Consider the following 72,089-nt stretch of genomic DNA (forward strand, 5'->3'; position numbering starts at 1 on the left):
GGCGTCATGTGATACTCCAAGATCAGTGTTTTGAGAAGTAAAGGAAAAAAGGAGCATTGATGCCGAGCCCGTTCAGATAATAGATAGAAGTTCAACCTGGATGGACGGAATTATTTCCTACTTAAGGGATGGAATACTTTTCCGGACGATCCGAAAGAGAGTTGGCTATTGAAGAGGAAGGCGGCCTGGTTTGAGATGAAAGATGGGGAGCTATTCAAAAGAGCCTTTGTGAAGCCTTACCTTAAATGTATAACTCCTGAAAGAGGGCATGATGTGTTGGATGACCTTCATCAGGGGCATTGTGGTTCGCATATTGGAGGACGAGCCTTAGCTGAAAAGGCGACACATTTGGGATATTACTGGCCGAGCCTGAAGTCGGACGCCATGAAAATGGTGAAAAAATGTGACAAGTTCCAGAGATTTTCAACCCTTATTCATCGTCCAGCAAATAGTCTATCAGCCATCAGTAGTCCGCTTCCCTTTGCCAAATGGGGCATGGACATTTTGGGGCCGTATACTCCTGCATCCGGCCAGAGACGATATGTACTAGTGGCAGTAGACTACTTCACTAAATGGGTTGAAGCTGAGGTCGTCCGGGGCATTAAATGGACGGATGTGTCAGCCTTCATTTGGAAAAGCATAATCACTCGGTATGGGGTACCTCAGTCAATGGTGTTCGACAATGGACCCCAGTTTGAGACGCGTCAACTCAAAGAATGGTTGGGAGACCAAGGCATTACTCATTGTTTTGCCTCAGTTGGCCGACCACAAGCCAATGGTCAAGTTGAGGCCTATAACAAGTTGATTTCAAATGGGATCAAGCGCAACCTTGAAAAGGCAGGCGGCCTATGGGCAGACGAGTTGGTCAATGTGCTATGGTCCATACGGACAACATCAAAGAGTTCTACAGGGGAGACTCCATTCTTTTTGGTCTATGGAGCTGAGGCTGTACTCCCAATTGAAATGTACGAGCCCACTTTGCGGGTAATGCTTTATGATGAATCGGCCAATTGGGAGGCCATGAAGACCGCCCTAGATTTCCTTCCAGAAGCTAGGGGCAATGCGACGCTTAGGCATGAAATTTATCGCTTAAGGATGACAAGGGCATATAACCGCCGAGTGTCTAAGCGGCCGCTCAAAATGGGGGATCTAGTGTTGAGAAAAATGGAAGCTGTTGGCCGTGCCAATGAGGACGGCAAGTTGACTCCAAACTGGGAGGGGCCGTACAGAATCAGGGAAGAAGTCCGAGATGGCACATATCGCCTTGAGGCAATTGATGGCCGTCAGATCCCACGGACATGGAACACTGATAACTTGAAGAAGTATCATGTTTGAGTTTTGTTTCTTTAAGTACTTAGCCAAAAAGCTATTTATACAGCTAGGTCTACTGACCGAGCCTTGTAATTAAAGCCATACGGCCACAACAATGTACTTTTGACAAAAATTAATGAAAAGTCAGGCATTGTTGAATTATTTGTTGTTATTTATGATTAAAGGCCGAATGAAATGATTTACTAAGTTGCTTCCAATATGGCAACACGGCTTACCATTCTTAATAAATGGCCGAAGTGAAAAGGAAGCAAGGTTGCTCCCAATATAGCAATTCGGCCACACAAAAAAAAAAAAAAAAAAAAGAAACTGATTTAATTCAGAGATCAATGCGTCCGCCCAATTTTAGGCGGACGATTGAGGCAAGGTATTCCGAACTTGTGTAGAAAACAAGTGTCCTTTACAAATAGGGCAAGGGCATACCTAGGCATTTAGCCCGGCCGAGCAAGGAATCTCTAAGTTGAGATAATACTTGGGATTTCTAGGGTGCGTCCGAGCGATAGATTCAACGGACTACTCCTACAATGATAGCCGAACGGCCAATTAAATTGATTCGGTGCTTCACCTAGTCCAAGGGCAATCATTACTATGATTTGATTAACTTGCTAGTCTTCATACCCTTTTAAGGCATAAAAACTACCAAGTTAATCAAACCACTTAGAAAATGGACTAGGCGAACACCGAATAAAGGGGCATACCCCTAGGAACGTACGAAAAGGCATAATATTGAGACATACGAAAAACTTGCAAAAAGCAGAAAATTTGCAAAAAACTGCTAAGTATGAAACAGAAGTAAAAACCGCTCAAAAGGCGGACAAAATTTTCATTAATAAGACCGCACAAAGGCGGCCGAAATGTTTACAAAACCGCTCAAACAGGCGGCCTCAAAATAAGAACAAAAAAAAGAGAAGTACAAAATAAGCTAAGTACACAGTAAGCTGAAAAAAGAAGGAAAGCTGAGCAGACGGCTGCTGGAGGACCTGAGCTCTACTTAGCCGTGTTATCTGTGGCAGGCTCCTCCGCTGTCTTGGCGTCCTTGGCCGGGGCAGCCTTGTTGTCCGCCTCCTCCTCCTCATCCCCGTCCTCTCCGGACTCGGGGGAAGTAACTACTAGTTCTGGAGGAGGCATGCCGGCCTTCCTTGCCTCTTCTTTAAGGCAGACGTACTGAAGCCGCTTCTTGAAGCGTTCCTCGTAATAGGAGGCTTCACCTTCGTCCACCATCAAGTTGAAGGCATCAAAGAAGTATGCCTTAAGCCTGTCTTCAGCATTTTGCTCGATGCGGATGACTTCTTCAACGCTGATCGGCCGAGGAGTTTTAAGTTGCTCCTCATAGTCCGCAATGGACTTCTTTAAGGTCTCCACCTCGACCTTCAGCGCGTCCGCTTCATCTAGAGCAGACTTAAGGTTGGCTTGGGCCAACTTCAGCTCACTTTTCAAGGCTTCGGACGCCTCGAAGCCCAGCTTCCACTTCTCCTTTTCTAGGACGGCCTCGTCCCTTTCAACCCTCATGGCCTCTCTGGCCAAGGACTCCTGTTTGAGTGCCTTGCCCAGTTTGACCAGGTCCTCTGTTTGCCGCGCCGCTTTGTCGGACAGCGCGGTTATTTGGGTCTCAAAGTGTACCCTTTGGACGGCGGCCGTCCCAGTTACAGCATCCTCGGCCTTCCTGATTTCGATCCAAGCCTGCTTCAGCCGCTCGTTCTCTTTATCCTTCCATTCAAGGAAGGCGTTCAGGCGGAGGAAGAGCTGCGGACAGAAGAAGGAAACTTAGTCAAATCTAGAAGAATTTGCTAAGTGTTGGAAAGAAAAGGTATAGAGAAAAGGAAACGTACCTCAGCAGTACAGTTGAGCATAGGGCCGAGGAAGCCCTCATTGATTCCTCGCAGCTTATCACACTGCGCTTGGGGAACCGCGCGAACCATGGCCTCGCGCATGGCCTTCCTGTCCGCGCCAGTCAGTGACTGGCCGGGCAGCCTCATTTGCAACTCCTCTGAGATGTCTGTGGACGACCGTACAAGAAGAGTTAGCTAAAATTTACAAGTACAAGTAAATCAAATGGTACAAGAATAAAGAAGAAAGGCTAACCAGTGGAGAAGCTTGGAGGAGAGAGATTGATGGGAGGGGGCGGCAAAGGAGCCTTCCCCTCATCCGGACGACCCTCATCAGCATCGCTGGACGACTGGTTGACCAGCATCGTCCCGATCCAGCGACCGGTCATTTTTTCTGGGGTTAACTTATCCCCACCGTCCGAAGGGACGGACTCTTCATGGACCTGATCAGCAACAGGTTCCATGGGCTTGGAGGCCCCGCTTTGTGTCAGCCGGGGTTGTTCTCCTTTAGATTGCGTTGTAGCAGTCTGCGACTTTGCCGTTGCCGCTGCCTGAGAAGACGGCTTGGAAGCAACCGTCTTTCTCCTCTTGGATGCGTTCGCATCAGGAGTGGACGTGGCCGGCTGCTTCCGCCTGGCCTTCGGGGTAGAGGAGGAGGTCTGCAAAAATACAAAGTTAGAAAAATACAAAGTACATGATGGCGTCCGTGCGATTTGGGAAAGGAGCTCCCTTCCAGCATGCGTGAACGGACATAAAGCGTCCGTGCAAACTCAGGAACTAGGTTCCTCCCAATATAGCAGAACGGACACAGTAAGGAATGAGAAATTCAAAAAATAAACTAAGTGGTTACCTCTTTGAGTTGCTCGTACATCTTGAAACGAGCCTTGTATCTGGCCAAGTTCACCTCGGACATCTCAACCTCTGCTTTTTGGGCCGAGTCAAGCATAGCGTACGCCTCCGCTGCAAAAACAAAAGGCAAAAGTGTTAGAATATTTTTCTAAAAAACTCTATGTGCGTACAAAAAAGTTTATATATCTAAGTGTCCACCTTGGGGCATGTTCTGGTACAGGCCGTACGCAGACATGAAGATAGGGTCCCTAAGCCAATTGGCAAGAGGAACCCAATGGCTAGGGACTCGTTCAGTTTTGTTGCCCCGCTTGACTCGATTAACTTTGAAGTACTCGAGCTGGTGTTCGTGGCTTGGGTGGATGGGCGGCTTGTCAGGCTTGTGGTCTCCGCGTCCGAGTTGAATAGGCTCTGGACGACACCTGTTCATGCGGAGGTTGAACTCCGCGTCTTGAGTTTTGACACGGTAGAAGCGGTGCTTCCAGTCCCTCCACTTACTGACACGGTCGACCACGACCATGTAATCCCTGGTTGCACTCAAGATGAGCCAACCATCCACATCCTTTTCCAGCCGGGTGAGTGAGTGCATCTCACAAAAGACCGCAAAGTCTGGCGTAAATTTCTTAGCGATGCACGTCACTAAGTACCCAAAAATGTTCAACCAACTGTTTGGCGTCAGTTGGAAGAGGCCGATGTCGTACTCGTCCAGGACAGTCCGGACGAATGGGTGAAGAGGGAAGCGGAGCCCCACATCCAAGGCGGCCCTGTAGACGCAAAACGCTCGTTTGCGCGGCTTCTCCTCATCCCAGGTAGCCACAGCAATGGCCTTGCTGGGGACTTGAATTTCGAATCCCTCCCCCAAATGGAGGGACTCCTTGTACTTCTCAAAATCCTTCCTTAAAAACTTCAGGGCTGTCTCCCCAACTGTACAGGCGTACGGGTCCCTGAAGTTATCTATGTTGGCGACAGTTTCTTCGGCCGCCGCCTCGTCTTCGGCCGTCTCACCCACGGCCTCTTTCTCAACTTCTTCTTCTTCCACTTGGTGAGAAGGGGCACTCCCAAACTCCGAAGACAGCACTCTGTCCAAATCTGCTGCCTCGGCCGAGCTTCGGGCCCTTGAGCTTAGAACGCCCATTGAAGAAGGAACGTCCTCCTCGAACATTGGACGCTTGCCTTTATCCTTGGCAGCTTCCACCTCATTTCCCGAAGGAGGGGCGTTGCGAATAGGCAGGGCGGACGGTTCGCGGATTGAGATTCCTGTTAAGGGTCTGTCCGCCCCACCCAGTTGAGGCCGAGGTTGAGAAGAAGTGGGGACGGACGAACCAGAAGCGTCCGCCCCAAGATCGGAAGGGTTGTCTTTGCAAGCTACCAGCTCGGCCCCATTCATGACCGAGCTGGCGAAATGAGGGAACCTAAGTTCCGGAGCAGGGGCGGACGAGGCGCCTTCAGCTTGAAGGCGTTCCTCGAAAGAAGAAGTGACCTCCACGGCCAAATGATGGGAGCCAGTGGAGGCGGTCGTTGTTTGGGTGGTGGAGTCAGTCTCCACCATTGCACTTGGGTTACTAGGGTCATAAGGGACCCTAGAATTAACCAGACTCCCGTCTGGGTTCCTGGCCGCATGACGCTCACGCGTACGCATGGTTCTTGCCATTGCCTGTTGGGACTAGAGGTGTCAAACCCGAACCGACCCGAAAAAAATTATCCGTTTCGAACTATAACCGATCCGATTTGATTCGAGAAATTCAAGACCCAAACCCGGACTGTAACCGAACTGAACTCAACCCGAATCCGAACTTGACCCGATCTGAACTTAACCCGGCACCGATTTGATCCGACCTGAACTCAACCCGAATCCGATTTGACCCGACCTGAACTCAACCCGAATCGATTTGACCCGACCTGAGCTCATCCCGATCCGAAATTGACCCGACAAATAACCAATCAGATCCGATCTGTTTTGACCCGAACTGATATTAACCTGACCCGATTTTAAATCGATTTGATTTTTACTCGATCCGAATTTAACCTGACCATAATTGATTATTGACCTTTTTATTATTCAAGTTCTTATACTATATATTTACTAATTATTAATAATAAGTTAACTTTTTTACTACAAAGAAATAGTCTGGAGTCTTAAGTTTACTACAAACCCATCACGTGAGACAATCTGACCAAAAAGTAGGTGGGGTCCATATAAAGAGCTCTCTCTTCCTATCTTTCTCCTTCATTACTACTTCCTCTACAATTGTGCATTATCCTAGAATTATAGGCATTATACATCGTACGGTTATATACACACTACATACATATGCAATAATTTATGCTCAAATAAAAAGAATGTACATAGTAACAATTAACTATCAATATGTATAATGTCAAGTTTTTAATATAAAAATTGAATTAGTAATAAAGTAATTCTAACAACTCTAACAAATATCTAATACAAATTGAATTAGTAATAAAACTAATAGTACAGAACTCATAACCTCGTAAGATTGTACAATTGATGAAGAGTTGTCACCCTGTAATAACCTTAAAAAATTGTAAAAATTATACATAACTTGATCAAATGAGAAAACTAAAACTTTGTGCTTCGTAATTAATAATCATATTGAACCAATAATAAGGTAAAAACTCAATAATATCTCTAGATTAAAAATAACCTTATTTGGATATGAATTTGGTCAGCTCGACCAAAATCCAGCCAAACACAAAAAGGCATTGAATTGAAACTGACCATTTAATGAATCAATGGATCAACCTTATCTTAATCAAACCGAACTTGACCGAACTGAAATCATCGGAACCGTAATCAACCCGACCCAAATTCATCCGATCCGAAGTTATCCGGTTAAACCCGTTTTAAACCCGATCCAAATTTATCCGAACCGAAAGTGAACCGATCAGGAGTTGACCCGACCCATATCCGACCCGGACTCGATAGACCATGACCCGAATTTGACCCGACCCGAATTTGACCCGATCCGAGTTAAAAGGATAATTTTGATCCGAACATATCCGACCCGAACAGACCCGACCTGAACAGACCCGACCCAAACTCCATCCGGTTATCCGAATTGACACCTCTAGTTGGGACAGAGAAGAATAAGTGGGGGTGAGTATGTACGCATCAGACATAGACTCACTCCAAGGAGGAGACAACTCTTCTCCGTCCACTCTAGATTCCTCAGTCCCAGGCGAACGGCCGGCCTCATGAGAAGAGTCGGACGAAGCCGAGTATGGATCCAGAATTGAAGTAAAAGAAAGATAAAACAAGGAAAAAATAAAAAAAGGAAATGTAGACGGCCTACCTCTGTACGTTCTGAAAACTTTGAAGGTGGTGGTGAAGCTCTTGAAGGTTGACCGGAAAACTCAAACTCACGGTGGCGCTCTTGAAGATTAAGGAAAAAGTAACTTTCTCTCACTAGAATGCTCTTCCTTCTCTCTAGAATTCACAATTGGGTAAAGTGTGAAAATGAGAATTCACTCCCCATATTTATAGAATGAATTCATGGGGGTAAAATGGTAAAATCATTTTTCCCGCCTAAACATTCAAACGGTAATTTCTTGAGAAATTACTCGAAGAAAGGGCCAGGACGACGTTAGGGTTCTGTTAACTTGTGAAAAAGACCAGACGAACAATTAACGGCACGTTAAAGTGAATTGAAATAAGTGGAAAATTCAAGAATTTTACACCTTCAACACTTAGTCTCCAAAACTTGAGAAAATCTAAGAGGAAAAACGTCCGCCCAGTTCTCGGACGTTTAGTCTAAAACAGGAATTCAGACGTACGAAGCATGATTAGAAAGCCAGGAAGTACGTCTGAAATCATGGAAGCCCGGATTACCCCAAAGAAGATATGTGGCCGTTCTGGGTGGTTAGGAGATAAGCTCCTCCCAGAGTATCAGAACGTCCAGTCTCATTGCTGTGGCCGTTCTGGGTGGTTAGGAGATAAGCTCCTCCCAGAGTATCAGAACGTCCAGTCTCATTGTTGTGGCCGTTCTGGGTGGTTAGGAGATAAGCTCCTCCCAGAGTATCAGAACGTCCAGTCTCATTGATGTGGCCATTCTGGGCAATTAGGAGACCAACTCCTCCCAGAGTATCAGAACGTCCAGTCTCATTGATGTGGCCGTTCTGGGCAATTAGGAGACCAACTCCTCCCAGAGTATCAGAACGTCTAGTCTCATTGATGTGGCCGTTCTGGGCAGCTAGGAGATCAACTCCTCCCAGGGTATGAGGACGTCCAGCTTGAAATAAGTGGACGACCACATGAATTCAGAGGTTAAGCCTCTCTCAGAGTACGAGAGCGTCCAGTACAAAGTATGGACGTCCAGATAAGCAAAAAGCCAAGCTCATTCCAGACTACGAGAACGTCCAGGGCAAAATATATGGACGTCCACGTAGCAAAAAGAGCCTTGAATCAAAAGTATATGGACGTCCAGGGCAGATGGGAAGCAAACCCAACCCAGAGTACCAGGACGTCCAGAGTGCAAGATCAGAGGAGGCGGCCAGTAAGTGTACGCGCCACCCCCTATGAGGGGCAAATGTTTAGGGTAAAAATACCCCAGGTACGTGGCCCAATCTTATAGTGACACGTGGCCCAATAAACAGGCGACACGTGGCCCTATGAGAGTGAGACACGTGTCCACCTGTCATGGTGACACCTGTCAGCCATCTCTAAATGCCCCAATACTGCAATCAGAAAGAGAAAAGGGCCCTGATGACCTCAGGCCCAAATCCCGAGAAAACCTTGAAAGCCGTAAAACGGCGCCCCCCACGACACGTGGCGACCTCTGATTGCGCAACCAATCATGTCACGAGATTTAAGGGTATATTCTCTCACCCCTATATATACCCCAGTCATTTATGATGGGAGGGGTGGATTTTGAGGTGACATTAATACAAGAGCACTAAAGAGCTCCAACTTCTCTCTACTTTCTCTCTCTAGCCTTTTTCGTTTCCGTTCACTAACTTGAGCGTCGGAGGCGAATATTCCGATCACCGGAATATTCGTTATTTTGCAGGTGTCCGAGTCTTTGTCAGCAGAGCGTGACCGGTATCCGAGGGAATCACAAAAAACCCCGAAACAGGTTGTTTTGTCTCTAGCTTTAGTCTTACACATAATGCAAGATTGGATTTCAGGAGTTCCTCGACTCAGGATTTTTGGACCTAGCTTTATTCGCTCTTTTGTCCGTCGGCCCTTCTCTAGGTTAGGAAGGGAAATTGTTTCGTGTTGCCTTCGTGGTTCCCTTTCTTATCCTTTTGCTAATTGCCTTGATTTTGATGGTGCTTGTAAAGTTTAGGATTGTTCTGCTAGGGCAAGTTGGATTTTTCGGCACGCTGATTCAGATTGGGCGGGAGTTCCAGGGCTTTCCTTTCTTGTTCAGCTCTCCGTTCTGAGTTACAAGCGTGCCTCTAGGGTCTTCGGGCTGCTGCCCGTCGTGGCTTTAGGCGCTTGTTGATCTACACTGATTGCTTGACCTTATTTTCTGTCCTTCGAGACGGAAAAGAGCGGGATATTTCTAACTTATTGTTGCTACAGGATATTCGGACAGCTCTTCAGGAGTTCTCAACTTACAAACTTTGCAATGTTCCGCATAGTAGGTCGCCCTGACACATTGGTTAGCGGTGTAAGCTCGTCGTCGTCGTTTTCTTTTTTGGTCCTTTTAATTTGTTTGTTTTTTTTTGTTTGTTTTTCGTTATTAGTTCTTCTTGTAATTAAAAAAAAAAAAGAAAAAGAGAAAGAGAGAGAGAGTAATTTCTTGACTTTACAGTTGTTAGTTTTTTTGTTTTCAGAAAAAGAGCCCCTTTTAAGTATTCCCCTAGTACTAACAAAAGCCATACACAAACTGAATCATCGTGACCAACAGAAGGCATGTTTACATAAGGAGTTACCCTATGAGAGTATGAGGTAATGTCTTCTGAATTTTTACATTATTATTAAACAAAAACAAAACAAAAAAAAATATGCACACCAGGTGGCCAAATGTCTGTGAGCTAAATACTATGTACTAACATAATTTTAATTTTTAAGATCCAAAACATAATAACGTAACACGACTATATAAGGAATTATCACACGAGTATCTATAGTAATTATAAACTTATAATCATATAATTTAAATTTTAGATAGAAGATACAAATTCAAATGCATGCGTTTATAAGGAATTATAACACGAGTATATATAGTGATTATCTATACACCGAGCATACATAATTAAAATATTCAATCTTTGAACCCTCCTCGGCTTGCTCTTGAGCCACCAAAGAGTACTGATGAAGCTTCTTGTTAGCTTCATTTGCTTGTTTCTTTGCCTCTTTCACTACATTTTTGCAAATTTAGTTCACTTAAGTGAATTTATTTGAACTTAACTTGACTTATTTGAACTTATTAAAACTTATTTTAGTTGTATTTTGAATTCAGGGTAGCCCTTTTCATAACTTATTTTTCTGAACTTAACTTAATTATCTAAACTTATTTTTTTCTAAACTTAACTTATCTGAACTTATTAGACTTGAAAAAAGTGAAAATAAGGTGAACAGAACAGACCCCAAGTCTTTTGGAAATTTATCACTACCCTTCTTTTCACTCCTCTTACTCGTCTTTTATAGTTTTATATAAACCGTAGAATTCTAAATTAAATTTTTTTTCTTGCTTTTGACTTTGCTTTTATAGTTTTTTATAAACCTTAGAACTCCTCTTAATCATTGACTTTGCTTTTATGAAACCATATTCTAAGAAGGGTAGGGATCAATTTAAAAAGACTTTTCTTTTATCTCACTTGTCAAAGCACTGTTTAAATTTAATCACTATGTATTATGATTGTATGTTACATAGAAAGCTTATAAAAATTGTTCACTAATGCTATAAACTTTTCCTCTTTTCACTAACAATGAGTAATGAGCGGCAAATTGCATACTCCACGGCGAGCTCCCAGAGCAATATGTGCAGTGTGATGTTGGCAGCCTTCATATCCCTATGAATAATTTTTGAATTACACTGCTCATACAAAGTCCACGGTGAGCTCCCTGAGCAAGATGCAAGCGCTTTGTCACAGGTCGTCTCCCACACCAAGGATGGGCGTCAAGAGGGTCACTAGGCAGCAAGGCAACAATCGGGGCTAGGGGGCTTGCCTGGGTGCTCAGCTAAGCACCTCCCCCTATAGAGCTTTATATAGTACCTTGCTTAAAATCCTAGTGAACACCCACTTGACAGTAACACAATAATGGGCCATTTGAACGGGCTAATGGGCTCCAAATGGGCTCAAATTTTGGGGTCCACCATATTTTGGGCCAAGGAAGACCATTGAGGTGTCAGTTTTCCAAACGGAGGTCCCGAAGTATGATTTTGGGCAGCAGGCAGCCCGGAATACGTGAGATGCTTCTAGAAGGTTCCGGGTTTGTCTAGAGTAATCTTTTGATGGAGTATTCTAGAGGGGATGTCTTTAGAATATTCAAGGGTCTTCATGTACATAGTAGAAGGGTCTAGGGTCTTCTTGTATGTACATAAGAGTTGTAGTGTTCTAGAATGTTCTAGGGTGGTCTTGAACATTCTAGCTAGGGAAGGATGTAGAAACCTCCTTGTATCTATGTTCCTTTGGAGGTGGGAACGTTCTAGAGTAGTAGTCTAGAACCCTCCATTTGAGGAGGTTAGGAATTCTCTAGAAACTTAAGGGTTAGCTTGGATGCCTATAAATAGGCCATCCTATTCATTTGTACATTTCAGCCAACACAAGCCAACACAAGTGTAAAGTTCTCTCAAGTAACAAAGCTTTCCTTTGAAATCTCTTGTGAGCAACATACTTCTCTTACTTACCAAATTCGTAGCACACTTAGCCTAGCAAAACAAGGGGAGTCCTGACTAGGAGACTAACGGATGCTGTCGACTAGTGGACCGCGTGCAAGGGGACTTAGGCAAATAAGTCAGCACGTGACAGCTTGCTCCAATCTAATGTAGGCTTATCCCCACATAGGTCTGAAAATAAATACATATTAGCAGAAAAAATGCACCCATTTTCCACTTCTTTAGAATAAATGCATTGGATATTAAGCATTGGATATGCAAGTTTTCTCATGAAAAGAAATGAGCAAGCTGGAAAGCAGATCCACATCATAGAGTCAGAGAATACTGTTATAGCATAGTTTGTAGACTTTGTACTTCATACACAATTGAACAAAGACACATTACACACATTCATCATTTCATATGCATATCTATGTTGGATATCTAACTATTAAACCTGAGTAACCATATGACTATGTAACTAAAATATAAAGTAAACCATACTCATTAATATAAATCAAACCATACTCATTAATATCTAGTCTGAACGGAAAAAAAAAATCTGATCATTTCACTCAAACAAGAAACTACGAAATTGAAGGTGAATTTGAACATTTATTGCTGTAATCACAAAAAAAAAAAAAAAAAAAAAAGAAAAAAAAAAAATCATGATTAAAGATGATATACAAAGAAAATAAAGACCAACCTCTCAACCGATCTAGCTTTCTAACCACTATTAAAGTCAAGAAAGGCCACATTGCACCTCTACATTAAGGTGTATAGTAGCTACCTTATACCGATCCTGCAAACAATAATACATTATTAAAGTCAATATAGAGGCCACATTGCACCTCTGTTCAGAAAATTTTAGAGGAGGTTCAGCAGGTAAGTTATGTTTTTCCTTGAAGAACTATAATATGAGAAGATCTGGTAATTTAGCATGAAATGAAGAAGCAACACTAAATGATATGAAGTAGTTGTTCAAGAGAGGCCTGGATATTAAGAATTGGTTGGTCATATATTGATACATAAACTTCCTTTGCTATCCTGGAGATCTGCAAGATTGCCGGGATATGGCTCCCACAACAGCCCTAAAGCCCTTCATGTTCAGCAAAATAGGAGGTTAATGGTAAAACTACATCAAGGAAGCGCATTATCATGTCACTAACCAAAGAGACAAGGGGTAAGACCCGGATTAAGTGAAGGCGTTGTCCAACGTGGGTGGTTACCTTAACCGCTCACTATCCCCACTACTTAGCCCATCCCTAGATTTAAGGCATCTTGCCTTATTATAAGCATCGTTCCTTAAACATCCCCACTCATTACTTCAAGAATCGAGCGTAACCCCTAGTTTAACTGCCAACCTTTGTAGGATGTCCCCATTTCGGTTGGAATTATTAAAGGTTTAAGTGTGATTCGCAACGAACCTTGTTGCTTGTAAGGACTTACTAGAGTTACTACCCATATCCTACATTTTTACACTCGCGTTGTTTCAAGTCAGTTTTATGAGTGGAGTGGCACCCCGTGCACACCCCCGGCTTAAAATCGATACATCGATTAAGCTAGTGAGTTATCGCATAACACACCATGAGTATGGAAACAAGCAATGTAATGAACCAAAAGCAACCATTCTTTTCATTGATTAGATACTTTACAATGCATATATACATTAAAGTAAATGAAACTTGAACTGGAATGAAAAGACAACAAAACAACCAACACCTAACATAGATAAGTAAGAATCCTCACAAAGGATATCTTTCAGCCTTGCGGACCAAAGGAACCGAAATTGGGCTTGAACTTGGCATACTCTGGGGTAGTCGGGTTGTACTCCGGCGATGCGCAAGTAGGGTTATATTCCGGTGATGGAATCGCCATATTTCCCTCATCATCACCTAAGTGATATCCCTTCCAATTGGGAGAACCCTCCGACTTGGCAGGAGCGTCATCCACACTCTCATCCTCAGTGTCCACAAGGTTGACCACCTCCCCGGCCTTGGTTGCTACCTTGATGAGATTGGACGCTTGCGTCAATTTCTTAGACCTTTCTTTGGGTACAACATCTAACTTGCTCCCTTGTACCGGCGAGTCTTCAATCCAACCACCTGCATGAGCAACAATAGCATTGCAAAGAACGAAATTAGTCACAGATTCTACCTCCAACTTCGAGGAGGGAACTTGTGAGATGAAATTACTGCTAACATCCCACACACGGCTGCACTACTTCTCCATAACTTCCGCTTGACGGTTGTCCATAGAGAACATTTTCCCAGCCTTTACTTGATCCCACCAAAAGGACCATGGATTCTCAAGGTTGAATCAAAGCTTCTCACGATTCTCGTTCACAAGGGCCTTCAACTGGCTAAGGGACAACGATGGATCACTCGCGTGCAGCACCTCGCCTGCCAAATCCCCCAAGTAGGTCATCACCTTGGCGTACAAGGGGTCCTCATCTAAGAGGTCCTCTAGTTCCTCCGTGGTTGAGGGGTCCTCGTCCTCGTAGGAGGCACAAAACCGCTTGGTTCACAACTAATAGCACGAAGGGGCTTTGCTGCAATCGGGCTGACTGACACCCCTTAGGAATATCCCTTGTGAAGGTCAACTTCCTAACTGTAGGGTTTGACACTGACCATGATTGCTTTCCTGATCAAAATGGAGGAGGTCTCATTTTTGTTGCGTAGCTTATGTAGAACTTGCCTTTCCAGGTCAACTTCCTAACTCTTCACTCATGCCACGTCATGAATATGCTTCAATACCTAAAAGGCTTATCTCTACTTGTTTCCACTATTCTCCATTAAAAATGGGTCATTATAGGGCCAAGATAAAGACATGGCCAAAACACACAAACACACACAATCAGCAAAGCTGAGTACATAAGCGTAACTAAACACACTAACATGCTTTCACCTATCAACACACACTTACCTCAATGCACCTGTGAACAAGCACACACAACCTTCAACAAGACTCATAAGCTAGCCACTAAATAATTTATTTAGCGTTGATTACGCGTCGAACGGGTTTCCAACTCTACCTCCCCCAAATAAATTGAGGTTAAGTGGCACGGGAGCTAACCGTGTCAGCGACAAAACCACTCAAAGGTGGCGGAATTCCAGCGCATAAAAATAATAAAAAGGAATGTACAGCGTCCTGTACTCCGTTAGAAGTTATGATCAAATATAAAGTCACATAACTCCCCCCATAAGTTCATACTCAAGGTATATACGTTCCAAGAGTTTTGGTGCGTAATCTCTTTCACTTTACGTTGTTTTACATATTATTAGACTTGGTGATGACTCTCAAAGAATATCAATTCAATCATCAATAATTATTCAATTAACAAACATACCAATTTAATTCTTGAACATTTAGTGACCACATAATATTTAATGTTGAACCCTTTTTAATTTTACCTCAGTGTCAAAGACACCTTAAACGCATAAAGCACCAAAAATCCTATCCCTCGGTGTTAAAAACACCTTAAGTGCACAAAGGCACCAACATACAATTTATTCCTCGTGTACATAGACACTTTTATAGCTCCTTCCTCATGCTTAAAGCATCAATAAAAATTATATGAACCATAATAAAATTCCTTTTAAATATTCCAAACCAAATTAAATATTTAGTTTAATTAAACTTGCACTCTAACATGCCATGAATAAAAATGTAGTCCATATAATCATGCCAAAAAATATAATTTTCCAATCCATAAACCATCACAAATAATTCATGCTTCACAATTCAATTACCAACACCAAAAAATTCACAAATTCCATACTTAAACCTTAGCATGATACTACTTGTAATTAGGGTTATACACAGTTTGGTCTGGACCGTAACCAAACCAGACCAAACCACAGTTGGTTTACGGTTTGGAAAAATATGGTTTGGTTTCGATTTTTGGGGAAATATGTTTTGCGGTTTGGTTTGGTTTTTCAAAAATTATAAACCAAACCAAACCGTAAACCAGTAAACCGCATTTTAAAATTTATATAATTTTTAATTAAATTAAAATAGTTATTATATATTATTAAAAAAAAAATTTAAAAAAAACAAAAAAAATGAAAAAATCATTAGAAGTCTATACTATACGGTCCGTATACTACTATACACTATACTCATTCTCAAATATCAATACTTAAAATTCAATAGGTCATATAACTCATATTGCTCTTATTGTGTTAGCACTTAGCACTTGATTAGTTGGTTGTTATTTTTATTAAAACTTTGTAGTATAATTTAATCCCTTTGGGCTAATTATTGAAACTTTATTATAAATTTATTAATATTTGACAATTTTTTTGGAAAAAATGTCGTCTCATCATAAACCGCAAACCAAACCGCACCAAACCGCATTATTACGGTTTGGTTTGGTTTGGTTTCAATACTAATATGGTTTGTTTTGGTTTGGAAAATTGACCAAACCGTATTTTGCGGTTTGATTTGGTTTAGACTCAAACCGCACCAAACCAGACCATGTTCACCCCTACTTGTAATTGATTTAAATCAAGTCTAGCATGATACTAAATCACCAAAATATGCTAAGTACACGAACGTACCTTGAGTACGATCTTAAAATCGCCACGACTAATAGAAATTGCTTACTTCGAAGTCTCCTACACATTAAAGTTATAATAGAGTATTAAATTCCACTCTAAACAAATTTCCAGCAATATATACTCTTATAAAACCCGTCATAATTTAATTAAAATAAGCTGAAATTATATTTAAAACCGCATACTTAAGTCTCAATTAATGGGTAATTGAAATTCCTTCAAGAAACTTAATATTAAGTGCTCTACATAAAATTCCAGCACTTTATTTTAATTAAAACTTGTTGTAATTAAGCCTTAAAACACTTGAAACAAAGATCTAAACCAATATACATCATAATCCTTCAATAATTCATAAATCAAGAAACTAGGATTTCAAAAATTGGGGCTTTTTAATTAAAACCAAATCTGAAAATTAATCAACATAATTATTATAATCAAACATCAAAATTAAATCCCAAACTCATAAATTACCATTAGATTAAAGCATAGATTAAGTTAGAGTACGAAAGATTAGATCTTTAAGTTGTTTTTTTTTTCGGAAACCAAGACTGCCGACAGCAGGCCGGCGCCACTGTCGGCTGCTGCCAGCAGTGGTGGTCGCCGCTTCTGCCGGATGGGTGGCTTGTGGTCGGCGGCCCACCGGTGGTGGTGGTGGTCCGAAAACAAAGGGAAAGGGGAAGGAGAAAGAAAAAGAAAAAGAAAAAAAAAGAAAGAAAAATAAGGAGAAAAGGGAGAAAAGTTTACCTTGGGTTTTCTCCACTCTGGGCAAAGTTGATTTGCCTCATAAGAGGGATATTTATACCCCTTCTCTACCAACCCCTTTTTCCCTAAACTTTCCTCTTTTAATTTTCCAAATCCCTTCCCTAATAAAATTTGCTAAAATCATACTTTCTTAAAATAAAACCCTAACTTTTATAAATAAAATAACTAAATAAACTTTCCTTTTATAAAAAAAAAATATTAGTTAAAATACCATAATTAAATATCACAATTATTTAAATACTTTATAAAATACATTCTTTTATTAAAGTACGTATAAAAATACGGGATATTACAGTAATTGTTCTTGCATTTGGGTTTTCTGCGACCAATACACCTTGTCCTTTATTTCTTGTAATTTAGTTATTCATTCATTCTCTATAGTTAATATTGTAGTCGTCGTACATCCTAGCCTTAGGTTGCCCTTAGGCGAAATTTGGCATAAATGGTACCATACTTGTAGTACACCTACTAGGCTACTATACCCATGTTTATAATGATTTTGTAAGTACATGTGTTCTCAAAATTTATAATGGCCACAAACTTGTAATTTGATGCTTTTTACTATGTTTATTTCCTTCTCTCCTTTCTTTATGTTTATCACCCCTTTTACGTAGGGTTGAGCAAAGTACAGTGTGGACCACATCAAACTACAAACTAAACCGTATTAAATTAGTTTGGTTTGGTATGAGGTCTGGTTTGTAAAGATATCAAACAACAATTTTACGGTTTGATTTGATTTACAAATATTTTGCAATCTTGCGGTCTCTTTTGGTTTACAATTTATCAATCCTAGATCCTTGATATATGGAGAATTGGCGAAGATTAGGAATAAATTATTGGAGTTTGTTTGAAAGATTTAATTCATGGATTGTTTATTATGCCGCTTTCCAATCAGTAAGAAAAAATTAGATGTGATCGACAGTTCGACACTAGAATTTGTTCTTGCTTCTCAAAACTATGTCAGGTTGATAAACTCTCTCATAGAAGGCTACTTGATTCAACAAACAAACAAGATATGAACGATTGAATGTAATATAACCACTTGGGGTTTATTTAGCACCCTAAAGAGAGACATACTTTCAACTCACCATTTCATTACTATCAAACAGCTTGGGTCTTAAAACAAGCCTGAGGTGAATTAATTTTAAACCCCTGTGGTGGGTTGCTTGTTTTGGGGATTGGGACAACTGGACAAGCGGGAGTACTGAGAGTGGCTGCTAATCGATGTACGTTTTACAATTACAGGTTCTAAGGATGGAAGGAATGTTTTTTTTTTTTGGTGTTCCACCCTGTAACGCCTCGGCTTTTAATTGGCGTTACCGAAACGTACTTAACCCGTCATTCGCAGCGGAATTAATTAACCATGGATAAACCATTCTTTACTCATCATACGTAGGGGAATCAATCATATAGATAATCTCATAATCACCTGTGGGTTATGGGCCCACAAATAAACATACTCCTTAATTAGAAAACTCAATAATTAATACAACTCCAATCTTCCTTACTGTAATAAAAATTATTTATCTCTCGATAAAACTTTATCCCAATAAATCGTAAAATAAAAGCCTTGATTCCGTAATTCCTAAACACTGTAAATTCCTTTAATGACTTTGCTTTTGACTAACTCGAGCTCCATCATCATCATTCCTGTAAATGTCCATAAAAAAATAGAAAACAGAGGAAAATTCCAAAAATGAGTGGAAAACTCAGTAACATTACTCTAGCTCGTAAAACCGTTTTTCTTTCAAAATCATTTGAGCACATATCTTATTCCTTATGCATTCATAGTTGTTCAGAAATAATATAATATCATTATTTTTAAAAGTTGAGTCGGCAAGGATCATTCCCTTTACATAAGATCATAGGTAAGCACAGGTTTTGGACATAACATAACTTTCATTCGTGTGGGATTAATTCCCCATTTCATTAACATACTTTCCTCCATCTATAACTCACTTATTTTCTATGTTCAGTTCATTTTCCATTGTCGACAAATGTAACCTCGTATCATATTAAATCATTTCTGAACAACTTTATACCTCATCTAAATTCATAGCACATTGGCACAATTCATAATCATTCATTCGTAACACTTAATTGAATAAAATAATCATCAGCGTTAAACATTTAACAGGGGCATAACATAACAGATCACGTCCACATATCTTATAGATTAATAAAATAACTAGAAACACCTGTTATTCATAGCATTCTTATCACCTTGTATGATGGTATGACATCTTTATGAACGATCGTACATATCAGTATATCGTAAAACTCATTAATAGAGTATCCTTGTGAGTTCTCGTAAGTCCTTTAACAAAATTCAGATATTCGTAATCTTTTTGGTGGACATGCTAGTCGCTGGACAGTATGACATGGCGGAACGTCTTCCGCGATGGGCCGGTGCCCATAACATAGAGCTGGTGCTCGACATAGTTGGGCAGGTGCCCCATGGGTACATGCATTGCATGACCGAAACATAACATATACTGCCAGACGGACTAGGTCTTTCACTTTCATTTATTAAGTTATGTATCTTTTAATAAGTTATTCGTAGTTTATTAACATACTTTCGAGAGTTCCGCAAATTAAGAAAACATTGTATACATGTAAAATCATTCATATAAGTCATAAGACTGAAATATATCAGTGAACATGTTGATCATCTCGCAAGTCATTTATACCAGAATATAAAAGATCATGTCATGTCATTTGCACATACCACACTTTTAAATCATAACATGCCAAACATACCATACATGCATACGTATGATACAATAACATGTCATTAAAGTTACACACGTGCACTCATAATAACTAGATATAATTGTCACACATACAGGTCTAAACACATGTAGTAGCTAAACATAATAGTTACAGATACGGAACTGAACACAATTGCTAAACATAATGGTTACACATACAGGGCTAGACATAATTGCTAGACATAATGATTACCTCATTCGATCATCTTTAATCATCTCACTTAGCCTCATAATTATCATCCGAGCTCTATAACCTCCATCATTAGTTTCTCATTGCTATGACTCATTCGATCATGCCCAGTAATAATAAATATTCATTAGTAACCTCTCGATTCAAAACCTTTGACGGAACCAATATAAACTTATCTTTATAGAATAAAACAAGTATTACATTACTAGAGTAAAACAAACACTACTATGAAAATAGGTACTACTAGTCTACTACTATTCATATTACTAGTAGAGAAATAGATTAAAATCATATATACTACTACTATTCATATTAGTAGAGTAAAAGGATTCAAAACTCAAATCTCTTTAATAATTTAAGTATGAAAGCAATAACAAGACTCATTTTAGAGAATTAATCATACGAAATACAGTAAAATCATTTCTTATGTCAAGTGATTATTTTAGATAATAAACAAGTATAAAATAGCATAACATAGGTACTACTCCTGTTATTATTATCAAGGAAAAATAATAGTGAAATCCAAAGTATGAAATCATTCTCATAAGAGTCATAACTAAAATTAAAAGTAACAAAGTAAACTTACTTTGGTGATATTGAAAAGAAGTAGGTTCAATTCAAGAACTTGGTTTTAAAAGACCACTTGTGTCTCGGTAAGAACAGAACATATATATCACGAACATGGAGAAAGAAGAAGAGTGGGCTACAATCAGAGGCCGCGTCGGGGTGACTTGTCAACGGCAAGGGAGGGGTGGCACCGCCTTGAACAAGTACGTAAGGGGTGGCGGTGGTTGTGATAAAGCTATTAGTGATATTTCTTAATTTAGCCGTCGAACTTTTTGGCTATTCTTATACTTGCTGCTAGGAAGAAAGAAAGGATAATGACCAAGTTTGCTAAAGATAATCATAAGTTTTTAAGCAACAAATAGCAAGAAAGCAAAACTAGACTAAGCTAGTTCATTGCTTAGCCGTGAAGAATGGAAGTAAAATGAAGAGGCAAGCTTTGTCTTTTGCGAGCAAGGACATAATGGTCATTTCACTATCTCGGGTAAAAATAAAGATCCTGATGCAAATTTTTCAATATTTGACAAAATATAAAAATATGACTTATTAACCCGAAATACATTTTAAAATAATTACTTTGCTTCGTATAATTAGGTTCTGAAATAATATAATCATAAAATAAGATTAAGAATAAAATAGTCATACTGGGTAAAATATAAATTAAACTTTAATTAGGCTAATAAAATAAAATTAGAGTATAATAAATCAAGTTTTAAAATCTCGGGTATTACACACCCGGTTTACCCTTAAGGCTAATCCAGATCCGGGGATTAGTTTTGGGTGGTTAGGTTCCAGCCCCTCCCAATTGTTGTTACGGGGGATTGAACACAGGTCCTCCCTACCAAGTGTGTCCCAATCACCACTACACCAACATCCAATTGGTTGGAAGGAATGATTATCATAGTGTTAATTAAGAAGAATAAAGTTCAATATGTTGATTGAGACCGATAATGGGAAAGTTAAACGATATCCTTGATTTGGTCTGTTATTTTATTTGTTTTTACTTTTCTCCTTTCTTAACAAAGGATTAAATCTTTTATTATTAAATCTTGCATAAATATGCTAACGAGCATTAATAAACGCTTAACTGCAATCTTATATATATTCAATCCGAGCATCAACGACATTGAACGAAGAGCGTATCGCACTCCGTATGCAACTAGTGTAATATCAAAATTAAGCTATCTGCTTTATACCTAAAATTGAGCTACTTGCAATCAAGGTTATTAAAATCGGGATTCTACTTTGAATCGGAAGGGCCTCTCAAAATCGAATCGTAAAATCGAATCGTAAAATCGAATCGTAGAATCGTAAAATTCTACGGACATGCATAATCAAGACGTTATACCCAAATTTAATTGAAAATTTTTAAATTTTAAGTTTAAAGCCTAATTATTAATAGAAAATAGTTGTTTATCCACTAAACAACCAATAATTGACAATATATACTTATAAATAACGTTGTAGGCATGTCTTAAACTTATAATGTTTTCGCTAGTTAAGAGAAATATGTAGAATCGGGTAGAAACGTAAATCGAATCGTATGACATACATAAATCGTAAAATCGTAAGATTTTAAGATTTAAATCGGGATTTTAATAACAATGCTTGCAATGCACACCGTGTTCAACACTAAGGTTGTTTGGGTGGATTATGCTAATCCTGAATATTTCATATTTGATATAACGTGCTCTAATTAGGTTGTTGAAAAAAGGAGGACAGTGGCTTTTTAGAGCAAAATTAAAGGATTAAATGTCATTTGTTTTCATGTTGGAAGCTCAAATGAAAAAGGCCCAAAAAAGGTAAAAATTATAGGTTACATACAGTATCAAATTGATTACGGAGTATATGATTAGATAAGAAATCAGAATTATAAATCCAATTCTATTGGCTTAATCTCATGTTGGAAGCCCAAATCATTAAAAGCCCAAATTTAAAGGCCTAACATAGATGTTTGTGGCCATTATAAAAATGTGAGAACACATTAGACTTAGTTGGTTGCCCCACCAATTATCAAATTGATTCTATGATGAAAATTTGAGCTAATACATTGATAATGATTAGAATTATAAACCAAACTCATTGATCTAAAAAAGCTGCATTTTGTAATGGCATGTCACTTGAAGTTCTGATATAGCTAGATCGAACACATTAGACAATGATAATTATAATGTCATTAAACTCACCAAAGATTATTACAAAACATACTGCACCAAATCCGAACTAAACTCAACAGTCAAAGCATTAGCATCAGGAACAGATTAACAGTCTAACCACCAGCAACTAATAAGCAAGGGGAACATCCACCAACAACACAACAATCGACAGCATAACACCACCACCACCAGCACTGCATAAAAAACATCAAGCCTTGTCAAGAACAATGTTACTAAGTACCTTTATCAGTCTATTGTATGAGAGATTTTTTTGAACTTAAATTTCAACATAGCTTGAGATTTTCATACACAAATTTAACATTGTATCTTACCAATTTGCAACAAAACAAAACTACCATTCATATGTCAAGATGTTCAACCTACCCATTCTTTAAACACATACATACCCAACAGTGGTGGAGCTAGGAATTTCAAATCAGAGGGACAAATAGACATAGCACAGTTGAAAAACGAGTTGGAAATTTGGAATAAATCAATACTAAAACGCATAGATGGCACAAATAGTTGTTTAATACTACATTCGTTAATTACTATATACAATTTTGAAATTTTTTATATCTCATAAATAATACCCTAAACTTGCACATAATATTAACAGATGTACTTAAAGTTTTACAACCAAAAAATCCAAAATAAGTAGTTAAAAAACAGTCTTAAAAAAAAAGTAGTTAAAAAACAAACATCGATTCTATACTAATTCTTCCTCTGAAAATATTTGCTTAAGCTCGAAGGGGATTTGATCCCGCGCTTATAGATATGGAGAGGACTTTGTTATCAAAACAAAACCACTACACCATCTTTATCATTATGACCAGTAATGCACAATTATATATATATATATATATATATATATATATATATAACTTATTTCTTTTTAAAAGTGGGGGGACAGTTGTCCCCCCTTGTACTCCCTAGCTCCGCCTCTGCATACCAGTTAAATTTTAAAGTCTTACATTATTAAAAATAACTATATCATACCTTATTTGCTGAGGCATTTGATCTCTTTCCATTGCTTCAGTCCTCAAGTGTGATTGAGCATGGCCTTCAACATCAAATTGAAACTGAATCTAAATTTGCTCTTCTCTAAAAGCAATCATATGTACGGGATAAACCAATTAATACATATGTTGCAATTGTTCAGGTGAATTTTTTACTATTATTCCAGAATAAATAGGAATATTTTATTGTTACAATTAAATAGATAATAAATGTTTATTTACACTTGTGAGTTGGTGGGTGTGTCGGTACGAGTCTCGTAGACGAGTTAATCCTTGCTCTAATCTATCTTGATAAGTACTTCCAGTTTTATTTGAACGCCGCTGACTAGGTAGTGTAGTCCGACACCCTTCGTTCAAAATTTCGGTTTGCACTAGAGTCAGTCATTCCCCCTTTCCCATGCCTACCCCTTGACCCACTAGTTTAACTCCTACATAAAAGTCATTACATAATGATTGCACATTAATTAGAATCGTAATATTTGAGTCCATTATCAAGTCACTACACGACGTCGTGGTGGTCTTATTCAAATTGAAGTCATTGTGAGTGTAAAATGTTTTTTTTGCATTGGTAAAAAATCCACATCTATTAGCCTCAACAGCATCATGCAATTCAATGATATAGTTGATTCTCATTGTATCATTCCAGAAAATCATATTTTGTAAAACCATGTTATTGTTTATGTATATCAACAATAACAAATTAAATTAATTAGGGTTAGAATTAAAATTTGAGTGTATAAAATGTTATACATAGTGTGTATCACAACAGATAAGTCATACATATTTACCTTTTCTTCTCTTTTCTTTCTTAAATGAGCAAATAACAATACTATTTAATAATAAAGTTTTTTTTTTAAAAAAAATAAAATAAAATTAAGTGTTTAATTTAATGATCATCTGTTGCATATATTATATTATCACTTAAAGTACAATAAACATGAAGGTAAAGATAAAAATTACATAGACAAATTAACAACGTATATTATTTATTCATATAGAGCAATATGATTAGTTGAACTCAAACCATCTACCGAAGGTATTCAACTCATGGCATGGTGTAGGTGATGATTGTATCCTCATCTTAGTTAAATCTTTTTAAAAATTTGACATCGCATTTGCTTTAAATGCCCAACATGATAAGGTGCTACAAAGCAAATATAAGATGAATGATAAACATAAATGATCTTATATTATATTATTAAATCTAAAAGAAAAATATTAATAATATATACCTCTTGTCTCATAGAGGGTGTAGACAACATTGTAGTCTTTACCCATGTACATATGGTGAAAATCTAAGATGGATCGAAGACACTTTGGAAAAAATTTCGATGTAGAAACCACGGTTTTGAGACAAAACAACTCCCATTAAATGATGCGAGTGAGGTTCTATCCTCAACCTTTACCATTAAAGACACCTGATTGTGTGTCCCCAAAAAATCAAACCCAATGATGAGTAATTTTCACGTCGTCGATTATCGAGCAAGGTGAAATGTGGAAAAATCTCGTAAATTTCTTTTCTAAATTATTTTTTTAAAAATTTCATTTTGTGTCATATTTATAGAATACGTCTAATTTAGTTTAGTTTGATCTATAATCCGAATCCAATAATTGTGTAGTTGAATGGGGATCGAAAAAAACTTTCAAACGATATATTATAAGCCCAATTCCGATGAATAATGAGGAAGTTTGGTCAAAATACTAAATTAAGTCCAACCTGAGCTTTTTATACGGACCCAATGATCATGTGAAAGGTCCATTAATATTTCTAAAGTCATTAAGATTTATACAAGTTTTATATATGTAATTTGTTAATTCACAAATAAGTTTTACGTAATTTGTTAATTATCCTATTTTTGAAAAAATAATGATTAAGAATCTTATTTCGTATAAAACAAGTGTTTTTAATTTATTTCACTACTATGTATTAATGTCATTTTGAAATTAACTACCGCGAATTAAAAAAACTTGTGAATGCTACCATAAAAATTTAATTAAAATTAATTTTACTATTAGACTTAATTTAAAACCATCTATGATGTCACATTAACTCTTAAAAAATATGAATGATTTGAGAAAGAATGAATTCATTAGATAAGAAATGAAGAAAGTTTCAAAAAAAAAAAAAAAAAAATGAAGAAAATAGGCAAAGTAGGAGACATTTTTGCCTTACTTGGCTCTAATTTGATAAAATAATGCCTAAAACTTAGTAAATAGCTTCTTTTATGTGACACCATGCCATAACCACCTATTAATATGTAATAGTGAGATGATTTGAGAAAAAAACATGAGTTCGTTAGTTAAAAAATGAAGAAAATAGGCAAACTAGAAGTCACTTAAGCCATTTTTTTGATGTGTTTGGAGGAAAATGGTTCCTAAACTTAAGTAATTGGTCTTTTTATGTATTTTCAAGTCATTGACACCTTTTAATACTTAAAATATGAATGATTTGAGAAACAATGAGTTCATTAGATAAGAAATGGAGAAAATAGGCAAAGTAGAAGGCATTTTTGCCTTATTCGGCTTTATTTTGATGAAAATGGTTCCTAAACTTAATTAATTGGACTTTTTATGTGTTTTCAAGTCATAGACACCCTAAACTATTTATAACTTATGTTGTTGGTAATTTTTTTAAACATTATATTTTTGCATAATGTATATCTTGTAGGAGACTTACCAGAAGAAGGTTAAAGAAGCAACTAGTCAAGGGATTCAGAAGAGTCCGAATGAGTTGTATTGGGAGAGTGTGGGTGGTTGCAACAAGAAAGGTCGTGTAAGAGGACTTGGCCAAAGTGCAGAGTTGTACTATGGCAACCGGAAGGGTCGAGTTTCCAAGTCTTCATCACAGCAGTACACACCGTCCGTTAATTCTCAGATGCAGGATCACATGGAGCATAGGGTGCAAGCTTTTCACAGTGAAATCCGGAGTGAAATGGAAGTTGAGAGGCAAACCCGAATCAAGCTGAAGTGGTCGAAATAGAGAGGAGAAACCAAGAGAAGTGGGATGAGTTCATGCGTCGATTCACCATCAACGACACATGTTCCACCATTCAGCCTCAGCATCGAGACCTTAGGGACGACACGGTTAGTGGAGGAGCAGGCTAGGGTACCCCGCGCGATTGTTTAGCCTAACTTTTGTTTATGTAGTATGGACATGTACATAATTTGAATCATGTAGCTATTAATTATGTTCCCGTTTTTTTGGAAATGACTTTATATTTATGTTCCCGCTTTTGATCATGTTCAGCTTCAGCATAGCTTTGTATATTTCCGTAATTCGATCATGATATTAATTTTAACAGATATTAGGTGCAGAAGTATAGGTTTTGATTGTTGGTAATATATATATATATATATATATATATATATATATATATATATATATATATATATATATATATATATATATATATATATATATATATATATATATATATATATATATATATATATATAACTGAATTTGTTGGAATGAATACTAATTTCCGACAGAAATTCTCCGACTTAATCCGTCGGAAATACACTCACTGCGACGGAATTAAAGGATGTAAAATCCGTCGCAATAAGAAACTTTGTGAGGGAATAAAATTCCGTTGCAAATTTACGACGGAAATATGCGTCGCAAATTTATGACGGAATTTGATTCCCTCGCAAAGTTTTCTATTTGCGACAGAAATTTCCGTTGTAAGAAATATTGTTTTCCACCGAAAATTCCGTCGGAACAACATTTCAACGATGAAATTTATCATTCGGAATATAGCGACGGAATTTGAATTAAAGTCAAATTTTTTATCGACAGAGTCCAATCCGTCGGAAAACAACTTTCCGACGGAATTTTCCTCGAAAAATCCCTAATTTCCTACAAACTGGTTTCCTACGGACCTTAACGACGGAATTCCGTCGAAAACATGATTTCCGACGGAATTTCAACCTCTACCGACGCATTTTTTCATGCGGAATTCTAGTAGTGAAGGATCATAAAGTTACCTGGGTAAGGTTCATTTACCTTTTTTGGAGTATTTGGAAGGAACAAAATGTAATAGTCTTTAAGGAGCATGTTTTAAATCTATACAAAATTATACATAAAACCAATTTGACTCATAATGAGTGGTCACAATGGCTTAAATTGGATGCGCTTTAGTGAAGAGTCGCCTCGCTCACCTCTCCTTTCACCAACATTCCTCATTCTAACCCACATATCTCTTGGTCCCCTCCTTCACCGGGATATATCAAACTTAATTTCTACTACTCACTTTGAGTTAGTAGCCGCACCAAGTGTGATTATTCTCTATGCAAGAGTAGAAATCTTAAAAACTCGCGTGTACTCTCTTGACAATCTAAATTTTTTGATTTCAGGGAAGAAGCAATGTAAGAAAAAGAAAATAAGATAAGAAGTTTGGAAGGTGAAAAAATTCTTCAAGAAAATACTTGAAGACTATAAAACCCACCCAAAACAAGGAGTATATGTTGTATTGAATTAGAGCTTACAAGAGTTGAATTCCTCTCTCTAATTCCACTCTCAAGTACAAGATTATGCAAGGAAGAATCTTTTCTCAAATAACCTAACTTTGAGAATTCTAAAGTATTTGTGTTTTTGTGGATAATTAGAAAACAATGAGCGAGTATATAGATTCACGAAATTGGTGTTGCGAAAGTGGTGTTTGGGCGCTCACCCACTTTGCACGAACACATAAAGCACATAATAATAGTTAACAAAAATAGCCCCAAGCTCGTGTGCGGGTGCACAACTTGGCTGTGCAGACACACAACAACAAGATAGCAAAACAACATCAACTACAACATCTCCAAAACTCGATAAGGGCAGAAGTAAGAATCAATCCTAAGATCTCCTAAAATCTGAATGAAAACTTTAACCACTTGAACACCCTAACTTTCTGGGGCAAACCACTATGGGGTGTTTGGTTCACGGATTATAGGTATGAGGTATGGGTTTAGAATGACCAAAACCCATACTATATGTTTGGTTGTCAAAAATATGATTTTTAAACCCATACCTCAAACCCATGAGGTATGGGGTTTGGAAACCTTAGGGGGGAGGTGGGTTTGGCTCATTCCATTCCCTTAAGTATCAAATACATGAAATTAAGGGGATGATATTTCATTCCATAATTGAACCAAACACATGGTATTAAGTATCAAGTTCCAACCCGATACCACCTTAACCCTATTCCTGATTCCAAACCTATACCACTCTGCGAACCAACGCTCCCTAATTGGTTTATCATTTTCCACGAGGCCAAAAATTAATTGCCCTTATCTTTTTCAAGAATCAAGAGTCAATCTTTAGTCAATTATCAGGGGTAATTTGGAGAAAGAGAAAAAAGAGTGACCATGCCACCATAACAATTATCTACCCTCCAACTAGAGCTGGGCATGGGCCGGGTCAGCACGCGGGCGGCCCGGGCACGGCCCGAGGATGGCCCGGCACGGCACGACCCGCTGAGTGGCCCGGCCCGGCACGACGGCACGCCCCTCGTGCCTCGTGCGGGCTGCGTTTAAAAAAAAGCAAAAAATGGCACGGCCCGAGGATGGCCCGCAGGCACGGCCCGTGGGTAACGGCTATATCTATTTCCCTCCAACGGCTATAAACGGCTATAAACGGCTCTATTTTCACCTATAAATACCACCCTCAACTTCCAATTCTTTCCACAACTCATTTTCTCATCTCATTCTCTTACTCTCTTATTCTCATATATTATAATTTATAAATTATAATCTCTTAATATTTCTTAATCTCTTATTCTCTTATACTAAATTACTAATTAAGTAATAATTAAGAAAAAAAATTGGGTTTCGGTTTAGTGGAAAGCTTTGAAGCACGGTTGTAAGATCTTTCTTATCTTTATCTTGTTATTATTAATATTATTTTAATTGTTGTTTACTTGTTAATTTGTTATTAATATTGTTATTAATTTGTTAGTATTACTAGTTATACTTATACTTGTTAATTGTTATAATTTGTTATAATTTGTTACTTTGTTAGTGTTATAAACTTATAATTGTTAATTTGTTATAATTGTTAATATTGTTGTTAATTATTATTTATTAGTTAATAATCTTAATTAATCATGACATCAAACCCGAACCAATCCTCCTCTAAAAAAGCCAAATCTAAACGATCATTGGAAGGCTCTTCTATGCCCCTCCCTACAATGCAAATCCCTACAATGGCCAATCCCACCCACCCCGAGTTTTCTACCGGTTTTCCCACCGGATTAGATCAACAAGGGGCATTCCAACCATGGCAAAGGACCCAATCTCCACCTTATTATGCCTCCGCACATGATATGCCTTTTGAATTTAACTATCAAACAACTCAAGCAAGCAACACACAACCTGCCGGCTCTAGTGACCCATCCGTCCAAAATACTATTCCCCCATCTGATAACCCATTCATTGAATGGTACACCGAAGAAGAAATGACCCTTTTGAAAAACCGAAAGAGTAAATGTTGGCAATATTTCTTGTTAAGTAAAGATGGTGAAAAAGCCAAGTGTAAAACTTGTGGTAATGTTTATTCGGCTCCAGCCAAAGGCGGTACGGGGCACCTAAACCGACACAGTGAAAAATGTGGTGCCCCTAGTACTGACCCAACACAACCAAAAATTTCTCAATTCCATCCTTATGGCTTCACTTACAATTATGAGAGGGATAGGGATGAACTTGGGAGAATGATAGTCCAAGCCGAACAACCTTTTCTTTTTGCTGAAAGTGATCCGTTTAACAATTACATTAAACGAGCACTACAACCCCAACACAAAAAAATCTCCCGAAAAACCGTTAAAACAGCTGCCATGAAAACTTACTTAGAATACAAAATGAAATTAATTGAAGAACTTAAAACTCTTACTTCAAGAGTTTCTATAACTTCTGATGCATGGGATGGTGGTTATGGTTTACATTATTTGTGTGTTACTTGTCATTGGGTTGATAGTGAATGGTTATTGCAAAAACGTATTATTTATTTCAAATTGCTTGAATACCCCCATACGGCCTTTAATATTTCTAATTGTATTATGAGTGCTCTTGATGAATATTGTCTTAGGGACAAAATCATGTCCATGACGTTTGATAATGCAACATCCATGACAGCTAGTGCTAATCTAATTAAACCAAACTTGCATAATGTCATAATGGATGGAGATGCATTACATATTAGATGCATTTGTCATGTTTTAAACTTGTGTGTTAAGGATGGACAAGAAGCAATTGGTCCATACTATTCCAAAATTCGAAATGCTGTTTTGTCTATTATGTCTTCTAGCAGTAGGTATCAGGAATGGAGGCGATATCTTAAGCAAAATAAGATAAAGCCTATTAGAATAAAAACGGATTGTCCAACTAGGTGGAACTCCACCTATGACATGTTGAGTCAGGCAATTTCGTATAGAGTTCCATTTTCATTGTTTTACAATAATAAGTATCCACAATTCATGATAGCAGACTCCGATTGGGATAATTGTGAAAAATATATGCAATTTTTACAATTATTATATGGTATGACTCACTGTTTTTCTTCTGTTTATGTTCCTTGCATTCATTCTTTCCTTCAAAATGCATGTTTATTTGCTCAACTTCTTTCTCAACATCGATCACAACAAGATTACAATGATTATGTTCCACAAATGGAGGCTAAATGGCGTAAATATTACACTAAGCTTCCTATGGTTTATATGTTTGCTTCTATTTTAGATCCTAGATCAAAGTATGATGGCACATTTATGCTAATTGATATTTACTATGAATGCATGCAACTCGGTGATGGTGTCGAACAATATAAAAATCATGTGAAAGATAAATTTTTTGAGTTATATAGAGTTTATGAATCTAAATATGGAACCGTCACTCATTTTGCCCCTTCTCAAACATCCAAAAGCGTAAGTAAAACGGGCAAAAGTTTGGCGGCCCAAGCTGCTAACATGTTATCTAAGTTTTCAGGTAGTGGATCATCATCAAGGCGAACACAAAGCGATGTTTCGGAGTTGCAAATGTACTTAAACTACGACTTCATGAAAGGCTTGGACGAAGATTCGAGGTTGGGGATGGACATCCTAGATTGGTGGAAATCCCAAAGCACAAAGCATCCAATTTTGGCGGCAATGGCACGTGATATTTTCAGCATCCAAGCCTCCTCCGTTGCCTCGGAACGAGCTTTTAGTGCTTCGGGAAGGGTTCTAGACGATAGAAGAACAAGTTTGAAGCCCGAAACACTAGAAATGTGTGTTTGCTTGAAGGATTGGATGGATGCCCAAGAACGCATCTAAGATCGTACTTTTACGGCCAACGACAACATCGATGGTTCCGATCGTTCTGGTTCAACTAGCTCCTCTGCATTAGCTAGTGAACATGAAGCCGAAGATGAAGACGAAGAAGATAATGAAGACCTTGATTGAAGATTACCAACAACTCGAGAATTAATATTAATTAGCGAAAATTCTAGTATTTCCTATGTACTCTATTAATTAGTGAAAATGTTAGTATATCCTATGTTGGCTATGTACTCTATTAACATTAGCCGTATAATAAAATAACAAAATAAGTTATTCATCAATTATTGTTAGTTGTACACTTGTACTTCATATTATCTTTTACTTAATAAATTTTTATGAATGAATTTTTTCAACTTTTAATTTTATGGAATATGTTATATTGTTATTTAATTTTTGTCTAATACTTATATAGTTATATGAATAATATGATATATAGTAAATTATGAATGAACAATAAATATTAATATAATTTAAACAATATTTAATATAACTTAACTCCATAAAAAATTTAATAATTATTAAATTCAAATATTAAATTGTATAATTATTCAATTCAATTTTTTCTTTCATAAAAAAAATTCAAGTTTTTTTAAAGTTTTTTTTAATTTTTTTTTTAAAAAAAAAAAAGAAAAAAGGGTAAGCCGTGGGCCGGCACGATGGCCGGCACGACGGGCGGCCCGGCACGGCACGACCGGCACGGTGGGCCGTGCCGTGCCGTGGACAGGGGAAGCTTGAAGGCCGGCACGACACGGCACGGCCCGCCTCCACCGTGGGCCGGCACGGCCCGGCACGACACTGTTCATGGCCCGCCTAGGCACGGCCCACGGCAGGCCCGGCACGGCCCATGCCCACCACTACCTCCAACTCCCATTTTCCTACGCAACTCTTCTCATTTTTGGGATTGATTAACAGTTTTCAATTCAAATTAACAAACAAAATAATTAAAATGGCGAAATTCTCAATTTTCAGAGATGATGATGAAGAAGATGACGAAGAATTCTGCGTTCGTAGCCCTAAAAGACGAAGAACTTCAACTGCTCCCTCAAATATAGATGATGATGATCATCATCAACAACAAAAAGTATTAATTGACAACGATGATGAAGATGATCCTAAAATGGGACCCACTGATTTGGTTGAACCCATGTCGGTGATATTATCCGACCCGGATGTCTTGGATTGCTCCATTTGCTTTCACCCCTTAACTATCCCTGTCTTTCAGGTACTTCATTATAAACTTTTGATCTTTCTATTTAATTTTGGGTTAATTTTGATTTTGTTGAGGAATTATTATTTCCAAGTTTGTTTTTGTTGGTGTTTATGGTTGCTAGGAATGGATGAATACAAGGGAATTGCTTTTAATTGTGAAGTTGTGGTTTGTTATTTATTTGATCTGAAATTCTGAATATAGAAGGAACAATAATGTTTTGTTTTGGTGAAATAGTATTTCATTTTGTAGATTGGAAATGTAGGAATAATGTAGAATTGTTTTATTTCTTAAATGGAGGTACAAATCAAATAGATTTTTAGGTAATTTGAGTCGCTATATGGGTACTTTGGACAATTGGACATATGGTTACCATGGTTTGTGCTTTGTGCTTTGTGGGGATGCCTCATATGGGTTTGGATTAAGTGGTAAAGAGCTTCTTAAGGTCTTTTTCTCTCTTTAGAGAGCTATTTTATTGAAATGAAAAAGAAAAAAAATTACAAAAAGGCCTCGATGTCTTCTAGAGCTAGGAACAATTGGTTGTATAATGGAATTTTATAACATAGAAAGTACATTATGCAAAAGATTTGTGTGGGATTTGCTTAATACTCTATGGTGGAATTTAGTTATGTTTCTTTTCCTTGTTCATGGTGGACAAGTTTGTCCTGTGACTTTTTAAGTGCGAGAGGACTTGTAGGTTGTAAGTGATGAGCTTCATGGTTTGAAGAATAGCAGAGATGATGGACTAGGGTTTCTTGATTATAGGGCATGCATCCTTCTTGGTCATGAAAAAGTTGATATTGTTGGATATATTTCATAGCGAACTTGAACGTTGTAAAAGATGAAGACATGTTATGGGATTGTATTAAGATGATGTTGGACCGTGTCTCTCTTTTGTTTTGGACTTTTTACTTCTAATGATGATGCAAAACCTTGGTGTGTATTGTGATTTAAGAGGAAGCTTGAGTATCATACTTAAGAGTTTTGGAGTATACTACTTTAGTGAAGCCCTATAGGAGCTTTTGATCCTTGGGTTGAAGACAATTTTCCATTCTCTTGTAGGTTAGTTTGAATTAATACTATGTTGTATCAATTTTTGAAAGTTAGGCTTTTGGTTGGGTCAGTCATCACTGGTTTGACCAACAATGCAGTGCTTTTTGTAGGATACATCTTGAACTTGAAATTTTATAATATATTTTATTTTCCTTCTAGGGTGCAAAAGCAATGGTTTGTGATTTGCAATATATTGTTCCGGTGTTACTTCAAACTGTTCAATTTTCCTTGCATACCTGTATGTAGACATGTTTACATGGAGAAAGTTATCTAAGATATGGCTGTTTTAGAACCAAATCCAACTTTATTGCTTAATTTGGAAATTTCTTCTGAGTTTACCCTTTTGAGTATACTATCTCATCAAAGATGCATTATTTCAGATTTGAGGTTTTATGAATCTTTATTATCAATTCTAGAGTGAGACAATACTTCTGGCACCATGGCAGTAATTATATATCTTATGGCTTGATGGAGAGGAGATTACTAAGGAAAAAGGGTGAAAGTAGAGTTGACAGGGGAGTGGACAAAAAGTCAAAGGCAGATAGAATCACATTTTATCACTCAATCTTTATTGATCATTTCAAAATGGCCTTACGTGTTCTTCTCCTTCATATATAATACAGTTACTCTTACAGATCTATCCTTTTTTTTTATTTTTAGATTGAGATGTTGCCATGTCCATGGCTAATTATAGAAACTCATTTACTTGCTCTCTTTTAGTCAAAATTGTCCCATGTTAGATGTTTGAATCCTTACCCAAGTCTTATGCTGATTTGCACTGAAGATAACTGTAGTAGTCACTTATACTCCTTATGATGGGAAGCTGGTGTAGACAACATTTTGGATCCTTGGCAAATGCATATAGAACATTATTATCCTTCTTCAACTTCTGCAGTGGAGTTAGTACTAAATACTATTTGATATGTTCTTTAGACTTGACAATATTGCTGTATGCTTGTGTAGTGTGACAATGGCCACGTAGCATGCTCTTCATGCTGCATCAGCCTCGGTAACAAATGCCCCTCATGCTGTGGGAGAATTGGAAATAATCGTTGTCGAGCCATTGAGAAAGTTATTGAATCAGTTCAAGTATCATGCTGTTACTTAAGGTATGGTTGCAAAGAAACTATCAGTTATTGTAAAAAACACGAGCACAAAGAGAAGTGCATCTATGCACCATGCTCATGCCCTTTCCCTGACTGCCACTTTCGGGGTTCACCTAGGAGGCTTTTAACCCATGTGTGTAAAGAGCATGTAGATGTTGTGATTCGGTTTCGTTACAACTCTTCTTTCTCTGTTTCTTTGGGTATGGATGAAAATATTCTTGTTCTTCAGGATGAGACAGATGGCATATTGTTTATCTTGAGCCATGGAAACGCAATAGCAGTTAGATGTATTGATCCAAGCCTCTCAACTGGAAGATTTGCTTATGATCTTGTATTAAGTGGAGGCGGCACTTCTCTCAAGTTTCAATCTTCTACACATTGTATTACAGGAAAATTCAATGATCCTCCTTCTGTGGATTATGTTCTGATCCCAGGTTACTTCTACCACAGTTGTGGCAAACTCAAGATGGAGATATGTATAAGGAGTAAAGATGCCTCTAATCAGTCATTGGTTAAGTGATGAAGAACAGTTGCAAGTGCCGATATTCTAAGGTTAGTGTTCCCATGTGTTACTTTATTCAGTTCGGCTCCATTTAAACTTTAGCCAAATTTTCAAGCAAGTCTATCACCCTTCACAGTTAAGGATGCTTCTTTTCTCTAATCATGAAATTACGCTCGCTTAGTTTTTGGACAAAGGACTTAAGCAATCATAATCGAACCACCTAATTAGAATACAAACTTAGCCTTTCACTTCTTGCTAAATGCTAATTAATGATCTGTCATGCGTGTATTATTTTCCTTTTGTTGTGTGATATGTGTTTGTCTTTTTTGGGTTTTATGCCTTTTACATGCTTAACTTTACAACATCATATTGCTAATACTAATAAGGCTTCTCATGTACATCATATCTACTTGTATAATCAATGCAGTTGTGTACACATTTTCCATCTATCCTTTAGCGTTAGGAGTATCTTAATGTTTGTTATATCTTTATAATTTAATAAGCATGATCCTTTGCATCCTCACAGTAGTTTCTAGCTTTGCTTGTCCTTATTTTCTTTCTTGATCGTATTTTTAGACTTCGTTCACTTACTCGATATTGGACACCCCATTAACTGAAACTTTACTGTGCTTGTAATTTACACTAGAAAAATTAATTAGAAGTTTATTCTGTATAGCATAATTGCATTGTGAAATATATGGTTGGTGATTTCTTTTTCCTTTTAATCTAATTTCATGCTTATATAAGCCTTATGTTTCATGTTGGAGGAAGTGGTGATTTGACTTGCTTGACAGTTTTGGTATAAAATTTTCAATTCTTGGAGCCGTCTGAATAATTCTTCTGTCAACCCTTGGTATAATCTCTTTTACATATCATGGGTATAGGTGGTCGATTCTCATCAGCACATATGTTTTTATGTATGTAGTCTAGTTTAGTGAAGAGACAATATGATTGTCTTATATGCTGTAATATCTTAGTTTACCTAGGGAAAAAAGACACACTATGTTGTTAATAGCACGCTGCACACACTTTAGAGAAGTTGTATCATTGTGGTAGTTAACTAATAAAGCTGGTAAAGTTGTTTGATTAGGCTTAAGAGAATTTATTATCTTTTCCGTCACTTCTGCCACTCTGGAGCATATACTCCGAGGTCCCAAGTCATTGTTTACAACAGGTATTGTACATCTTTGGCAAGGTATTGTTCTTTTGAGCTAAGCTGAATTGAACTAAATTGAAGTGTAGTGTAAAAAATAGACTTGGACAGTTTAATTAAATTGAAAATAAGGTCGAAAGAATAGGGCTAAGTGGTATTCCCTTGGCCATCTTCACTGCACTCATCTCTGAAAGAAGACTAAAGGCCTGTTCTCCCCAGCTAAAAACAACTTAATTGTATTGAACTTATTTGAGTTGAGTTGACTGAATTTATTGGAGCGGAGCTGAACTAAACAAACCTAAACTGAATTGAGCTAAAATAAATTGTTTATGAGAGAAGAAAATTAGGAACTAAACTGAACCGACTTATGTATGTTGGGGAGAATAGGCCCTAAAGCCCTTTTGCGTTCTCAATGTGATCTTTATGTATGTTGTAAGAAAAGAAAAAGGAAATTGGGGAAAGAAAGAGATAGAGAATAAAGTTTTAGAGGTTGCATTTACATGGGATGTAAGCATGCAATCTTATAAGCTGCAACATAACAATAAGACTTGAATCATGACAATCTGTAGCGCAAGAGAAAATATCAATCTCGCAAGCCAAGACAAAGGCAGAGCATTTCTGTAAGCTGGTGTAAAATTTCAATAGAAGAAGCATTTCTTCTTAATTTTCGAGCTGCCTTCTAAAGTCTGAATAATGTCATTATAATAGTCTTAAAACTTAGGGCTAAACATGCTCGTATAGTGACTACAAGTTAGGGATTGTCCTTGGTTATTTCTGCATTTAAGTACGAATCCCTAAAAGAACTAGTGTAAAAACTACAACTCTGCTATTTTAAGAACTACTGTAACAAAACTTCTTTGCTATATCAAACAACTAATATATCAAATCTTCATCTCTGCTAAAGTCTTTTCCGCATTGATGAAGATCTTACAATTGTAGCTATTTCAGAAAGTACAAATTTAGCTGTTGTTGTAAGAAAAAATGACGTGTTTATCTTTTCTTCTGTTTGGCTGATGATTTGTCATCCACATAAGGGTAATCTGGTGAGGCATTCCAGAGCCCCTACAGTATTATCAGGTGGATGCAAAGAAGTACAGCAGAAGAATATCTGTTTGACGGATATGTATTCCAACAATTCTCAACTCCCGCAAACAATGCTATGCTGCAAAACAAAAGAAAGAACAAATGAAAAACAGAAGAAAGTAAATTCAAATTTGACCTAACTTGTTATCAAGCAATTTAGGATGAAAGAGCAAATATATACAGAATCAAGTTAGGGAAAGGTGTCTTCCACAGCATGTATTGCAAATGAAGAAGTACCTAGTGTGAAAGATTACAACATGATACGATATATTGCTGCTACAATAGCAATGAAATTTATAAGAATATCAAAGCACACAGAGACTAACTAGGAGTAGAACTGATAATGTAGTGAGCGAGCACAAACTATACCAATGAAGTTTCTAACGAACATGGTAGTTACAATATCTGAAATTGAATATTGCTTATTATTAAGGTCTAAGACTCAATATGGAGAGTCCATAAGGGAGTTTATGAACGAATAAAAGCCAAGATTACTTACGTTCTTTATTAAGACATTTCGAGGCTGTGCCATATGCATAAAGTTGCTTCCATTGCTTTAGATGGAAGCAACTTATAGTAGAGATGTATACAAAATGCAATGCTTTCAAAAGTCCACCTTTATGCCTGCAAGACAAAGAATTATTCAAGGCTTATAATGCATAGTATTTCACAGCAAAACACATGCTACTTCTCTTACATGATGAAGTCAATTGTCTTAACGAATAATGCCACTATATCTACTACGACCAAAATGCAGTGTAGAAACTCAAAAGAACAGGGCCTAATTAGTGTAGTGACATTCTGCAATTAATACACACTCTTTTATTTGGATAATCTAATATGCACTCTTAATATCAGGACATTTCCATTAATATTTCATCAAATTTATAGAGGTCATATTTCTAGTGATAGAGAATCTTGATTGTAGGTAAAGCTTACTTTTTGGTGCCCTTTTACTAGATTTCATATATGCTGTTTAAATTTTGGTGGCATCTTGGCTACAGTTAGAGAGAATGTATCATATAGACAGTCCAAAACAAAGAAAAGGTTGCTTTTTTTTCTTTTTCCTTTCTCTTGTCATGCTAGCTATGCTTGTGTTTTAAACTGCTTATGACCAGTTACACTCTGCAATATTAATCAGTTTTCACCGTGTCATTTTGTAATCTAACAAAAAGTATTGTATGAGTTCCTTGATTATTGTAATTTAATTCCTGATTTTTTTGTTCATTTATTTATTTTTTTCTGAGGCAGGCCGAAGTTACAATGGTCTTGGAAGGTACTATTGTTGGAAGCACATGTTGTTTAAATTTCTAATTTTTTTTCCCACATGCATTTTTTTTTATTTAAAATTGATTGTGGATGTTTTTGTTTTTTCAGGATATGGGCTGAGACATGTGATTTAATTTCTAATTTTTTTCCCATGCATTTTTTTTTATTTAAAATTGATTGTTGATGTTTTTGTTTTTTCAGGATGTGGATGGGTGCTGAGACATTTACTCATAAGTTACAAGGACATACTGGTGCCCTAACTTCTCTTTGTATTATCAATGGAAAGGGTAAGTGACTGAAAGTTTTTCCTTTTACTCGTGAACCTTTGGTACATGGTGTGATTAATCTGATTAACATTGGTTTTTTTTTTTTTTTTTTTTTTTTTTTTTGGGGGGGGGGGGGTCATATGACTATGTTAAAGTAATTATATAAAGGTTTATGTCGTAATACTAGATCAATATGTGCTTTTGGGGCTGTAAAAAAACAACTTACTGGTCGATGAATTTCTATGTATGTAGTCTCGTTATCTTTGAGACATCTAGTAATCATCAGTGTGCTATTCTCAGGTTCTGATTATGGTAATAACATCCGTGTGACTACTGCTTTGAAGGATCGATCGATCAGGCTTTGTCAGTTAATTTAGACTGTGCTGCTCTATGTTTTTTTAAAAAATTTTTTGTTAAAAAACAAGTTTATTTTATTATATTTGTAAACTAAGAATTCGTAGAAACTTAGAAAGAAAAATATTTCTTGTTAATTATTATTTGTTTTCCTAAAAATTTTGATGCAGAAAATGCCACAAATAATCCTGTAACCATTACTGCATCTAAAGTTTAACGAGGGCATAGTGCAGCTGTTGAATGTGTCTCATCGCAGCAATCTGGAAATATTGGTATTTCTGTCTTTGATGTACACAAACTAGTGACAGGTTTGTGAATGACATCGATGCTTATTTTTGCTTTGTGCTGTGAACTTAGGTGTGTTCTGGTTCCTGGGACTCTACAATTAATCTGTGGCAGGCAAATCTCTCTGAGGCTGATGGTGATCTTGCTTCTTTAAAAAGAGGAAAAAGAGCGGTGTTGTAAATGAGTCGTTATCAGAGGTAAACAATGTTTTCAATGTATGACAGTTGTGACTTCGTATAGAATGTTTTGGCAATGGATTTTTAATTTTCATCTTATTGGGTATTTTCTTTCTTCATCATGATGTACTGGTTAATTATCACTGCTTTAAGGTTTAGGAACTTGTTGATTTATTATATAATGGGTTTTGTTGCAAAAACTCATTGGATATTTGAATCATAGTGTTTTTTTGACTTCCCTTTGAAGAACTTGAAATTATTGTAAGCAGGCTAAAAGGCTAGATTTTGAGGGGAATTTACCTTGACAATTCGCTCCACATCAATCTTGAGTTCAATGGGTTAATTGGTGACCTCAACATGTAGCTGTTATTTATTCTTTATGTCTTCATATGGAAACTACTTGCCCCATGTGTCGACTTTATAAATTCCTTAAAATTGTGTTAATCTCATTCATTGATAACTTGCAACCTAAATTTTGGAACATGGGTTAGGCAATGATCCAATATTTAGATACTACTTTAGGACTTTAGGCAGGTTATAATGCTACATGATCCGATTCTATATTGATTACGAAATTGGATGCTCTGAATAGCAACTTGGTGAATTGGTTATGAAATATATCAAAGTATGTGCCTTTTTGGGCTCTATTAAATCTCACTAAATGCTCTTTTCCTTCTCTTTATGATTTACTGCTAACTGAATGCTCTGCTCCTTTGCCTTATTTTATTCCTAATTGAACTCTTACACCCATATAGTTTTGCTCTTTCTCTGCTGACTATTTGCAACTGGTAGTATATGCTTGTATCCTTGTGTTTGTTTGAATTATGATGTTAAATATTTCAGTAGGTGCTTATGATTTTAGCATCGGGCTTTCTATAAGTCCATATTACTTAAGGTCTTTTGAATTTTCCACATCATTGGAAACACTAAGCTTGCGGAATCTAGTGTTCGTCTCATCGTCTATGGCTTGTTAAAGCCCTTATTAAATTATACTAGAACACAACTTTGTATCGTTTTTCTTTTATTTTTTATTTTTTTTATTTGACGTATAGTTGATACTTAATAACTTGCCCATTTTCCCTACATTGTCATCGTAAATTTGTTGTGAGAGACTAATTGTGATTTATTATGCATGGTTAGGGTATTGATTGTTAAATGTTAGAATCTACTCCATAGCTTATAAGACTCTTGCACTATTGTTCATATAATTTGGAGTAGTTTTCAATGGGAAATTTGTCATATGCAAAATACATTATTGTGTAGCAGTTTGGACTCTTCTGTCCTAGGAAATTGTCATATGCAAAATACATCTTGCGGACTCTTTTGTCTTAGAAAATCAGGATAGTTGCTGGGTGCTTATGCTTGAAAAGTAATGGGTTCGTGTAAAAAAGCAGCGTTAAGCCGCTAAGATTTTTGAATGTGACAAGCTTTATCAGTATGCTTGCACCTGGTGGTAAGTAGGTCTTACCACCAGAAAAGGCTTCAAGTCAGAAGAGAATCAGTCAAGAATGCAATGCATATATTTAACTAATATTATCTGGTGGGTACTGTGAGTATCTGAGCTCTTGCATATTCAGCTGCATTTAAAATGTGGCCTCCTTTCAACTATCTTAACTCATAGTTTGCTGAACTGGTGGCTCTGCTAGATTGTTTCTGTACCTGATCTCATCCCTTCCTCTTGGTCCTGCTGCAGGGAGAGTGAGGGGTGTTTACCCTTGTATAACATTTTGTTCTATTATATGGCCAATCTATTGTACTCATTTCTTTTGTATTTTGTGGCTTAGATGCTTGTGCTTCTAAATTTCTTTGCCCTTTGACGGTTTGTTGCTTGGTAGGGTGTGGGCATGTGGCTTTCAGGTGTAGCTTGTAAAACTTAGGCAAGGGCGAAGACATCCATTGTTCAAAGTTCATGAATTCTATTAAGTGGAATGATTATGTCTTGGGTAAGGCTGTTTCACAATAATTTATTGTGTGAGACATTAAGTCATGGGAATAAAATTGGTAGGAAATTGTTTAGAGACGCTCACTCATTCTTATTAGCGTTTGTCGGGAGGCCTGACAATTCTTGATAGTTATGTCATTGATCAGCATTCGATGAACAGTGGATCTAATCATTCGCTACTAGAGTAAAATAGTGTTTTTTTTTTTTTTTTTTTTTTTTTTTTTTTTAAAAAAAAAAGTCTTGATAACTTCCATTGTTTTATAGGAATAGAGAATAATAATCAGTCACCTTGCATTTGTCCTACATTAGTGTTCGTCTAATAGAGTAGGGGATGCCACAAAATTCTTATATATATACACATTTTCCTATAGTGATTTTATTTGTATTTAAATTTTCTCTTATTTTGGTGAGTGTATGGACGTATGTCATGTTTTTAGCCTTTACAATGCGGTTGCATCAGGTAAAGGAGATTGTAATGTTATTTACTTTCAAACACTAAATTGTTGGTACATGTTAAGCATTTAAATCTTTGGTGCATTTATTAAGTACATAAAATTCTTGATCAGAAATATTATCTTGAGGTATTCTCATTAGGTTTGTCTGTGCTGCAGCATGTCGAGGTGGTTGTTCCTGACCCAAAGATTTGAGGCAGCAACTCGGAATGTGATTGATTGGAAGATACAGAACGGTATACTTCAGCCCTTACCTCGCAAGTTCCTCACAATCCCTGGTATGTCTATACACTCATACTGGCAATATAATAGTGTTGTAGTTTCTTACACTCTTCACATGAGCAGCTTAATCATCATCTTTTGTGCTCTGCCAAGTTTGTGAACATGTGAATTTAGATTACACTTAAGCTTTTCTTGTTGAGCATGAAGTTTAGGGGTGGGTGATGGCACTGCACCTGCAAGAGTTTGGGTCCATTCAGCCCTCATCTACTGCGGGGGTATACCTTAATCTCCCCTCCTGCTGATCCATAAACTTCAAAAAGAAATTTGCATTTCTTATAGTGATTTTTATTTTAACAGACAGTTCTTTGCTTAGAGGATGACTATATCTTGCATGATCCTTCTTTTATCTTAAGATCGTTTTTCATGTTGGTAGGAACTGATGACCTGATGTTGGGGAGGTAGTTCAGTCTGGATCTGCTGTAACAAGGTTAAAATTTGGTAACAAGGCCGTGGCTTTTCTTAGCTATGGTGTAACTTTGTAAGTTGCTTGCTTTCCCATTCTCACCCTTTCAATCGGAATACTTTTTTCTTAACTCTCTGTGAGTGAAGGGCATGGCCAATCTCAGTCACTTGCTATTCTGTGGATAAAACCAAAGTGTGACTGATTTATATTGCGATGTGGGAAAGGAGAATCTGAGTCACTTGCTATTACTGATTACCAAAGGTGCAGCCTACCTGTTGCTGCCCTTACTGATTGCCAAGCTCTCATCCAACTTCAAGGTTGCAAACATATTGATCACAGCTGCATCAGGAGGAGTGGGCCACTATGCAGTCCAACTAACCAAGTTTGTAACATGCTACATGTGGAGCTTGTAATCTTGATTTCGAAAAAGGCTTAGGGGCCAATGAGGTTCTCGACTATAAGACTCAAGAAGGGGCCCTTAATTTCAATTTGAGAACATCCTATTTGTAGGGGTAGGGCAACATTGATTCTACTTTCAATTATTATTATTACTAGATGAAAGCCCGTGCGATGCACGGTTTTTTTTTATATATAGATCTCAAAAAATATATTTTCGAATTTTTTTTAGTTATTTGATTTATTTTACTATCTAATAATTTCAGACAAAAAACACATAATATTTTAATTAAAGTGTTATTGCCTATTACAAAAGTTTTTTTTTTTTAATGTAATTTATAATTCGACTTTTTTTTTTTTATTGTTGTTTTGTATTTTATTGTGGTATATGACTACTGAATTTAAAAATATGAATAATTGTAAATATGATATATTTCAAAATTTTTTTGGTAAATGTGATATTTTATCTATTACATATTGGGATAAAATCTTTAATATGAAAAGATATTTTTTTTTATTTTTAAATAATAAAAATCCTAAATCATTATTCGTTGTTTTTTAAAAGATAAAAATATTAAAAAATAATAAAATCATGTATACTACTTATCTTCTATTTTAATACAATCACTATCTTCGTTCACACCCATATCTCTTCCATATAATCAAAATGGATAAATAAAACATGTTAGCAAAAATAAAATTCATATAAAATTAATCTTTATAGTCTTATAAAATAAATCAATATATATATCTACCAGGAAGTGAAAAATTGTTGTGAAATTGATCTAAAAACTTTAATTGTACAAAATCAAATATAGATCTATACATTGAATTTTATCATCATCCTCAATCGCCCGAACAATAATATTTTAAAAAATTAAATCATTATTTTGTTGTCACTAACAATGTGTGCGATATTGCTTCTTATTTGTAATGATTGAAATATATCTAATGGCCTAAACTTTTTTTTCAATTTATTTTGGACGAAATTGTATAAAGTTGGCTTTAATTGAGGCATGGGCGTAATGTAATTAAAAATTAAAATTAAGTTAATTTGAAGGCTTGATTATGCTACCAAAATCACAAAAAATTGTTTTAATCATAAAATTAATTAATAAAAACTAAAAAGGTCTATGAAAAATTTAAAAAATGTAAAAGATTTATAAAGATATAATACCTCTTCTTACTTTGATTTTCTAAACATTTTTAATTGAATTTAATTCTCTGATTTAATTAGATCTACATGTAAAAACAAAATTCAATAAACAAAACATAAACATATAATCATTAAGTTTTCCAAATAAACACAATGTAAGCATGCAATAATCACAAATATATACATTTAACACATGGAATTTAAAAAATTAAACTAATTAAGAATTACACAACCATTGATGACCTAAAACGGACAGAAAATTCGCTTGATTTGGTTTTGTATTGATATGAGATTTTAAATGTGTCGTAGAATGCGTCAATTTATAGTGGTAGGGATCACAATATTCACAAATTTTAATTTAATTACACTTAAATAATAATTTTTATTTCTTATCATAAACACTATAAAGATTATCTTAAGATAATTTTTTAAGAGATAAATTTTAGTTTTTTAAATAAATTAAATCCTCATAAATCATTATTCGTTGTTTTTACCTAAGTGGCAAATTTCTTAAATCTCATTTGTCGCTTTTATTTAGGTGGCAAGTGAATTTTTTAATTCTAAAATAAAATAGAATTCTAATTTTTAATTGGTCAAAAATATACCTTTGCTTATGTGGCGCGCCGAATGCTCTCCAAAAATGCCCTCTTTGACCTAAAACGGACAGAAAATTCGCTTGATTTGGTTTTGTATTGATATGAGATTTTATGTGTGTCGTAGAATGCGTCAATTTATAGTGGTAGGGATCACAATATTCACAAATTTTAATTTAATTACACTTAAATAATAATTTTTATTTCTTATCATAAACACTATAAAGATTATCTTAAGATGATTTTTTTAAGAGATAAATTTTAGTTTTTTAAATAAATTAAATCCTCATAAATCATTATTCGTTGTTTTTACCTAAGTGGCAAATTTCTTAAATCTCATTCGTCGCTTTTATTTAGGTGGCAAGTGAATTTTTTAATTCTAAAATAAAATAGAATTCTGAATTCTAATTTTTAATTGGTCAAAAATATTTCTTTGCTTATGTGGCGCGCCGAATGCTCTCCAAAAATGCCCTCTTTATTTATATATATTAGATTGTTGCTGTGTTAAGGAAAACTAGCCTTCTGGCCCGTGCGTTTTAAAAATTGAATGTAATTGTAGAAGAAATTAGGTTGGGGGAAAGTGAATCAAACATTTATTCATGTATTGAATTAAAGCTAGTGTATTTTTTTTTAATATGAGAAAGGTTAAAAAAGATGACATGTGGCATTGGTGAAAAATGTAACTTACATGTGGCATTATGAGGATGATGGTTTGTGTTTTTAAATACTAAAGTGTAATATATAGATTTTTATTTATCACCTACAAAACATACCTTTTTTTGAAGTAACCACCTGTTAATTTTTTTTATTTTTTATATATTACGTCCCCTAAAATTAAAAAAGTATTTAGATTCACACCTTTTTGAAAATTTCAGTAAACTTTCCGTAACCCAACTTATTTCCCTCCTTTTTTTTTCTTCATCTCTCTCAATTTCACCCTCACTATTCTATTGAGATCCGGGATTGAACTTTCACTAATTGTTACGGGAAGATCTATGTAATCTAGACAACCACTGCACCAATTGAATAATTGTTAATGTTATTGCACAAAATTATATATATGATGTAGTTTTTTTTGTTAATGTCCCCCCTTGTATCCGCCTAGCTCCGCCCCTGATTGACGACGATATTTTTTTTGACATCATATTTTGATGATTGATTTTTGGATCCAAAGAATATCCATAATATTAATAAATAGCATGAATAAAGTATAATAACATTATTTGATTAACCTATTTAAATTTAACTAGTATGGCCTAAGGAATTAATTTAAAGAACATTGACATAAAATATAAAATACATATAATCACAAAGTTCAACCCGGTGCAACGCCTGGGCCATACACTATTTTTCATTATAAGCAATGAACATTTAATGACAATGAAAGGGAATGAAATGTGCTGTAGTATTTTGGATAGTAAAATTTTGGATAGTATGTCTTGCATGGACCCGGTCCACATTAACTTTATGTGGACCAAAGCCCATCACTCCATCAGTGAGCCAAAAAAAAGGAAATTCATTTTTACTGAAAATCATGCATGGTTGTTGTTCTTCCTTCTCCCTCTAAAAATGCTCTCAATCAATTTTAGGGATAATTTCTCTCTCATCTCAAGTAATTTGGGGATTTTTCTCTCTTCTCTCAATATTTTTTTCACAAAAATCATGTCTCATGTCAAAACAAGATCAAAGGATCTAAATCAGTATATATATATATATATATATATATATATATATATATATATATATATATATATATATATATATATATATATATATATATATATATATATATATATATATATATATATATATATATATATGAAGCTATAGATCGAAGACTTAGATCGAAGACTAACAACTACAATCACTATATAATTTCGATTTGAACGAAGTCTATGCATGCAATCGAAAGCAATTAGGAAGGTAAACATCCATATACTTGTTATAATTCGTTCAAATTATACAAGATTTGTTGATTATTGTTATTAATGTAATGTAGAGAATTTAAATAATCAGCCAATTGAATTTGGAAATCAACAAGAAGAATGGAGTACTTGTAGATTAGGTTGAGAAGGAAAATCAACCTATAATACAAGCTCATGCAAATATTTGTTATAATTAGTTTTTATTTGTTATAATCAGTTTTTATTTTACATAATCAGCTTCGTATCGGTACAATCAGTTTTACAACATAATTAGTTTGATATGATATAATCACTTTTTATTTATAATAATCACATTTAGTTTGATATAATCACTTCTTATTTTTATATTCACATTTAGTTTAATATAATCACTTTTTATTTATTATAATCACATTTAGTTTGATATTCACTTTTCATTTAGTTTGATATGATCATATACCTGTTCGCTTACTCCATTTTGATGAAATTCCACCTCTAGTTCACACCACCATTGTTAATTTTGATGAACTTCTAACTATAATATTCACCAAAGTTGGAACGTAGTACAGAGAACCTCAAAGGAGGAGAGAGAAAAAAAGAAGAAAAAAGAAAGAGAAAATCAAAAGGAAGAGAGAGAAAGAGGCGTGTGATAAAAGCTTCCCCAAAAAAGACGTGTGATAGATAGAGATTGGTAAAAGTCACATGATATTAACTCTGTGCACATTAATATTAATGTGGACCGGGTTTACTATAGTCTTTATCGGAAATCAAATTTGAAATTTGAATTTTTTTTTTTTGAAGCAAGAAATTTGAAATTATCAAAAAAAAAAAAAAAAAACTATATCTTGAGTTATTTTGGGAAAAAATAATTTTAGAGTAAGAGGGATAAAGATCATTTTTTAATAACTAATTTTCCTAGTTTAAAGGAAAATACGCATATTATCATGTTCTTTCAGTTATAAGGCGATGCTCTTTGTCTTATAAACTGATTTTTTCCGCCTTTTTTACCTGTTTTGAGGCCTGCGTTTTATGTTCTTTTGGCTGTGTTTTATAACAGGTGCATGTTACACTGGGTGCGTGTAGTAACCACACATTGAATTAGCTTATTTTTGGGATTTTTTTTCCCTTTGTTTATTTTGAAAATTCCTTAGTGGTTGACTATTTAACGCTACATTGTTAAAATCAGGGGTTTTTTTTCTCTGTTTTGAGTTTTTATATATTTATATGATCTAGATTGCCAATTTGGTTCAAGTTTTATAGTTCACTTTGTCTCGTATAATATTGGAAGGATTTTGTGGGTTTTGTGGTCTAGAGCTAGGAATGTTTGGCTATTGAATAATTTTCTCTTGAAATGTTTTATTGTAAACAAAGGTAAGACTTAGCTATGATAGTTATTATTATTGTTACGGTTCTTATTATTTTAACTTTTTTTTCTGTACATTGTTTCTAATATATTTGACGTTAAATACCGATGTACCAAAGAACGACTGTACATATCCTACATCCGATTTTCTTCTACAACATTGTGCTCTAACGATCAACAATCACCATTTAATACATCGAGTTTACTTCCACGATCCCACAACTAGTCATTGAAAATGTCCGCCTAAACGGGCTCAGCCGCTCAGTACAGTCACTATCATGTAAATTTTTTTTTTTTTACAGTAATAAAAAAAACAAAAAAATTTAAACACATGCATGATCATGTCAAAATAAGTTAAATAACATTAGGTACAAAAAATAATCTCTTTTATTTATACATACTTGTTGTGCGGTTGTGTCATTGTCACGTTCCGCGCAATTGCCTAATAGTGTGCGATTTCATGTAATTAATTAGTTTATCCATACATATGTTGTTTGTAAAATCTAATAAACATCTATAATATATTTAAAACTCGCAATAATAATTCATCAACAAGCAATAAAAGTAGAAAAATTTGCCAAAAATAACACCACCTTTGGGCGGTCTTCCATTAATTGCACCACCTTTCACATGTATTTGCCAAAAATGAAACGAAACACGTTGATAACCTGTGACACATGTCACAATGTCATTAGTCGATTTATTTATTTATTTTTTTTTTTTAAAAACCTAAGTAATTAAAATAAAAACCCACCACCTAGCCCCCCTGCCAGCCTCTCCCTACCCAAACCCCACCCTCTCCCTACCCAAACCCCACCCTCGCCACCGCCCTTTTCCCTCGCTGCCAATCGACCTCCCCAGCCTTCCCCTCCCCTGAACGACTCCCCTAGCCTATGGAAATTAGGCAGAGAAACCGAAATTGAAAAGGGAAGGAAGGAGGGGGCCGAAATCGAAAAAGGGAAGATGGAAAAGGGCCGGAAAGGGGTAGGGAAGGGGAAAGGGTGGTGCAAAGGGGTCGTGAAGAGGAGGAGGGTGCCGAAAAGGGCCAAGGAAGGGGAGGGGGTGACAGAAAAGGGGTCGAAAACTAGGACGGGGTTCGATGGGAGGGTGGTTTCGGGTGGATGGTCTTGGTGGGGGTAGTGGATGTCGATGAAAGGGGGTGGGCAAAGGGGCTGGGAAAGTGGGAAGAGAGGTTTAATTTTTTTTTTTTTGAGGTTTTTTGTAATTCCCCGTATTTATAAATATATTATAAATGAATTTTTATTTTATTTATAATATTTATGTGTGTTTTTCCAGGATTTAAGTTTTAAAGTTCCAAATTATTTTTGGGTTGATAATTGATTTTGGTTCTAAAAGGATTTTTAATTGTCCTTTCTACAATTTATGCCATACATATTAAACAAAGCTAGCTAGTCCATTTCATTTATCTAATTGGCCCATTAATTTTATGAGGCTCAATCTTAAAACTAACCCTACACCACAGTCTCTCCTATAAATACCCCATACATCCCCAAAATTTTCCCCACACAAAAGGTTAGTCTAATTTTCTTTCTCCTTTATTTTATTTCTTTTATTTTTATTTTTATTTTTCTTTTCCTTTCCTTTTTCTTTTTCTCTTTTTTTTTTCTTTCTTTTCTTTCTTTCTTTTTCCTCCTTTCCTACGTGAGGAAGTCCTCACTCACACCATTGCTGCTTCCACCACCGGCGGGCCTCCCTGCCGCCGCCACCTGGTCGCCGGCGACCACCCAGCCGGCGCCTGCCACCGCAGCCACTTTTCCCCCTTCTTCCTCCTTTGTTTTCTTATATTTTGCTTCAAAATTATTACTTTTGTTTTGGGTTTTGTTTTTGTAGTATAAAGATTATATTTTTTAGTATCAAAATCATGTTATTAATAGTTTAAATTATTAATTTCAGATTTATAATTGTTATAATAATTTTCAAATTTTATGAATTATAAACCTAGGGTTTCAATTTATTCAAATTGGGATTTTAGGGTTCTAATGAGCAATTAATTTGGGGCTTTTGTTCCTATTATATTTATAATGATTAATCAACTATAAAAACATGTTTTTAATGAAGTTTTAAGGACTTTTAATCTAGATTATATTACTGGAAATTTTTGTAAGTATTAATTTGTGATTATTGGTTGTTTTCTAGGAAGTGATTTTTCTCTAGGAAACTTTTAAGTAATTAAAAGTGGCGCAAAGGATTGTTTACACGAGGTACGTACATGTCTACTTCGTTGTAAGTAGTATCATGTTTAGGTACCAAAAAGGAAAGAACTTAGTTTCATGATTAGAGAACACTTGTATGGAAATTGTTTGGTTATGCATTAAATTAATTCATGTGCTTATGTTTATGAGACATGTTTTGGTGAATTGATTGTGTTTGTATGGAATTATGGATGCAAGCATGTCAAATTATATTGAATTGATTGTTTGTATAGAAGATACAAGCATATTTTTATTGGATTGGTTTGTTAACCACATTTGGATTATTAAAGAATTGCAATTGAATGGTTTAAGTGGAATGGATTTATTAATTATTCCACAAGGTTATTATTTATTTATTTATTACTCAATCATGACTTGTTAGTATGTTGAGTAAAGGTGGATTAAGCCGAAATGGCTAGGTGGATTGACTATGTTTAACAATTTTGGATAATTTGGAATTTTAATGGAATTAAAGGTCAATTTGTGATGTGATCACCATTGTCCGAAATAAGATTAAAAGTGAATTGATGTATGATTGTTGTTTATGGTCTACTTGAATGAGTCGGATATAAATTAAAATTGTAATCACGTAAAGTGAAACATGGATGAGGAATAAAACTCTGGAAAGCGTGCACTTCTAGAGTATTGACAATTATGGGTTGGGGTACATGGTGGTAGCCCGTGGCTTTTCGAGGCTTGTTTGATCAACATGTCCTCTTCTCTTTTGGTATTTACATTTTATTTTATAATGAAAGTTAGATGGGATCCTAGACTAACTTTGTGAGAATGGAGTCGCGCCCATTCTTGCATCGCGCTAAACTTTTATTTCAAATGGTCAATTGGGACCAAAATGATTTGGTGGATTGGACAACCTCGTCTATTGCTTACTCCAAACTAAATTAATTAAATTAAATATAAAGAGTCAAGTGTTTGGAATTAGTTAGTAAGTATGTTGAGTCAATTGAATTGTTTAAGTGTGGAGTCTTGATTATTGAATTCACATTGTGTGTTTATTTACTTTAATTAATTGTGCAAACTAGGTTTGGTACGTTGTAGCTTGTATGTACTCAGCTTTGCTGATTGCGTGCTTTTATGTGTGTTTTCTTTTGGTCATGGCTTTCACCTTTCAATGACCCTGTGATGATCCAATTATTACACTTGTATTATTGGGGAGCAGTATTGCACAGGTTAACTTGATGATGTGAAGTTCGGGATTTGACAATTGCATTGTCAAGGAATGGTGTGATTGAGTGTATTCGTTCTTTATGTCGAACTTAATTATGCTTTGCTATTTTGTTTTTGTTTTGGGATTTTGAATATTGGTTTGGTTTTAATAAGGGCCTTATATGGTTCCAATTTGTAAGCTTTGACTTATTCGTTTTCTAAACTATGTTATTTTAAATACTTAAGTTTGTTTTTCCGCTGCGATACTTTGATAAAGCCTTAACGTTTTAACACGTGGCGGTAACATGTCAATAGTTCTCCACTATTTTATTTAAAGTAAGTAGTTTGGAAAAGGGAGAATTATTGGGGTGTTACATTTTTTCAAAATTAAATATAAAAATAAATAAATTGACCAATCAAACTAGAACTCATGTCCTAGGGTTACCTGTAAAACAGGTTACCGGTTTTTTGTTTCATTTTTGGCAAATAAATGTGAAAGGTGGTGTTATTCTGGAATAATCAAAAGGTGGTGCTATTACTGGAAGACCGCTCAAAGATGGTGTTATTTTTGACAAATTTTCCATAAAAGTATGTATCAATCTTTAGTGATTTACGTACGGAACATTGTATATGTTAGAATAAATTAAAGAAAACATTGTTTGAATAATTTGACAAGCGAATGCCACCATAAGCCAAGCTTAGTTTTTGCTCTTCATTTGATGATTAAATGAATAACATTCATCGAATTAAGAACAAAATAGTATTGGGTGCACCGTACACTCGGATGTATATAACAATCTGCTATATTCCCACTCCATATGGTTTTACAATTATGAGAAAGCATATGTCATTGTTATCTCCTAAATACACATATCATTAAAATATTTATTGAGATATTAAATTTGTAAAAGTTAAAATTACTTGAATATGGTATTTACTTATTAATTTGTACTTCATCCGTTTCTTTATAGTTGCAACACACACTTTATCACGGTATTTAAGAAAAGTGGACCTCACATAATATAATACACTTAAAATGAGATTAAAAGGTTGTTAGGAGCATAATCAAGTGGGCCATGTACTTAAAATAAAGGTAATAGTAAAATTTTCACTATAAAAACCTTCCTTTTATAGTGTGTTGCAACTATTATGAATTTTTAATTTTAGGAAAGTGTTGCAACTATAAAGAAATGGAGGAAGTAAAAGCTAAAGTTAACTAACATGTGGGACCTAGTAAAATTTCAAAATGTTGTAGTTGCCATTGTGGAGGTTGAAGCTTAATTGGTATAATTTGATAAAGATGATGTGGCTATTGACCCTAAGCTACAAGGTATGTAATTATATATTGTGGATGCTCTTGTACTGTTCAATTTCTTGATAAAAAATAAAATGAAATTATCAATATATAAAGACATCCACAGTCTAGTTGTAACAAAATACACAATCACCGAAACACATCGATCATTATAGGCTATGTATAATAGGAGTTGAACCCACATCATATGCGCGGTAGCATAGTGCTTTACCAATTAAGCTAATAGCCTTCTGTAGGCGTCGTTCGAAGTGCGCCTACGTAAAAGCATGTGTGAATATGCTTGGCACTCATACGATTAGGGACAACGATTAGGGACAAAGCAAAGTAGGGAGCCGCCAACAAGTTTTTAAAGAACTTGTAAACCGTTCATGTAACACCCTAGAAATTCCTTTCCTTTAAATACCCACTTTACTCTTTTAAAATACGTTATAGGAATATCTAAGACAGTACCGCCACCGTCAAAACGGCTAAGGCAATTATCAAAGACACACAGCGGAAGACTTAAATCAAAACCATTTAAACAAGTCAAGTCAAAAGTCAACCAAACGAAAGTAAAGTTTAAAACCAACAAACAAAGTCAAATAAAATCAACTACAACTTGGAACCATTAAAGGCCCTTATTAAAACCGTTCCAAAACCAAACCTTTGCGTTAGTCCACATGAAAAGTATCATAAATAAACAAAGCATAAAAAAAATCGTAATCTAATGGAAACTAGCATGATTCTCTCTTCACTCATGCCCCGTCATGAACATGCTTCAATACCTGAAAAGTGTATCTCTACTTGTCCCCACTACTCTCCATTAAAAATGGGTCATCATAGGACCAAGATAAAGACATGGCCAAATACACACAACACACACAATCAGCAAAGCTGAGTACATAAGAATAATTAAACACACTAACATTCTTTCATCTATCAACACACACTTACCTCAATGCACCTGTTTACAAGCACACACAACAATCAACAAGACACTTTAACTAGACACTAAATAATTCATTTAGCGTTGATTACGCATCGAACGAGTTTCCAACTGTATCTCCAGCTCTTTTTAAAGTACTCGTCTTATTAGCTCCTCTACCACTGTCTATTTCACCAATAGATAATAGCCTTTTAATTTTATCAGATTTGATGGATTGCAATTGGTAAACTCGTTTAGCAGATGAAACAATGACATTGATAATGAAAGTCAAATTTGAAAAAAACTGATGTATTACTCTATCATTTCTAGATGCGGCAACCAATGCTAATTGTAAACGATGAGCAAAACAATGGATATAATAAGCATATGGACAATCAGAAAGAAATAATGCTTGCAAACCATTCCACTCACCTGTCATTTTACTAGCACCATCATATCCTTGCCCTCGAATAATTTCAACAGATAAATTATGTCGAGCAAGAACTGAACACAATTCTCTTTTAAGTGTTGCTGCCATGGTATCGAAAACTTGTATAAGATCAAAAAATCGCTCCCTGATTGTTCCATATTTGTCAACAAACCTTACAATAAGACCCATTTGCTCTCTTTTAGATTCATCTCGAGCCTCATCAACAATAATACGGAATTTAGAGTTACCAATTTCTTATCTAATATAGTTGCGAACCTTATTCGAAATAATATGAAGAATCTCTTTTTGAATCGAGGGAGCAGTATATTTGGCATTATAAGGAGCTTGCCGTATAGCTTTGGAAACATCTTTATTATATGCATCCAACACCTTTCTGAATTCAAGATAGTTTCCTTGATTCTCATAATTAGTTGTTTCATTGTGACCTCTTAAAGGACAAGATTGTGTAGTCAACAAGCGGAGGACATCCATAGAGGCCTTTAAACGCTATCGATTTTGCTTGATTTGCATTTCACTTTGTTTGTAAAAATCATTACGAATCTTTGCTTTTTGCTTAGGAAGATACTGTACAATTGAACCGCATTCCGGTGAGCTGTACATGGACCTTCTCCAATATGAGCAAGGAACCCACAACGTTTCCCGTCATTGACTTTTTTCCAATTTTTGAATCTGGTCAAAGTAAACATTTTTACCCGAGAATTTGGTGTTTCAGTAAACAGACAACAAGGTAGACAAAACGCAGCATCTTTAGAAGGTGAATATTCCAACAAATCTGGGTACTTAGCAAACCAAGTAGATTGAAATCGGCGACGATGCTTTGTAGGCCGTGAAAATGGATTTTCTTCCAATTGAGGTTGATATGGCCCCAATTTAATATAAGCACGTCTTATTTCATTTCGTTTTCCAATTGGATAAGCCCATATTGGAGGACATAACCCTGGATCACGTTCTAAAGAATTGATATCCACATTGTCAATGATCGATGGACCTTCTTCATGATTATGTGTCCAGGTAGGAGTATCTTCATTAACTGGATTATTTTCATTGGGTGTTGTGTCATTTTCAGGCTCTTTTCGTTTGAAAAAGGAGGTAATAGATTTTTGTTTGTTCATATTTGTTTACCTGAAATTAGTTATAAGTTAAATTTATTTTATAAATGTCCTACATCTTTCTTGAAAAAAAAATATTACGTTTAATTAATTATTTAATTCTAACAAGTAAAAACCAATTAAAAAATATAATATGAATGAAAACAAGAAACTAACTTTAAGCAATTAAGCATACATTCATTAGTGACTAATTTGTTAATTATCAATGCATTACAATTCACAAATCACAAGTGTAAATCAAAAGTTAAAAATAACTTATCAATTTATAAACATTAATAGAGAAATAAAGAACGACATATCGAAGGCAAAACGTGCTCTATACTTTGAACTAAGTAATTTATTGACTTTGATAACGTCTTGTCACCTAAAATTATCAATTTGTTTATTAATGCTTAAATTAATCAACACAGTACTACATAGTATAACATAAAAAATTTTAATTGCAAAAAGTAAAAAAAAAAAAATTGAAAACAAATAGTCGAGTATAATACCTTATATAGTGATATTGTGAATTTGTAATTTGTTCTTAGAAGTTGCAATTGAATTGGAACCTTGGAAAATTTATCAATTGTTTAATGGTATTGATGACTTGATGAGGATTGAGGAATACGAAGTATATAATACGGAGTAGAGGGAGGGAAAAGCCGAAAAGGGTTAAAGGGTTTAGGTTAATAGGTTTCACAATTATCATGTAGCTTTTTTGGGAATTGGGAAAGAAGGAATCTTTTCTTTTTCTAAAATTTCCTTACTCCGTAGTTACCAGCCGCATTTGCATAGCCATCACTTTTGGATTTTTTTCTTTTTCTTTTTTTTTTAAAAAATAAAATAAAATAAAATAAAATAAAATTGGGCTTTAAAAATTTTTACCCAAAAGTTATCAGGGGCCAAGCCTATTGGAGCCCCTCATATGGTCCGCCCCTGGGCACATGGAGACTTATTATATGATTCTAAAGATTTCAGATATTAGTTTGAAAAAGAATGATATAAGTTTGTAGATTTTATATTTACATTTTTTGATTTCGTTGAATTACCGTAAATTTTAGGAGGATGAAAGGCTTATATGATCTATTATGTTCTTTATACGATCTTTATATATATATATATATATATATATATATATATATATATATATATATATATATATATATATATATATATATATATATATATATATATATATATATATATATATATATATATATATATATATATATATATATATATATATATATATATATATTATTTTTTGGAGAAACTAACCATCATTGAAAAGTTTATTAGGATGAAATATTGTTACTTGATCATATCAAGTGAAGTTAATGTTGCATGTAGATTATGCCAATTTGCAAACTAAAGAATTGTCAAAGAAATCTTCAAAGCAGAGAAAAGCTGAAAATTAATTGTTAAGAACTTGTTTATAACTTAGAACTTGTATAAAGCAGAAAACTTATTATTCAATCTTAAATTTTATTAGAACTTGTAGCTAGTATGACTTCATCTTAAATTTTATTAAAACTTGTAGTATGACATTTAATCTGTATGGAAGTATGATATTTTTACTTGGAATATATATCAAATATGAACATTTTTATCTTGAATGTTTATATATATATATATATATATATATATATATATATATATATATATATATATATATATATATATATATATATATATATATATATATATATATATATATATATATATATATATATATATATATATATGTATGTATGTATATATTTTTAGGGCATGTTCTCATTGACTGAACTGAAACGGAACTGAATTGAACTGAATTGAGCTGAACTAAACTGAACTAAACTAAACTGAGCTGAACTGAAGTCAACTATACTGAACTGAACTGAACTTATTAATTAGTGATTTTTAACTACGGATTAGTGATCTTTGATTATTTATTGATTATTTAATATTATATATATGTGTATATACAAATATACATATTAAAATATTTAAGAAAAATATACTATTATTATTATCTATTGATTATTATTATTATTATTATTATTATTATTATTATTATTATTTATTGATTATCATTATTATTATTATTTATTGATTATTATTATTATTATTATTATCATCATCATCATCATCGTCGTTGTAATAAGAGCTTAAAGAATGAAATTTGGCTTTATATCATTAGCAATATCATTAGACATAAACTGAATTGAACTGAACTCAACTCAACTGAGTTGAACTGAACTGAACTGAACTGAATTGAACTAAACTGAACTGAAAATAAATGTATGAGAACAGGCCCTTAGCTCATTATAATTATGGTTTGATTTATGTTTGTTCATTTATAACATGGTTACGATGATATATAGGATTAATATTTAAACAACAATTTAAATTTAAAAAATGAAAAAACAACTAAGATTGCATACTGCAATAAAGTAGGCATCACAGTGTCCTAAACAACAATTTATTTGCTCAATTTTTATATGATAAGGTTAAACAGTTTTTACACCATATACCCTTAGTTTTTTGTTTATTCATCATATACCCCTGAACTTTTTAAAATTTATCATATATCTCCTAGTTTTCACCAAAATACACCAATATCCTTGATGGCTAATTAGGGTTAATTATGACCCAATATCACCTTAAATACATTCCCCTACCCTTGAAACCACCCACATTCCTTTTTCCCTTTCCCAAAACCATTCCAAAATTCCTTTTCTCATCCTCAAAATCAATCATGTGGATATGGCCGGTTATGGAGATTTAGAGTGGTTTTGAGGGTTAGAGAAAGGAGATGAGTGGTTTCAAGGATTTGGGGGGGGGGGGAGAGAGAGAGATTTAAGGTGGCTTTGATGCATAAATAACCAAATTTCACTCATCTTGTTGTCATTAGGGGTATATGGTGAACTTTTGTAACTACTTAGGGATATATGGTGAATATGAAAATTTTTAAGGGACTATGTTGAATGAACAAAAAACTCAGTGGTATATGGTGAAAACCATAAATTAAATTTACTCTGTCAAATGGTCACATGTTTTTACTCATTTTGCAAATGGTTAGAATATTTTTGCTCACATTTCAAATGTAGTGTTTTAGGGTAAAAATTACCCCTAAAACGTGGTCCAATCCCGTGATGACACGTGGCCCAATAAGTGGGCGACATGTGTCACCACAGGAAGATGACACGTAGGAGCAAGAGAGCACCTGAAAATCGGATCATGTTATAAAGGTCTCCTTACATCAGGAGGCCCAAATTCCTAGGAAAGCCGCAAAACAGCGCCCCCTTAGGACACGTGTCCTAATTTGATTGCGCAGCCAATCAGAGCCCAAATTCCTAGGTTACTTACCCTAAGGGGCACAAATTTCAACCCCTATAAATACCCCAATCATTGATGATGGGAGGGGAGATTGTGACATATCATTACAAAAGAGCACTAAAAGCTCTAACTTCTCTACTTTCTCTCTCTAAATCTATTCCATTTCCGGTCACTAACTTGATCGTCGGAGGCGAATCTCCGATCACCGGAGATTCGTTGTTTTGCAATTGTCTGAGTCCCGTTGCCAGGTAGAGCGTGACTAGTATCCCGAGGGATTCCAAAAAACCTCGAAACAGTTAGATTACAAGTTGTCAATAAATACTATTACTTATTTATAAGACATACATAAATAAGACTTTGCATACAAGTTATCAAAATATGATTTGAAATACCTTTTATCAAAAAAATATAACACTTGGCAATGCAAGTTATCAATAAAGTCTAATGATAGTATCAAATAGTTACATTATTAAAATCAAAATTTGATATTAATGTAACCCTTCTTCTTTCCTAGTGATTAATAGGTACTTGTGGTGGCTTCTTCTTTATTTTATTTTTTTTTAGCTTCTTCACTTGATTTAGCAGCTTTGTTCTTTTTTCCTCTAGCAATATTAGTCTTCACTTCAAGGATACTCTTCGAACGGTCATCCCAACCACGAACCACCACCCACGCGGCCACGAGTCCCGGACTGTAGCGACCACCGCCACCACCGTTGGCGACAAAGTTTAAATCCCATTGTATATATTAACATATACTTTTTTAAATCCCATTGTATGATATTAATTCTTATTTTTTTTTGTACAAGGTGCTTAAACTTGCCTCTTTGTATCCTGAAGACTTTTCAAATTATGAGTTGATGAGTCTTGGTTGTCAACTTGATGTGTTCAAGCAAACCATGTTAGTGATGAATCACATTTATTTAGGATTTATAGGCACGTTTATGCTACTCGTATAGTTGTGTTTTTAGGTCTTTTTGTCTCTTTTTAGGTCGCAATTGCATAAGTTGTCCATCTTGTGCTCTATTACGCCATGTTTGTGTTTTTTTTAATGTTTCAGATAGTTTTTATAACTATTTGGACGCTTTTAGGGTAGTTTTGGAAGAATTATACAACGAAAGGATGAAAAGTTGATGAATCGAGGTCACTCAATGAAAGATATGTGTTTGTGGAGCTTAGGTTGTGATTTATTTGCACATGGAATGAAAATAGCTTCCATGAGAGTCTCTATGCATCTTTCGAAGATGAATTTGAGTAAGAGACGAAGAAAAATGACGGTTTACATAGTGTCAAAACTGACCTTTGCTCACTCTTTTGATCATAACTTGAGTTCTAAAGATCGGGATTGATGCGATTCAAATTGCATTGGAAACTAGACTTGAAGATATTTCCAATGATAGGTCACATGCCCCAAGAAGCCTCCTGGAACAGAAGTTATAGGCGTTTTAATCTGAGCCATGCAGTCAGCGACGAAGTGCAGCACCCGCGGCCAGCCCTGCACCCCTGTCCCGCGACCACTCAACACCAGCAGGTGCTACTGCCAGCCCACGCCCAGCAGCCTGTGCCCGCAGGTTTTGGCGAGGAGCCCACAAGCCTTCGTTGATTCACGTCCTTCGATCTCGCTTACGGTTTTGTGCCATGTCATCTTCTATTGTCCAATAGTAATGCAACTTGTGTAATACTTCCTCCATTTCTTTTAAGTTGACACGTTTCTTTAGTCACGTTTGCCAATGCACTTATTCAATTATTAATATCTTTAATTATCGATAACCAAAAATTATGAAAAGTTGATAATTTGAAAGTATATAACGTGACGAATCTAACAAGATCCCACATGACTATATTTTTCGTTACGTATAAAGCACAAAACAAGGTCAAAGAGAGGTATGTGAATAGTGCAAAAGTCAAAACGTGTCAACTAAATAAAAACGGAGATAGTATATATTTACTTATTTCTTTTCTTTAATTATTTTTAGATTAGTTTTAGAATAATATAAATATTCAAGGGATATTATTTTTTCCCTTATGCTTTATTTTCTAGATTTTACGTTCTTTTTAGATTTCTCTCTAGCCCTGTTTTTTCATGGACAACTCCATGGGTTCCTCCATGGATTTGTCCTTGAGTTTGATACATTAATTTATTGAGGTAATTATATTTCTTTACTTTAATTATGCTTTCTTTATTAGATTTAGCTTTAATTATTTATTTCATGTTTGAGTAGTTTAATTTCTAGGGTTTGGGAATCCATGTTTATACTATAATTCTTCATTGATATTATTTATGATTTGATTATTGATTTCTCTAATTGATAGTGTTTTTTATTATTAATCTTGCAACCTGATCAATTGTTTGATTAATTATTGTTAATAAAAGTTTGAATTGAAAGATCTTACTTTTAAAGGCTTACCTTTAATTAGCAATCCTGATTATGTTAACGATCGAACTACATATATTGAATTGAGAGCGTTAAGATCCGACCGTAGGCTTAGCAATTGCTCTAGATGATTGATTAATTGAATTGTTATTGACGTTTGATAGATTTAGAATTATAAGCATGGTGAACCATAACCCTAGGTCTTTTTATTAATTGTTTTATCCCTATTTTAATTTAGACTACTTTCTTATCCCAATTTCGTGACATAATTAAGTTTCTCCATACCTTGAAAGCTAGATTGAATAAATAGTCATCTCTCTATGGATTCGACCCTACTTACCCTACTACATTGTTAGTTGGTTTTGTTAGGAATTTATTTTTGACAGGTGTACGACAACCTATCAGTTAGAAAATGAAAATTTTTGAGATTTGCATGATATTAATTCTCTTTCTATGATGCTTGTCAAAACCAAGTTGCATGAGACTTATCCTCTAATACATTTGCTTATCAAGTTAATGTTGATTCTTCCCGTCGCTACCGCAAGTATTGAAAGAGTGTTTTCCGCAATGACATATGTCAAAAGTAAGCTCCGAAATAGTATGGGTGATCAATTAATAAATAATGAATGATTGTTTGGTGACTTTCATTGAGAAAGAAGTGTTTTTACAAGTTCCTGATGAAGATGTCATTGATCAATTTCAAAGAATGAAGACCCGAAGGATATTTTAGTAGTATGTACCCAAATTGTATTTATAATATGGTCTTTTGGATTGAATATGTACTCGACTTTTTAAAATTGTGTACCCGAACTTTTTTTTAAATAAATTTAATTATCTAAATTGTCCCCCCACCGTCAAATTCCTGGGTCCGCCACTAACTGTAAATAATAATCATAATGAAAATGAAAATCAATACTAGTTCTCTAACAATCAATAATATCAAACTCATTAAATTTGTTTCCTCAAAAAAAAAAAAAAAAAAAAAAAAAACTCATTAAATTTGTTCATTTAGGTTTGCCCTTATGTTTCAATTGGCTCATTTTTCCAACATGATAATTCATCATGTTTCAATTTGCTCATATGTTTCAATTTGCCTAGTATCTAAAAAATAAGAAGGGCTTAGTAGAAAACTTAGAAAAAATGAGCAATTAAAATGATTTTTTTGTTTTTTGACAAGAGCAATTAAAATGATTTGATCATTAGCAAATGAGCAATTGTAATGAGTACTTGAAATTCAATTGATCAATTCACTAAATTTAATATACTTAATCATCAAAATTAAAAATTTATGCAGAATTCTAGATCAATTAATCATCTTATTCTCATTAAATGCATCAGATTATGTTCATTCATTACCTTTGTTTGCTCGATTGCAGTACAATTAAAATCCGTTGTGTTGATTAATCAGATTATGCTCATTTAAATTTTAATGAATAATCAGGATCAATTTATGCTCATTTAAATTCATTATTGCTGATATATATATGCATCGTTTTTCTTAAATTATACGCATGAATTTGAATGAAATCCACATCAATTTGCATAAATTACTTTTGAAGCCATCAGAAAATTTTTAACGACGGCTTTGAGCATCGGTAGATTTGAAATTACCGACCATCAAAACTCCCACGGCCAATCACCAATGGCTAGCAATCGTTAATGTGATTACCGATGGTTTTCGATGAAGTTACCAATGGTTCAGCCCTCGATAAGTTAGTGAGAGGTGTGGAAGAGAGAGAGTAGGTGTGTGGGTATTAGCAATCTAATATCCTCCTTCCGTTCTTATTTGATTGTCACTTATGCCATTTTAGGTAACCCAAAATGTTTCTCACATTTCATATTTTCATAATTATTCAGATATATAAAAAGACTTTTATACCCTCATTTTTTGTCCTTATTAAGTTCTCTTCCTATTTAACCATAACATTTGCCATAAAAATTATGCCAACTTTTACTAATTTATTGTTTTACACTTTTGAATCTCTCAATTTCTCTTTTCCATGTACTTTAATTTATTTATTTATTTTTTATTGAAAATTTCTCTTTCCTATGTACTTTTATTATTATATTGTTGAGAATTTCATTTTCCTACATACTTTCATTACTTCACATTCTTCACTTTATTTCCGTGATTTCCCTTTAAAAGTGACAAATAAAAGGGGACGGAGGGAGTAGTTCTCAGTAATTTTGTAAAAGATTTAGAATTTGAGACTAGTGTCACTGAATCAAAGATCATAGTACCTTCTTGATATTCTTCCAATTTTGCGTTTATGATTTTGCTTTTATATATGAGGAAGATGATGATTCATTTAATAATTTTGATGGGAAAATTGTAGATCTTAGATACTCTTATATTGATCATTAATACTCTTATGTTGATCATTAATAAAACAGCAGTCAAGAGTTAGACTTAAGACCTATGTTACTTGAACTCGGATACCCTTGTCCAACACAGGTATGTGTCCAAGCAACTTGGCTATTTTGTGAAAAAAAATTCCATAGATTTTAAACTAAAAGTCAAGTGTCTGGGTACCATATCCATGTCCGAGTGTCGAGAGTCTGACACAAGTACATGAGGTGAAATTGAGTGTATACGTAAGATAGCTTAAGACTACAAACTAGCATATATATACTTTCTTCAATTTGAAGGCTGAAACTTCAAAAATAATGGCAATTGTACGATTGTAATTATTTTTCTTTTGAAAGAACGTGGCTAGGCTTTTATTATATTAAATCAATTTCCGTCAAAGAAGAAATACTGTGAAGAATAGACCCAATACAAATATGTTACTCCCTCCGTTTTAAAATACTTGCTCCATTACTCCATGCGCGGAATTTTAGGAAAAATTGGAGAAAAAAAATATATAGAGATAGCTAGTGAGGTTAGTGGAAGGTAAATTAGAAGAAAGAGAATATAAAAGTAATAAAATTGGATCACACTGCTTGAGAAAAATGAATTAAATATTATAAAAGCTTTCCAAATAAGAAAATGGAGCAAGTATTTAAAAACAGCCGCAAAAGAAAGTGGAGCAAGTATTTAAAAACGGGGGAGTACAAGCCTTTTAACATGAGAAAATATAGAAATCGAAAAGCAGGCTATATTCCTTAATGTCTTCGTAAATATGGAAGATCAGAGAGAAACTCGCATTTTTTTTGCGTTACATTCCTTTTTTATAAAAAAGAGTATTCAAGATTTAAAAAAAAATAAAAAAAAAACATTTAGAGTCACTTGGATGGATGAACAAGATCGGTCTTCAAAAATAAATGGCCGAGATAGAAAATAATTAAAATAGCCATAATACTTTTGAAACATAACAAGATTGGTAACCCATGGCTTCTATAGTAGTAACAAATGTTACACGTACCATTTTTTTCAAAAAAAAATAGTTTACAGCATTAACTAGGTGCACAAATTACAGTAAGGTGAAGCAGCAGTAACTGTTTCTGAAGCTAGAAAAGCTGAAAATAAGGAGGCAAGCCTCCCACTTTATTTGTAAAAACCACTTCTGACGATAGTCTTTACTTCACAAATCACAACAGTTTCTGTTAATTCAACAGAATAAAAAACAAAGAGTGCAGAGGCAAAACGAATCTGTTTGCAACTGAAATCAGTTTGCAGCAGGACTGAACTGACGTTAGATCCTGAAACCAAAATCAGACGCTGTTTCAGAAAATTAAAAAAAAAAATTAAAAAAAAAAAAAAAAAAAAAAAGGGAAGAATTATAAATACATAAATAAATAAAATGACACCGTACAATAACTTTCCATATGTTCCACTTCTTTTTCTAATATACTAGTTCATATTTCTTTCTAAACTCGGACATTACCTATGTATTAGCATGGGTACACTCTAGAACACTAGTAATAATTTTTGTTTTAAGGTCCGTAAATGATTAGTATACACTTCTTATTACATAATATGAAGTACAAAGATAGTGAAACAGTCATTTTTGCAAAAGAATTAAAAAGAGTAGCATTCAGGTAATTGAATATACTTTGAACCTTAAATTTAATCTTGCAAATACATTGAAGAAACTGATACATAATCTGTCTTGCAATCGGTATTCTACAATCCAGCAGTGATTCTGTATTCACAATATAAGAGAATAACCCAAGTTCTTTAAGCTTAATGAAGGAATACAAATATTTACGGAATTCTTTATTTAACATAGAGAATAAGGACAGACATTTTCGAGTTTAAATCATAAGCATATACGAGAAAACCAGAAAAGAAGGTAGTACAGGCCTACAGGGTTTAGCAAATTGTTGCTGCTTTCCATTACCTATTTAGCAAATCTTTCTCCGTGAATTTGATGCACCAAGGCATTCCCTTACTTCCCTAGTGTCCATTATTTTCAACGTTTCATACTATCTTCGATAAATCAATTCCATGAAGATGTAAGATTATCTCTGCAATATGTTGCAGAAGAAGATTGTGCATCCCCATGCAGAACTGAATTACTCACAGCCTTTGGAAGGATCTCTGAAAACGTCATAGGATGATTAGACAGTTTATTGTTATGTAAGGCTCAAGCTCCACAATTGATCCAAACATCATAATATAGACAGTTCATTGTTATGTAAGGTTCAAGCTCCGCAGTTGGTCTCGATATACTACAAATAGACCGTTCATTGTAATGTAAGGTTCAAGCTCCACAGTTGATTATGATTTCATAAAGGAGAAGGGGGAGATGACTCAACCCTCTGAAAAGCAGTTGATGATCCCAAAACTTAGGGGTGGCCATCATTTAGAATCAAAAGGTAAAAAAAGTCAGTAAAGCCTTGATTTTCAATCGTGACATATTAAGTTGGCTACATATGTAACAGATTCAGAGAGAATTAGTTTAAATAGCATCAATCGAAGTGCAAGAAAGAATCACAGCAAAACACAAGGATCATTTTGTTTAAGAGAGAAAGAAATTGTACTGTCTGTTCTAGGATTTTAATTGTTCAAGAGAACCTGATTTCAGAAACAAGGATCAATTAATCACTTTGATTAGCGTGCATTGTAAGAGATTATTTATCCATCCTCTTTGCGATTTACAAGTCATTATCATGTTTCATATATCTTGATGCTAATCATGTGCTTTATACAGCAATATATCATCAGATTTAACACATTTTATAGCTATATCTTGATGCTAATTAGATTTCGTTTTCCTTTCTTATTTATTTACTTAATATTTTATTTATTTCTTTTAAATATGTATTGATCATAAACGATTTTTTTGTATAAGATTGAAATTTTTTGACTTGAAATCCACCTATGTGTAGAATAGTTCAAGTTTATAAGTGACCATAAAAAAAAAGTTCTGAAATTGGGCCTCCATGGTAAGTTGCCAATAATGTAATTATGTAAGGAACTCTATGTGTAGTTATGAGAATGCATCACAGTGCAACTAACAATGTGGATCTCAGCTAGAGAAACATGCGGTTGGTTGTTTGGCTATTAAAGATTAAATGTACATCTATTATGATCAGTCCCATATCAATGCACTAACAGAATCTTCTATTTGCCTATTCCCATTAAAACCGCCAATCTTCCTCCTGATTCCTAATAACAGTTCAATAAGATGATGCAGGTCCCAGCTAGAGTCAGAGATATGGCAAAGATTCTTCTGAACTATGTGCCCGTCTATGCAATGCTACCGGTAAGCCCTGATTAACACAAGCATCAGCTTAATAAACTCGAATAACACAGTCACAGAATGACAAGTTCTTTATTTGTTTGATGGCAACAGTTGGGAGTGGTTACAGATGACAACAACTTTGAGAACCAGGATGACATCAAGAGACAACTATACAAACTGAAGGAAGCAGAAGTTGATGGAGTCATGGTTGACGTCTGGTGGGGAATAATAGAAGCTAAAGGACCTAAGCAATACAACTGGAATGCTTACAGAAGCTTATTTCAGGTCATAAAGGATTGTGGCCTGAAAGTACAAGCCATAATGTCATTTCATCAATGTGGAGGGAATGTAGGAGATGCTGTTAACGTTCCACTTCCTCAATGGGTACTTCAAGTTGGAGATACAAACCCTGATATTTTCTATACTAATAGAAGGGGTACTAGAAACAAAGAATATCTGACTATTGGTGTTGATAATGAAGCTATCATTGGAGGACGAACTCCGGTTCAGGTAGCTATCCTTCCCAATTAAAGCCTACAGTTTTACCAAATAATTTTTACACAAAGTATTAAATGGAGTTTGAAATCCCTAGGTTTCTCTAAATTCTATAGTTTGTTAGCACTAATTTCTTCCTATAACTTCACAGATCTATAGTGATTACATGAAGAGCTTCAGACAGAGTATGTCAGATTTTCTAGATGCTGGTGTGATAGTTGACATTGAAGTAGGTCTTGGCCCAGCTGGAGAACTACGTTATCCTTCTTATCCACAAAACCAAGGATGGAGCTACCCAGGAATAGGGGAATTTCAGGTTTAAACGAAATGGGCTCTGCCAGCTAATCCGACATGCCCACTTATGTGTAACTAAACTGATAAAAATAGCTTATGTTTAGAAGCTAACTGAGTTTCGATTTATTTTATTGTGCAGTGCTATGACAAATATTTAAAGGAGGATTTTAAAAAAGCAGCAACTGAGGCTGGCCATCCTGAGTGGGAATTACCCGCAAATGCAGGGCAATATAATGACAGACCAGAAGCCACAGAATTTTTCAGAAACAATGGGACGTACCTAACTGAAAGTGGAAAATTCTTCCTGACTTGGTATTCAAACAAGCTGTTGATCCATGGTGACCAGATCCTGGAAGAAGCAAATACAGCATTTTGTGGCTGCAAAGTCAAAATAGCAGCAAAGGTAAGTAAATATAGTCATAGGAGCATCAATTGCTAGAGAAGTAGAGAAAGTATTGTCCACAAGGTGACTAATTTTATTTGTTTTCAATTGACAACCAGGTTTCTGGAATACATTGGTGGTACAATGATGACAGTCATGCTGCTGAGGTTACTGCAGGATACTACAACTTGAAAGACCGAGATGGGTATCGACCAATAGCAAGGATGCTGTCTCGCCACTATGGGGTTTTAGATTTTACATGTCTGGAGATGAAGGACTATGAACAGCCTGGTTATGCTAAAAGTGCTCCACAAGAGCTTGTGAAACAGGTGAGGGCATGAGAGCTTGATGATAAAATCTTTCTCTACCATGTCAGGTCAATAGCATCCGAAACAGTGTATCATGAGATATTACACAATTGGTCATGAGACCTTGCAAATTATTGACTAATAAGAGATCTTTGATTTAAACCTATACAAGTTCAAACCATCAAAAACTCTGTCAATTCCTTACTGTTGTTACATAACAAATATGACGATATCAGAATGCACATAGGCACCAACAATATTCTTTTCAAAAACAATTATACTAAGATTAGTAAGGTATGCTACAAAATTAATTCCATGTGCATTTCCATACCTTTGACATGGTGCACAATTTAAATGCAGGTCTTAAGTGCTAGTTGGAGAGAAAGCATTGAGGTTGCAGGTGAAAATGCACTTCCCAGATATGATCCCAATGCTTATGATCAGATGCTGCTGAATGCCAGGCCAAATGGGGTGAACAGAGATGGTCCACCAAAACTGAAAATGTATGGCTTGACATATCTTCGTTTGTGCAATCAGCTACTGGATGGGGGTAATTTTGGAACATTCAAGACATTTGTAAGGAAAATGCATGCTGATCAAGTAAGTGACCAGATTTACCATTAAAATATATGAATATAATTGAGCTTCTATGGAAAAGGCACAAAAGGCTTCATTCTTATAATATTCTTAAAATTATGTTCAGGAGTACTGTCCAAACCCTGAAAATTATGGAAGGCACATCACTCCACTGGAGCAGTCAAAGCCAAAGATTCCTCTGCAGGTTCTTCTAGAAGCAACTAAACCAATGGAACCATTTCCCTTTGACAATGAAACGGATATGAAAGTTTGAGAAGCTTCTATAATAGAGTTAACCCAAAGGCAGTTGGCAAACATGCAATTGTCAAGCAAGAAGAATAATGTTTCCGTTTCCGTTAAGATAGGCTAATAAGACCCCGGTAGGCTAATAAGGAAGCCACAGAACCTATCTGTGGGAATCCTCACTGGGTGTTCTCGTTGTTTGTTGTTAATTGCTGTTGATGTTTCCGCTGTTGTTTTTTCCAATAAGGAAGTTTCCTTCATCATAAGGATACTTACGAGAATGAAATAAAACCTGAGAAGGATGTCTCAGAAAATGTTTGCTGTTTAACTGTATAAGTGTTGGTAATATACATGGCTTTTAACCTCTCAACAGTTCACCCAGTACCACTTCATTAAACAATAAACAGAAGATCATGTTCTTTTTCCCGGATAGTTCTCACAAGTTCCCTTTGCTATATGATCACGCTGTAGTCACAGTCACTTATTGTACATACAATCAAGTCTTTAAATGGGTGGCAGACAATATCAATGAAGAATGAAGAACATTTCATACCCTGCTTACTACGACATAAGTATGACGGTCAGGCAATCACAATCAAATTCACTGGTGATTGAATGAGTGAAAGCTCTATCTTTAGAATCCCAAGTGTCCCAACTACAATAATTATTTCGCTGTCATACTACTCAATGAAGCTAGAACCTCTAGGCATAACCAGTCCCTTACTTTGTAATTTAACTCGCAGCTTCTCTGCATCATCCCACCGTTTCTCATCTGCATATACATGTGATAAAGAAATGTAGCTGCTTACTCTATTTGGATTATGTTCAGAAACTTTCTGAGCAGACACCTCAGCTAGACCAACATTACCATGAAGCCTACAACCAGAGAGAAGAGAAACCCATACATCATCTGTCGGTTCCACTGCCATATTGTTAATGATTTCATATGCTTCCTCTAAGTGTCCTGCTCTGCTAAGAAGATCAACCAAGCATTCATAATGAGCCAGTGCAGGCTTCATGCCATACTTCTGTTGTATTTGATTAAAAATTGCTCTCCCATCCTCAACAAGTCCTGCATGGCTACACGCAGTCAATGTACAAGTAAAAGCACCCTCGTCAGGAACAATGCCATTTCCTACCATTTGGTTAAAAACTGAAATAGCTTCCCTTCCTTTCCCATGGTGCCCGTATGCTGAAATCATAGCAGTCCAAGAAACCAAAGACTTCTCTGCTATTTCATTAAAAACACGTTGTGAACAAGACAGCCTACCACATTGGGTATACATACCTATAAGAGAAGTCGCAGCCATAATGCTACAACCAAACCCTTTCTGAACAAGATAAGAGTGAATAGACATGCCAAAATCAATGGCAGTGACCTGTTCACAAGCCCTCAGCAGAGCAATGATCGTAGCTAAGTCCGGCTGTTCACCATATGAAACCATTTGGCAGAAAAGTTTTAAACCTTCAAAACCCTTGCCAATTTGCACATAACCTGAAATCATTGTATTCCAAGTAACAGAATCCTTCGATGAGACAGAGAACAACCGCCTTGCGTACAACATTGTCTTGCATTTACAATACAACTCAACAAGAGAATTGGTCAAAAATCTATTAGAACTAAACAAGCTATTCCGTAAAACATAGCCATGAACTTCCTTTCCCTTCTCAACCATTTGCATATCAGAACAAGCCGAAAGGAGACCAAGCAAACTAGTCGAATCAGGAATAAACCGAGATCTAAGCAACAAAACAAAAATACACAAGGCCTCTCTAGAGTAACCATTCTTTGCATACCCAGTGATCATAGTATTCCAAGAGGTCAAATCTCTCTTAGACATTCTATCGAACACTAACCGTGCATTACCCATATCCCCGAATTTCGAGTACATTGCCAATAAACAATTACCCACATAAACATCCGACTCAAACCCACTAATCACAACCTCACCATGAATTATCTTCCCAAACCCAACAAGCAAAGAATCACCACAAGCCTTAATTACAAAAGGGTATGTAAAATTATCAGGTCGAACACCAAAATTAATCATCTTACGATAAAACAACACAGATTTAAGATAAAACCCACATCCAGTATAACCCCTAATCATGTAATTCCATAAAAACGAAGATTTAAACTCAATTTGATCAAAAATTATCTGGGCTTCTGACATTTTCCCACAATTTGCATAAAATGCAGCAAGTTTAGTGCTTAAGTTTGTGTTTTTATGGAGAATACCAGAAGATAACATAAGGGCATGAAGAGCTTTGCCCGTTTTTAAGGA

The 72,089-nt window shown here is 35.2% G+C and overlaps 4 protein-coding genes and 1 long non-coding RNA gene across 9 annotated transcripts in view; 2 read left to right on the top strand and 3 right to left on the bottom strand.

Annotated features, from left to right (window-relative positions):
* Window positions 1–18,506: 18,506 nt before the first annotated feature.
* Window positions 18,507–21,124, bottom strand: LOC145621410 (uncharacterized). The gene is made up of 2 exons (XR_014108412.1): window positions 20,074–21,124; window positions 18,507–18,759 (listed from the first exon to the last, which is right to left on the bottom strand). It is a non-coding gene; the product is annotated as an uncharacterized LOC145621410 (long non-coding RNA).
* Window positions 21,125–33,016: 11,892 nt separating this feature from the next.
* LOC145620249 (E3 ubiquitin-protein ligase SINA-like 10) lies at window positions 33,017–44,590 on the top strand. Of its 4 annotated transcripts, none has more exons than XR_014108188.1 (7): window positions 33,017–33,322; window positions 35,324–36,018; window positions 39,675–39,760; window positions 40,040–40,365; window positions 40,451–40,575; window positions 43,108–43,226; window positions 43,604–44,590. XR_014108188.1 is itself a non-coding variant. In XM_081674885.1 (2 exons), the coding sequence occupies exons 1-2, from the start codon at window positions 33,047–33,049 to the stop codon at window positions 35,984–35,986; spliced, it is 939 nt and encodes a 312-aa protein (XP_081531011.1). In that variant the 5' UTR covers window positions 33,017–33,046; the 3' UTR covers window positions 35,987–38,590. The 4 variants fall into 4 exon arrangements, 1 of the variants encoding a protein (XP_081531011.1); XR_014108189.1 differs by having other exon boundaries at window positions 40,264–40,365; XR_014108190.1 differs by lacking the exons at window positions 43,108–43,226; window positions 43,604–44,590 and adding an exon at window positions 42,390–42,400.
* Window positions 44,591–54,750: 10,160 nt separating this feature from the next.
* LOC145619583 (uncharacterized) lies at window positions 54,751–56,204 on the bottom strand. Its single transcript, XM_081674295.1, has 3 exons — window positions 55,663–56,204; window positions 55,348–55,519; window positions 54,751–55,287 (listed from the first exon to the last, which is right to left on the bottom strand). Exons 1-3 carry the CDS (start codon window positions 56,202–56,204, stop codon window positions 54,751–54,753), a joined length of 1,251 nt encoding a protein of 416 aa, XP_081530421.1.
* A 10,522-nt stretch (window positions 56,205–66,726) lies between these two features.
* LOC145619192 (beta-amylase-like) lies at window positions 66,727–70,150 on the top strand. Of its 2 annotated transcripts, none has more exons than XM_081673827.1 (8): window positions 66,727–66,884; window positions 67,459–67,527; window positions 67,618–68,016; window positions 68,153–68,317; window positions 68,435–68,698; window positions 68,797–69,006; window positions 69,346–69,585; window positions 69,689–70,150. In XM_081673827.1, the coding sequence occupies exons 2-8, from the start codon at window positions 67,480–67,482 to the stop codon at window positions 69,833–69,835; spliced, it is 1,473 nt and encodes a 490-aa protein (XP_081529953.1). In that variant the 5' UTR covers window positions 66,727–66,884; window positions 67,459–67,479; the 3' UTR covers window positions 69,836–70,150. The 2 variants fall into 2 exon arrangements, with proteins under 2 accessions (XP_081529953.1, XP_081529952.1); XM_081673826.1 differs by having other exon boundaries at window positions 66,749–66,884; window positions 67,450–67,527.
* A 148-nt stretch (window positions 70,151–70,298) lies between these two features.
* LOC145619191 (putative pentatricopeptide repeat-containing protein At3g23330) overlaps window positions 70,299–72,089 on the bottom strand; it is a 1,953-nt gene continuing 162 nt past the window's right edge. Inside the window, exon 1 of the mRNA XM_081673825.1 lies at window positions 70,299–72,089. This exon is cut by the window's right edge and continues 162 nt beyond it. Within this exon, the coding sequence (XP_081529951.1) occupies window positions 70,485–72,089 (1,605 nt within the window). The 3' untranslated portion in view covers window positions 70,299–70,484.

The sequence above is a fragment of the Chenopodium album genome, chromosome 27 (assembly GCF_948465745.1).
Source record: "Chenopodium album chromosome 27, dcCheAlbu1.1, whole genome shotgun sequence".
Lineage (NCBI taxonomy): Eukaryota > Viridiplantae > Streptophyta > Magnoliopsida > Caryophyllales > Amaranthaceae > Chenopodium > Chenopodium album.

Bases quoted from the DNA above. Each gene is read 5' to 3' on its own strand.
- LOC145620249 (XM_081674885.1), top strand. From the start codon at position 33,047: ATGGCGAAATTCTCAATTTTCAGAGATGATGATGAAGAAGATGACGAA. The intron at 33,323-35,323 runs GTACTTCATTAT...ATGCTTGTGTAG, and splicing joins TAACTATCCCTGTCTTTCAG to TGTGACAATGGCCACGTAGC.
- LOC145619192 (XM_081673826.1), top strand. From the start codon at position 67,450: ATGATGCAGGTCCCAGCTAGAGTCAGAGATATGGCAAAGATTCTTCTG. The intron at 68,318-68,434 runs GTTTAAACGAAA...TTTATTGTGCAG, and splicing joins CAGGAATAGGGGAATTTCAG to TGCTATGACAAATATTTAAA. The intron at 69,007-69,345 runs GTGAGGGCATGA...ATTTAAATGCAG, and splicing joins CACAAGAGCTTGTGAAACAG to GTCTTAAGTGCTAGTTGGAG.
- LOC145619583 (XM_081674295.1), bottom strand. From the start codon at position 56,204: ATGAACAAACAAAAATCTATTACCTCCTTTTTCAAACGAAAAGAGCCT. The intron at 55,520-55,662 runs GTACAGTATCTT...TTGTCCTTTAAG, and splicing joins CACCGGAATGCGGTTCAATT to AGGTCACAATGAAACAACTA. The intron at 55,288-55,347 runs GTTCGCAACTAT...ATTGTTGATGAG, and splicing joins TTCATATTATTTCGAATAAG to GCTCGAGATGAATCTAAAAG.